At 39.7% G+C, this 72,089-nt stretch overlaps 5 protein-coding genes across 8 annotated transcripts in view; 2 read left to right on the top strand and 3 right to left on the bottom strand.

Moving 5' to 3' along the window:
- The window catches only part of LOC125297879 (GTPase IMAP family member 8-like), a 17,786-nt gene extending 16,983 nt beyond the window's left edge, over nt 1-803 (bottom strand). For all 3 annotated transcript variants that reach the window (XM_048248425.1, XM_048248423.1, XM_048248426.1), the window contains exon 1: nt 700-803. In XM_048248425.1, coding sequence (XP_048104382.1) covers nt 700-739 — 40 coding nt within the window. In that variant the 5' untranslated portion in view covers nt 740-803. The remainder of the gene's footprint in view (nt 1-699) is intronic.
- A 16,439-nt stretch (nt 804-17,242) lies between these two features.
- Nucleotides 17,243-20,121, top strand: LOC125298308 (GTPase IMAP family member 4-like). Its single transcript, XM_048249011.1, has 6 exons — nt 17,243-17,273; nt 17,413-17,420; nt 17,829-18,429; nt 18,609-19,379; nt 19,679-19,747; nt 19,974-20,121. The coding sequence occupies exons 1-6, from the start codon at nt 17,243-17,245 to the stop codon at nt 19,997-19,999; spliced, it is 1,506 nt and encodes a 501-aa protein (XP_048104968.1). The 3' UTR covers nt 20,000-20,121.
- A 3,724-nt stretch (nt 20,122-23,845) lies between these two features.
- Nucleotides 23,846-43,824, top strand: LOC125298307 (GTPase IMAP family member 8-like). Its single transcript, XM_048249010.1, has 10 exons — nt 23,846-24,056; nt 24,451-25,128; nt 25,287-26,013; nt 26,934-26,962; nt 35,344-36,012; nt 39,097-39,861; nt 40,245-40,337; nt 40,765-40,947; nt 41,848-42,027; nt 42,915-43,824. Exons 1-10 carry the CDS (start codon nt 24,029-24,031, stop codon nt 43,037-43,039), a joined length of 3,477 nt encoding a protein of 1,158 aa, XP_048104967.1. The 5' UTR covers nt 23,846-24,028; the 3' UTR covers nt 43,040-43,824.
- Nucleotides 43,825-60,244: 16,420 nt separating this feature from the next.
- LOC125298010 (GTPase IMAP family member 9-like) lies at nt 60,245-64,504 on the bottom strand. Of its 2 annotated transcripts, none has more exons than XM_048248628.1 (6): nt 64,384-64,504; nt 63,448-64,132; nt 62,554-63,351; nt 62,400-62,468; nt 61,192-61,362; nt 60,245-60,782 (listed from the first exon to the last, which is right to left on the bottom strand). In XM_048248628.1, the coding sequence occupies exons 3-6, from the start codon at nt 63,320-63,322 to the stop codon at nt 60,613-60,615; spliced, it is 1,179 nt and encodes a 392-aa protein (XP_048104585.1). In that variant the 5' UTR covers nt 63,323-63,351; nt 63,448-64,132; nt 64,384-64,504; the 3' UTR covers nt 60,245-60,612. The 2 variants fall into 2 exon arrangements, with proteins under 2 accessions (XP_048104585.1, XP_048104586.1); XM_048248629.1 differs by having other exon boundaries at nt 60,717-60,806.
- A 4,992-nt stretch (nt 64,505-69,496) lies between these two features.
- The window catches only part of LOC125298081 (GTPase IMAP family member 8-like), a 3,588-nt gene continuing 995 nt past the window's right edge, over nt 69,497-72,089 (bottom strand). The window contains exons 3-6 of the mRNA XM_048248742.1: nt 70,939-71,745; nt 70,785-70,853; nt 70,519-70,690; nt 69,497-70,408 (exon numbers count right to left, since the gene is read on the bottom strand). Coding sequence (XP_048104699.1) covers nt 70,542-70,690; nt 70,785-70,853; nt 70,939-71,745 — 1,025 coding nt within the window. The 3' untranslated portion in view covers nt 69,497-70,408; nt 70,519-70,541. The remainder of the gene's footprint in view (nt 70,409-70,518; nt 70,691-70,784; nt 70,854-70,938; nt 71,746-72,089) is intronic.

Raw genomic sequence — 72,089 nt, 5'->3', positions numbered from 1 at the left:
CTAGTCTGAACATAGCCTATGAAGTAAAAACAATAACAAAACAAGGTTAGTTCATTTGGAGTGTTCAAAACAGTATACACACAAAACAACTGTAAATGCCTTCAAAAATTGTGTTAAAAATAGCCATTTGTTTTGACGTGATTCCATGCCCCTTGTGCTACAGAAGGTTTAAGAAGGTTTTATAAGCAGGGGTGCCAATAATTGTGAGCAACATGTTTTTGCTAAAAGTATTTATTTCTTTATGAGATTTTCCTTTTTCTCAAAATAAATGTCTTTCCCTTCAAGGTTGGATTTTTCCTATTTTTGTTCATTGTGAGATTACAATAAATCACCAACATATTTTTTTTTTTATACCAGTTTGTAGTCAACTTTAGCAGAGGTGCCAATAATTCTGGAGGGTACTGTATACACAAAACAACTGTAGATGCTTTCAGAATTGTTTTAAAAATAGTTAAAAATTGTGTTATTATTTGTTTTGACGTGATTCCATGCCCCTTGCACTACAAGCTAAGCTTTTCTGTAGTTAATGCAAAAATGGTCTAGCTCAAAACTACTCTGATTAACATATTTTTGCTCCCCGGCGAAAGTGTGAACTCTTTATCATCCATAGAGCTTATAGGTTGTTTTTTATTCTGGTTTATCCCTTTAAGGAGCCCAGCCACCCTAGCCAGAGTGTTTCAGCTGCTGCCATATTCTTACCGTGTGGTTTGAGATGTTCCCCTTGTGCCATTTTGTTCATTCCTCTTGCCTTCTTATAATCCTTTTTGCTTCTTCAACACAATGATGTTCAAAGTCAAGTTTCAACTAGCTCTGCTGGTGTGAATATTCCTGAATGTTTATAGTATACCCGTATTGTTAAACCAGTTCCAGGACTAAAGTTTGGGCCCACACTGTGTGTGTCAAAACAAAACAAAGGAGAAAAATCAAAACAAACTTATCTAGCACATGATGGATCCAGAGTAATTTATTTTTTGACATCCTATTGGATCTTTAAAACACTTTTGCTTTTAATTGTTCTGCTGCTATTATGTGTGGGCCAATTTTATACAGAATATGCAATTCTAGAGTTGCATTGTTCCATCAGGTTGATTTTCTCACACCCCTACTGTCTTGTCTGTCTTATCGCCACCATCTGTCTCTGTCTGGCACACTGCTTCACACAAGGGTTGAATTAAGGACAGGAAAGAGGGGCAGAATGGGACACTATTATTTTTAATTGTTGATATTGGATTTTATTATTGATGTTATGTTATAAATACTGTTATTTTGGTTACACTTTACTTGACAGCCATGACATAAGAGTGACATGACACTGTCATGAGCATTAATCATCAACAAGTCATAAATGTTTATGACATACCGCTTCTGTTAAGTGACATTCGTTTTTTTGTCATATCAAGTTAAGGTTAGAATTAGGGTTAGGTTTAGGGTTAGAAAATTAGAATTAAAATTTGTTTTTTGGTGATGGCGTTTGTTTTGGACCGTATGCACTGGCCAGTTGTCCCCGCCTAATCCCATCTAAAAGTCAAATAAATTAAATAAAACAGAATAAAATAAAAGTTAAAAAGGAAATAAAAGAGAGGAGCTGTAAAAAAAAAAGACAGAGTGGTTTAAAAACTTTAAAATTTAATTTTTCATTAAGACCTTGTGGGTGTAGTGTTTTGAAGTTTTAAATCCACAATCTCTCTGCTCTTTTCCTCTGTAAAATTGTCCAGCCTGGGTTCCCTTCAAGGCCACAGACCCTCAAATGTGTGATGTTGATAACGCCTGGAAATGTGTGTGAAGATAAGTGTTGAGTGTATTTTTATGTATGTTGTGCAGATGTTGTTTTGAGGCATTATCGCGAAGTGTGTGTCCAGTTTCCCCGATGTACAACATGTGACAGTGAGCAGGTGATAGCATATACTAAGTTGGGGTGTCCCAAGTTTAGTGGATTAGTGGGTGCAGAACAGTGACTATGAATATTGGTGATGAATAGGTGAGGGGTGAAGGTAAAGTTTTCTTTAAAGGTGGTAATTTATCGTGCGACGGGTGAAAATGGTGCGTATAAGGTCTTTGAGGTTTTTCTTAAATCTATATGCGGAGATAAAGTATGTGGTGTTGGAAATTAAGGGTGTTGTTTGGAAATCAGTATAAATGTTATTTCGTGTGTGGTGAAGGTGACAGTATACCGTGTGAGTAGGTGCCAACAAAGAGCAGAAGATAAGTGGGTCCGGGTTGGGGTTAGGAAGAAAGGGTTTAGTTAGGGTTGTGAAAGCTTAAGAGTTAGAGGTTGGCAGTTTGTGAAAAAAGGCTTTAGGTTAAGGTTAGAAAAGGGTAGGGTTAAAGTCAAGGTTAAGGTTAGGAAAAAAGGGTTAGGATTAATCTAGATTCTGGGTTTAGGGTCGGGGTTTAGGGTTAAGAGGAAGGTCTGGTAACAAAGGGTGATAAACAAGATATTTAGGGTGTAAGGAGTGAGTGGGAACAAGGCGGCCAAAGTCAAGTGCTTAATATTAAGCGGAGGAAACGCTTTAAAATAAAATTACCTCTGGAGGGCTTAGAAAAAGTTGTTGTATGGCATAGTGAAGGTCTGTGGGAAAAGAGCAGATGCATGATAGCCGATTATTGTGATTTAACTATGGATCTAAAAGCAGGTTTTAGGCGATTACAATACTTGTGCAAAAGTGAGTGAAGTGTCCAGTGGTTTTAAAATAAACTTTGGAGCTAAAAGTTTTTATGTGTAAAATTGAAATAGGGTGAAAAGATGGTAGTGTCTAGAAAATGAATTTGGTGAGGGTCAATAGTGGCCTTAAAGTGAGATGGATGGGTGATGTGAGTTTAAGGTGTCTAAAAAGTGTTGGAAATCCTTTAGGGGGGGTGTGGCAAGCTCCAATGATGTCATCCATACCGAAAATAAAAAGTGGGTTGAAGGCGCAGCTGGGCGGCCTACTCCCACTCCTCCTGTAGATGTTGGCGTAGGGAAGGTGCAAGCGTTGACCCATAACAGTCCCATAATACTTGTAGGTAAAGTTTTTGTCAAAGTTAAAATCATTGCCAGTTGAGACAGATTTCTAAAAAAGTTACAGGAGGATAGTGTCCGGTCTGTGAGGGTCTAGGTATTTTGAAAAAGTGTTTTTGAACTGCTTGTAATCCGGGCGTGTTGATATTGGTGTAAAGGCTATCACGTCTAAAAGTGAAAGAGGTGAGTGTGGTGTGGGACTACCATGGGTGAAGCCCTAGTGAGGAAGTGGTATGTATCCTTGAGGTAGGAAGGGTGTCTGTTGGAAAGAGGGTAAGATAGGAGCTCAATATAGATGGAAATGTTGTATGTGGTGCTGCTTTACAATCTGACAATGGGATCGACCAGGAGGAACCTGAGAGGGAACTGTCCAGGTGTGTGGGGTTTGTGAATTTTAGGGAGGAGATAAAATTGTCGTGGGTCGGGGTGGTCCGGGTCCTTGTAAAAAATATACTTTGTTTATGGTTAATGAAGTGTTGTTGATAAAGTGAGGTGACTAACCGGTAGGATTTCGAACTGTGCTTTCGCGGGTTGGTGGACTGTGCTATGGGTGTATAAAACTGGGTGTTGTTGAGCTGTCTGTGTGCTTCAGTGAGATAGTGATGGGTGTCCATGATAACAACTTGATTTTTTGTCATATCAAGTTAAGGTTAGAATTAGGGTTAGGTTTAGGGTTAGAGTTAGGATTAGGGTTAGAGGTTAGAGGTTAGGATTAGGGTTAGGATTAGGTTTCATTTGTCATGACAGTGTCATGTCACTCTTGTTGATACTGTCAAGTAAAGTGTTACCGTTATTTTTAACTGATTTGTCTCCTTCGGACAAAAGCATCTGCAAAATGCCATAACCATTACCATAACCATATTATCTTCAAGTTAGTTTATAGACCTAGGGTTCTGTCTAAGTTGCTCTCTCATGTTACTGTTATACAAGGCATGTTCTGCTGTGAGGTTGGGTATTTTTATTCTAGCTGTTAAAAGTTGAAAGTAACATCGACAACCACAATGGACATACTCAATCTCAACAGATGCCATGAATACACATTTATTCTGCTGTACAAGTATTTACAGTGGTAACAGACAGTTGCGCTTTTCAACTGTAGGGGGACACCGAGAGCAATTTTTCTTTAGTGCTGCTTGCAGATACTATTTTTCAGATACAGATCCTGGAATGTTGTGCAAAATTCAGTTGCTTATAGTGTAAAAAGGGGAAAGTCAGGGTTGTTCAATTTATCAAACCACATTATGTAATACATAAATCATGAAACACAACAACCAATACTCTGCATAATAAGCAGCAGTATAAATTGGGGTCTTATGGGTGCATGTGTGTGCGCTGACACGATGCTTGTTCAGCCTGTTGGTGTGCCAGAGGGGAGTTTCAGACACACTGAAGCCATGTGATGGCGCTCCTTCATGTCAGACCATTGCTGATAACACCTCCATGGACTCCACCTCCACACTGCAGTATGGGTGTAAAGTGCAGGGGGAGTTCATAGATTTCATAATGTCACAAGGAACCCAGCTCTCCATAAGGGCCGTAGTAATCCTTTTTAAATACTGAGGTCAAAAATACATTTTGAAAAATAACATCTTACTGTAAATGATGACTTCTGGTGAGTTTTGTGGAAAGAAATGGACAGATTGAGATTCAGGAATCCATAACTGATAAGGGGGACTGTAAACTGTTGAACTGTAACCAATAGGGCCTAGTCTACCTATAAACCCATATACATTGTGTGAGTGTGTGTGTGTGTGCACATATGTGTGTGTGTGTGTGTGTGTGTTTGTGTGTGTGCACTTTTTCAATTGCAGCATACTGGTAATTCCACTACTTCAAACTCCTTCCACTACTTCAAACTCCTTCCACTACATCAAACTCCTTCAAACTGTGCTCTTTGAGAAGCCAGATTGTAGCTGCAACTACTGTATGTGTCATGTGATGCTGTGACGCTATACATACATGATGCTGTGGCGCTACGTGTGTGATGCTAGAGTCGCGATGTATTTATATGTTACTCTGCTATTGTAAATAGCAAACTTCTCGTGCTTATCCCCCCTGTACACAATGCAAATGCTTTTGTTGTACAGGTGAAGGATTAACAACAGGCAAAAACTATCTCCAAAGAGCTACTGACAAGGTAATGTTTCACGGTTCTCACGGTAAAGATGAAAATCTTGCATAGTGTGCCAGTTAATGTCTTTTACCCAGAAAACACAGACAGCCACGGTACACCTCCCCCTCCCCCACATCTAAATCAATTGTATGCACCATATTGCTATTTAGCATTATCAGTTCTCGCGGGAGCCCATTTTGAATTTGGGTGGTTGACGTTTTAGGCCGAAAAAAAGTTTTTGAAAAAAATTCAGATATTAGGCATGGAAATCACTTAGTCCTGTTGTACTGACCCTTCCATTCCCAAAAATATGTATGGTCTTTTAGATTTTGTGTTGAAATTCATTTTTATTCACTAATTAGTTGTGGTAGTGACTAAAATTGTCATATGGTGTGACATAAAAGTTATTGCCTGCACTAGATTTATTACATTTACAGCTTCAGAGCACAGAGGGCATATGTCAAAATATGACCATACCTTGATATAAAAAAAGAAAATGCTTGTGACTTAGTCCAGCACATTTTTTTTCACAAAAAAAATAAAATCACTAGCTGAAAGGCCTATATGATTCTAACTGTCTCACTAAATTGCATTATCCACACTCAATTCTCACTGGTATCTGCTAGACAACAAGTACCAAACATGATTAGTTCATAGATTTCACATGTAAAATTAATTTTATACAACCCCACCTCCATCTTGCCTGTTCATAATTCTGAGAAATTCTTGATTGTTTGTGTTATGTTTATGTTATGTGTGTGGGTGTGTGTGTGTGTGTGTGTGTGTGTGTGTGTGTGTGTGTGTGTGTGTGTGTGTGTATGGGCTTGTGTGTGTGCTCTGTGTGTGCCTGTGCATGCAAGCCGCACATATGTCTACTGTGTGAGTATGTGTCATAATGATGATTACTGTGAATGTATGTGTGTGTGTGTGTGTATCTGTTTGTGCACATGTGTGCACATGAAATGGGTTAACATGACCCCTGGAGGCAAACATACTGAAAAAAAAATGGTCATCCTAGGCCCTACAGTTCTCAAGATATTCACAGAGAACTGTGTCTGCCCCACCCTCCTTCGGGGTCCAGTCCAGCGGGGGGCTACAGATCAAAACGAAAAATGACGGTTCCATGCTATCCATGGGGGTACATGCCCACCAAGTTTTGTGTACCCGGTCTTTCAGTGTCCCGAATCCTTGTTGGTGTACGGCTCACTAAATGTACACATAAATTATTTTATTGTAAGGCCCCCATGAACGAAAGTACACAAAACTTGGCATGCATTCGAGGGTGTCATAATGATCCTACACTTTTAATTTCGTGCAGTTTTGACCTTGTCAGCCAGAGATATTGTGATGAAAACACCTAATTTTTTGCTTTTAATTTTTTAACTAGGTGGCGCTTATACATGAAATAAGTGGTAATGGGATGGGTTGACATGCCCCTTAAGACCAACATACATAAAAGGTGGACCTCCTAGGCCCTACGGTTCTCGAGATATTCACAGAAAACTGTCTCCTCGCCACCTACAGGCCAGTTGGTGTATAGTAACATAAATTAATTTATTGTGTGGCCCCCCATGAACGGAATTCCACAAAAAATTGGCGTGCATACAGAGGGTGTCATAATGATCCTACACTTCCAATTTCGTGCAGTTTTGACTATGTTAGGTCACAGATACCTTCAATTACAACACCTCATTTTTACTTTTTTGTGTTTAACTAGGTGGCGCTATACATGAAATGAGTGGTTATGGAATGGGTTGACATGGCCCCTTGAGATCAACATACAAAAAAAAAAAAATGGTCCTCCTAAACCCCACGGTTTTTCGAGATATTCACAGAAAACTGTGTCTGCCCTACCCTCCTTTCGGGGTCCAGTCCAGCGACGGGGGGGCTACAGATCAAAACAAAAATGATGGTTCCATGCTATCCATGTGGGTTACATGCCCACCAAGTTTTGTGTACCCCAGTCTTTCAGTGTCCTGAGAATCATTGAAAAAAAATACAAATCTGGAAATTTGGACATAATAACACCACGAAACAATCTGTTAATACAAAAATGTGTAAAAAAAAACAAAAGAAAAATCTGACTAAACCTATATGACTCTTCTCTGGAGTTTTCTCTTCTCAATGGTGGGCTTCAATCTGAAAGTTTGTAGTTCCCCTTTGAGTTTATTCTCTTTATATCTGTTAAAGACAAATTCAACAATTTATTCAGATAAAGTTTTCCTGCATTATAATCAGATTAAATTTTTGCAATTACTTATAGTGCTAAAGACAACATTAATATTACTGTTTTCTTTAACACCAGAATTTATTTTCTCAGACTACTATTGATATTTAGAATGTCAAATATGTATCTTTTTGTATCCAAGGCTGTAGAGTGAGTGTGTGTGTGGGGGTGTTCTGTGTTTTATGTGTGTGTGATTCAAGCAATACATGCAATAGTTGCACATCTTAAATAATAAATGTTAAATCATGTTAAATATGTCAAAATATATATTACACTTAATTATGAGTTAAACATATGTAAAAACATTATTTATGCAGGAAAATGCAGTTTCTATCATACAGTGTGACAAATAAAATCATATGGTGTGGAGAAAACCGGTCACACTATATGATAGGGGTCACACCATATGAGGTTTTCATGTACTTAGCATGACATTAAGCAATGTGCTTTTATGCTAACATCCTAAAACATGCTAACTGCAATATGACAATATAGTTTTAAAGGTAATATTGATTGAAAAGTAATTTTATTTGGGCATTTTTGTGTAAAATGCATCACACCAAAAGACAATGCAAAGGGAACTGAAGCAGGAGTGCGGATATACTTGATTTTTTTGAAAACATGAAGAGAGAAAACTCACCTTGTAACTTTCAGTGTCCTTTTGAGGTGTTGTTCTTCCTCCTGAAAGAAGGAGGACCCCTACTCCCCCGAAGGTCTCCAAACAATTGCCCGTTTAAAAAAAAAAAAAATGGCGTCACACCATATGATATCCATTTCTGGGACAAAGTGTTTTAGTTAAGAGTGGCTTCACAATATTATGCCTGAACTTTTAGTCAAGCAGACTCACAAGTAGGCATCTGGGTTATCAATATATGATTGAATAAACAGAAAATGAAATAATTTTCTTGTTTTTATTCAAAATCAAAATTTGTGAAATGTGACTGGGACAGTCACGCCATATGAAACTTTTTCTGGTTTGGCTGAAAATTGTGAAAAAATGGAAGATTAATCCCATGAATGCTCTGTATGTTCATATAAAACAGCATTTTCTGAACAATATCACCATAGTTTTTGATATATATTTTTTATTATTTACCTATCTTTGACACATTGGACCAAAAAAAGGCCATGTCATGTCAACCACCCATTTGCTCAGAGAGTCACTCTGACAATGAGTAATGATGCTCCTTACTTATGTCCCTTGTATTGTATCTTATATAGTCGAGCTAAACAGATGACAGTCGTAGTGTTATCCAATTGCGTCGAAGTTCGGAATCAGTCAATAAACATTGGTTGTACACAGTAACAGTGTTATACAATTGCATGAAGTGAGATTTTCAAATGCATGCTTGGTGCCACCCCTCGAGTTGAGCCATTACATTATTCATGGCCAGACACTTAATCATTTGGATTTGGGTCTGGAATGTCCAGGCTAATGTAGCATAGTATATGATGCACCATTTTCACAAATTTGGCTCTTCAACATGTGTTTTAGATCCAATCCCTACTACATTCCTCAAAAAAGTATATGAAGGCTTAGCTCCCTTTTTTCTCAAGGTAATAAATACCTCATTAGAAACAGGTATATTTCCAACTGCTTTTAAAACCGCTGTTGTGAAACCTTTACTTAAAAAGTCAAAACTTGACCATACCAATCTGAGCAACTACAGGCCTATATCAAATCTATCGTTTTTGAGCAAAGTACTTGAAAAAGTTGTTTGCAATCAGTTAAATACCTTCCTCAACGAAAACAGTATCCTTGAAAAATTCCAATCAGGTTTTAGATCAAATCACAGCACAGAAGCGGCTCTAGTAAAGATAGTCAATGATCTCAGACTAGCTACCGACTCAAACAAAGTCTCAATCCTTATTCTTCTGGATTTGAGTGCGGCATTTGACACCATTGATCATAGCATCCTAATTCACCGCCTTGCAAAGTGGGTGGGTCTCTCTGATAATGCTCTAAACTGGTTTCAAACCTACATTACTGGCAGAGATTTTTATATCAGTCTAGGAGATCATGTATCTGAAAAACATGACTTGCCTTTTGGTGTGTGCCCAGGGGAGCTGCCTTGGTCCCCTGCTATTTTCTCTATATATGCTCCCATTGGGAAACGTCATAAGTCAGCATAATGTAAACTTCCACAGCTCGCCAGATGATACCCAATTGTATCTTTCTGTGGAGCCAACTAACCCAGATGGCCTTTGCTCCCTCACTGCATGCCTAACCTCCATTAATCAGTGGATGAGCAAAAACTTTTTGAAACTAAATGATGACAAAACAGAGGTACTTCTGGTTGGACCAAAACTAAAGCGAGATATTATTCTTAGTAATCTGGGGAACTTGGCACACCAGGTCAAACCAAAAGTAACAAGCCTCGTGTCATCTTAGATGCAGAGTTAAGTTTTAAGCCCCATATCAGTAAAGTTACTCAGACAGCCTATTTCCACTTGAGAAACATTGCCAAAGTCCCTTTTAACTCAACAAGATGCAGAAAAGCTAATTCACGCCTTTATCACTAGCAGGTTAGACTACTGCAATGCACTTTTCACTGGTCTTCCCAAAAACATCTAAAGAAATTGGCACTCATACAGAACTCTGCGGCTAGACTTTTTAACTAAGACTAAGAAGAGAACACATCACCCCTGTGTTGGCTGAACTGCACTGGCTCCCTATTTCCTATAGAATTGATTTTAAGGTTATGTTAATTACTTACAAAGCTCTGAATGGCATAGCACCTTCATATATCTCTGAGCTTTTAATATCTTATCAACCACAAAGGAAACTTAGATCATCCAATTCTAATCTTTTAATCGTACCCAAAGTGCTCCACAAACAAAGTGGAGAAGCTATGCGTTTATCCATTATGCCCCCAAACTATGGAACACCCTGCCTCTGTACATCAAGCAGGCGAGTTCAGTAAATATTTTAAAAAGATCTGAAAACATACCTGTACAGGAAAGCTTTTTAGTTAACTCATCTTATCCTGTAGACTACATTTTCAGATTATTCTACATCTGCTACTATTGGAGGGCCCAGCCAGCCAGAAGCGGATGGGCTCCCCTATTAAGTCAGGTTCTGCTCAAGGTTTCTTCCTGGAATATGGGAGTTTTTCCTTGCCACAGTTGCCATATGGCGTGCTTGTGGGGGTAAAGGGTTAAGGCTGCCAGTCTTATGACGTCATTTTCTATATTTTTGATATGTTGCTGAGTATAACATAAACAGCAAAGAAAAGTGATTGATAATGACTGACTGACTATTATTGTGTTACATGTTTCAAATGTAAAGCACTTTGAGCTGCATTCTGTGTATGAAAGGTGCTATACAAATAAAGCTTTATTATTATTAAGCTTTATTATTTGAAAGCTTGGACTTTTGGGAATCCATACATGACAACCTTTTTTATGTACAATCTGTACAGTGCTTTACATTGTCAAATTAAACTATGTCTCAATTAAATTTAATCAGAAATGCCCTCCTCCCTCTCCTCCGCCTTTGGTGCTTCCCTACCTTCTAGCTGCAGTGTAGGCTACAGTATATCCTTACCAATAAGTAGATGCAGCCATATTGGGTCTTGAAATAGCCACAAGAATCCATAGAAATAGGATAATATCCAATATAATTTGTGCAGATGTATAGTCCATGTTCTACACACCCATTGAATAACAAAACAATGCAAAAATAGAGACTTTGGTAACACTTTACTGTAAGGGTACATGAATTATCATGAATCCATGCATGAATTAAATAATGATTTATGTATTACTTCATTCCTTAATATCTCATGAATCATCAAGAATTCACATGAGTTCATAGTCTATCATTAGTGACCTCATACATGGCATTAGGTACAGTGGGCACATCATTATGAATTATGATTTATTAAGCATGATCATTATCATTTCTTTTTCTGCCAAAAATGTGGTCATCACTGCTCAAATTCTGATTTGAACACAACTTTGCAGTTCTCTAAACACATGTCATTATTCAACACTTTAGTTGAGGGGCCACAGACATGATGAGCTCATGAGCAATTAACCTTAAATTCATGTAATCATGATGAGACACCACCTCACCTCAGGCTACCTCGTTGACATATGCAGGCACACACACACACACACACATAAACACACACACACAAACACACACACACACAGGTGTGCACACACTCACACATACACACGCATGCACATACACACATAAACACATGGTTCGAATTACGGGGTATTGGGGGGTCCGACCCCCCTAGATGAGACTTGGACCCTCCCAAAAGGGATGAAAATAATAGTTTGGGGGGTACTGAAAAAATGTAATAAACTTTAATGTTATCCAATATTGCATGTAATTAAATGCAGTATTACCATCACATACCAACAATGCAGGATATAATCTAATGAAATACGATATTCAAACCCTCACCCCCATTGGGCTGTACCATTTCTCTGGTATGTTCAGACTGTGTTCTGCTGCTGCTTAGCTTAAAAATCAGGCCTACAATCACATGCCATAGGAGGAGTTCCATAGATATACTGACACGGGGAAAGGTTTAATGAGGCGATTTATCATTGTGCATTAATGTCTTAACAAGAGGGAATCTGCACTAATATTCAGGGAATTTTGCATGTAGATTAGTGGTTCTCAACCTTTTTAAAGCAAATGCCCATACACCCATAATTGCAACGTTACCTGCAGTTAGTTTGAAACGCTACATGAACATATAATAATCAATTGGACCTGAAATGTCTTTTCTCGTGTCCATTATTAGAGATCAGCCTTTCTTAAAAGCGTATTGCTGCACAAACGTTTTGTGATACAACACCAGGCGCACAATGAATTGCCTAAGCTACATTATATGAACTGCCTAGGCTAAACAACGGTCATTTTTTTTATTGGCTTGATGTTTGGTAGGCTTAGGCTATCCAAGAAAAACGAATCAGATGAACCAAAGGCAGGCCTTGTTTTAGACTAGGTGAACTTGGCTATTAAACGGGAGACTTTCTGTGGCCCATCTGTAAACAATTCTGGGTCTTAAATTTAAGTAGTATGTTTGCCATTTCCGTGCTATTGGTCTGTATGCATTTCCATGTTTGCACTGTACTGCTATACCAAAAAAATCGTTTTTTGACTGTGGCGCGCAACTTTACGCACGGGGCGCACCTTGAAACAGTGTTTACCCAAATCCATCCCTTCGCATAACGTGTAAGGTATATTGTGCTTGCTAGTATGACTAGTTTCTTTTAACTTGTCGGCCAGCCAGCCACGGTCATATGACCTATAGTTTGAAGGAAAATTGACTGTCAACCACAAGTGTGAAATCATGTGTGTAAGCCTATATAAAATGGAGAGTGACGTCACCAGTTGAAATAGCTGTACCCCCCGAAGTACAGACAAACACACAGACACAAACAGGTATGCATACACTCACACATAAGCATAACACACACACACACATTAAGACACACGCACACACGTACACACACAGTAGACATGCAGGCATACTTACACACGTACTTACATGCACACACACAGGCACGCACGCACAGACTCACACGCGTACACACACAGACCTGCACATAAGCACACGCATGCCATGCACACACACATAAACACAAACACGTACTTGCAGGCATGCACAAACACACCCACACGCACACACATGCACACACACACATAAACACACCCACACACAAACACGCACACACACACATAAAAACACACACATGCAGGCAAGCAGACACACGCACAGACACACATAAACACACGCACACACATGCCATACGCACAGACCCACAAACACGCACACACACATAAAAACACACACATGCAGGCAAGCAGCCACCCCCTCACACCCACACACACACACACACACACACACACACACACACACACACACACACACATGCACAGACACATAAAACACATACACATACAGTATGCAGGCAAGCAGACACACACAAACACAAACACACACACACACACACACACACCATTACCCCCCCACACACACTCACACACACAAAGAAGCACACATATACACACAAGCAAACGCACACATGCACACACTAATTTACATACACAAAAGTTGCAAGAGTGGAGTAGAAAATGGAGACAAATTGACATGTGTGATTTATTTTTGCAGAGAGACTGTGCAGGACTGGGCGGCGGTCATATTGTGTACCGCTCTGCGGTACATCTAGTTTTATAACTTGCTTGTACCTCTGTAAAGTGTGTTTTCCACTGCTGCTGCATCAGCTTTCTCAACCGTGATTACCACGAGTTTGAAAATGCTCATGTACTTCTGACCCTGTTGCTATGCAACGCCCCATACCAGCTTGGTTAAAGAATAACGAATAGGGCTCATTATCACTGAGATCACACAGACTTATAAGTAAAGAGAGCTCTAAACAGTTCACTTTAGAACTAGTTGATGTCGTGGATGACAACTGACGCTGAAAGATCCTTGTCGTTCTCCCATGCACGCCCTGCATGTGTGACACCCTGCTTATTCTCTTAGGTAGGCCTACCACATTTTATTTTGCCACTCTTGGTGAAGCAGCCATTTAGAGCGACTATCAGTACTGCAACGGTAAACTTTTATGTGTGGTATATTTACTTAGGGGAGAATTCTCCCATGTGCATAAAGGCCCATAGGCTACACACCATGTCTGATTTCTTGGACAAAATACGCAGACTAAACGCATGGGTTCTAATTTGTCTGTAGCCTACTCACCAAGGATGAAATTCGTTGCGATGAAAAAAACTTTCGGAACAGTCTCAGTCTATCTAGTCTGCGAAAAAGAGCTCCTGACCAATCAAATAATGATTTTGCAGGGTTCCATTGATGTATCAAACGACAAGCAAAAAAAGCTGACAGTTCATAATTAGACCAGTCATCGTGGGCAGCAAGCTGTCAGCTTTTTCTGCTCGTATAGAGGCCTATATGCCAAAATTACTAAGAGTTTATGTTACAGCAGACTTTCCCAGGTCTTCAAGAGTACAAACTCCACCACAGACAACTTGCCCCACTTCGACCACCGTCCCATCATGTCCCAACATTCAACAAAAAATAATGAAATCTCACTACAAAGCAGTGAACAGAGATCTTCTCACTGCACAGCAAAATATGACATGGGATGGAAATGGAAGTTTTAGAATAGGCCATTGCTTAGGCATTTGAACCCATAGTTGGATGCAACGTGTGATAATATAGCCTCCCTTACTGAAATATCAGGCTTCTGGTGAACAGTTGCCACACATTTGTGGCAAGGTCATATTTTCACATGCAAATTAGGTTTCTGGCAAACAGTGGTTAACTTTTGGCAATGTTGCAGCAAATATGCATTAATGTCATATGCAAATAGGTTTGTGGTGAACATACATAATATTTTATTACATCCAATTATTATAACAATGCAATAACACAATATATTATAATGTAATATATTGCATTTATATTATATCATATTCATAGGTCTATCAAGTTGTGTGCAGAAGCATTTTTTCCTGTATTGGTTGAAACACGCTCCATAATCACACCCTAATGGTGAATAGAATATAATTGAGTATGGCCACGTCAGGTTAGCAACACACTGTAAGCCTAGATCAGTTGAATTTACTGATTCAGAATGCTGCAGCATGCCTGGTCAATCAGCCAAAGAGGACACATGTAACTCCTCTCCTAGTTACTCTCCATTGGCTCCCAATAGTAGCCAGAATTAAATTTAAATCTCGCACTTTGGCCTATAGGACACTGACTGGATCTGCTCCTTGTTTTTTTAATTCAATGATCAAGATGTACATCCCCAACCGCCCACTGCGGTCTTCTGATGAGCGTCTGTTGGGTCGACCAGTCATAAACACTAGGTCAAATTCAAGACTCTTTTCCTAGTGGTTCCATATTGGTGGAATTATTTGCCCAGTGCTTTCCGTTGCTGTGATAGTTTTGGGTCTTTTAAGAGGGGTCTAAAGGCATATCTGTTCAACATGCACTTAGTTCATTAAGCACTTTTTATATGTTATTGTTATTGCTTTATTTTCATTAGACTGTTGATTAATTTGACATTGTTTTTATTATTGATATTCTCCTTAATGTAGTATAACCATATATTGGTATTGTTATTATATTGTTGTTGTATTGAATAGACATTATTTTTTATTATTACAAGGATACAAGGATACAAGGAAGTTTATTGTCACATGCATATAGTTACTGGAAGTAAGAAATGCAGTGAAATTATGTCTGGTGTCAGCCTATTTGTGCAAAGTGTGGGTAAAAGTGCAGTAGAAGAGGGGTTTAGTAGATTAAGTGGCAAGGGCTGCATAAGAAAGGTGGGGGAGGATTGAAATTGGGGCACCAACAAGGAGCACCCAAGAGCAATTTTTATTATTGCTGTATTCCCTCTTTTTTATTAGGCTAATGATTGAATTGACATTGTTGTTTATTATTGCTATTCTCCGTATAGTCTGACCAACATTGTAATTTGTTCCCTGTTAAATTTTAGTATTATATTGTTTTGTATTTGTATGTCGCTTTGGACAAAAGCGTAACCATAACCATAACGATAAAAAAAATAGAGGAAAGTGGTTTCCTTTCGATCCTTTAAGGCTACGTTTATACGGTGACGATGAAAAGAGAAGACGCAGAAGTGGCGTCTCGTCTTCATTTTTTTATTCGCGTTTAGACGAGCATTCTCAGGGGGAAATCTATTCGCCTATTTACACCATTTCAACGGCACATGGACGGTTAGACCGAGAATTCTCGTCGTGAAATTAAAATTCCACTGGAGCTCCAAGCGGTTGTGTACACGCAGCCTTACAACACTGTTTACAGCTCCTCGAGTCACGGTAAAATGTAATTTTTGGTACATAGTTAATTTAGATACACCTATGTTGTGGGTGGTTGCGTTTCTATAGGAGTCCGCTGTCTTGGTTTGTATAGAAATGGATATTAAGTGACACATACACGCAAGACGGTGGAAATACGGGACCGGTGGAAATAGGGGGAGTTACGATAGAGGGTAACTAAGTAAAGTAACGGGTTAATTTTTTTAGAAGTAACGAGTAACGAGCAAACACTACTTTTTAAAAGTAACTTCCCCAACACTGACCTCCACAACGCTACATAGGTGCACTGGAACAATCCTTCCTAAAATGCATTAAACTTTAGTTTACAAAGGCGTTGAGGATCTGCAGAAACTCACCCAAAAAGGTCAGGGTGTTCACTGATATGCTCACACAAAAATGAACTTATTTGTTATGTCCATAACCTGTCATGTTCACATGCAAAAGATGCTTTCCAACAGGTGTTTTTTTTTTTGGCTGTGGACTATTCGTTTGAATAAAACTGTGGAGCTATTTTCCAAAATTTGATAGCGTAGCTCACACCCGCACATTCTTCCGTTGAGAGCTTGAATAATAGAAAAACACACTCCAGGCTTAGTTTTTGTTTGTTTGTTTGTTTTTCATGTCATACCTGACCACAGAAACCGGTTTTAGGACAGCAGCATGTGTCCAAATTTCAATACTGACTCTGCAGTCATCCTCAGATGAGTCATGTGACATCAGCCAAAAAAAAGACTCAGCAATAACAATTGATATATAGACTCATCAGGGGGTTTGTTTGTTTGTTTTTCATGTCATACTGCAGATTCAGCAGTCAAAGGTGGAGGGTGGCATTTTCATGCACTGTAATAAACAACTGCCACTTGAAATTAGAGACGGACATCGGAATTGACAACTAATGCTACAGAGATAGATCTGAATATTGACCAAAACAGTTTATTCTGTAATCTGACATTCTGTGTTTGTACTTACATACAGGTATATTTGTGTCAGCAGTGCAAGTTGTAAATTGACTTTAAACATCAATGTGTTGAAGCAGCAAAGAGGACTAGTCTGAACAAAATGTCACAGGCGGAATATCACAAACCACATGGTGAGTCAACATCAAAATTCAGTACTACACTTATTATGTAATTCATTTCCAAACCACACTTGCACAAAGTAACCTGTGTAAAGTTTTTGTAAATAATCAGACAAAGATACTGAGAACTCTTATACTTACATCTGCTCAGCTTTGGTGGTAAGTTTGGTCTGAGAAGGAATTCAATAGTAAGAGTGACCCACACAATGAGCGAGGCAAGAAAAGAAAATAGTGACATGTGCTCTGAAGAAAAGGTCAAGTGCAAAAAGAAAAGACAAATATTTCAAGTTATTTAGACCATCCTCAGAGTCAAATAGTTTCCCGAGGCCGAAACATCATTTCCTGAGTCTTCTCATGCTACCTTATTTTCTCCTTTTTTGTGGATTTCCCAGCTCATAGTCACTCTGTTATGTACCTAAGTATCCATAAATTGGCTAATGTCTTATCTCTTTCATTGTGTATTCCTTTTTATCTTACAGAAATGCATGTGATAGTAGTGGGAGAAATCATATCGGACAGAACATCAATATTTAGCCTTCTGCCAGCTCAGGAGAACCCTCAGCTTAGTCTAAAAAAACTTTTGACCATGTAAAACGCAGTGGTCAGGTGAGAGATAAGAGATTGACTGTGGTGGACACCCCAGGATGGTGGAAGGGCTACCCTCTGATTGACACAGCAGAGCGAATCAAACAGAAGCTAGTGTTGAGTGTCCAACACTGCCCTCCAGGACCTCACGCTTTCATCCTTACTGTTGAAACTGGTACATTTACGGAGACAAACAGGAGGTCTATAGAGGAGCACTTGGGGCTCTTTGGGGAGAACATCTGGGGACACACCATAGTGGTGTTCACCAAAGGAGACTCTCTGAAGGATAAAAGCATAGAGCAGCACATTGAAAGTCAGGGGGAGGCTCTAAAGTGGGTAACAGAGAAATGTGGGAACCGATACTGCGTCTACGACAAGCAGACTAAAGATCAAAACCAGGTCATCCAGCTGTTGGATCAGATAGAGAGTGTTGTAGTGAATAACAGCGGCAGACATTTTGAGCTTGATGAGACAACTTTAAAAGAGGTTGAAGAGAAGAGGAAAGTTGCTAAGGTGCGAGCAAATGCACGAAGAGAAAAGAAAGAGAAAAGAAGAGAAGAAGAGAAAAGAAAACGACTCAAAGGTAAGTTATGTTGCAATACAGGGTAGTGTTAAACAAATCTATATGTTTTTATTTGCCAAACTATGAAGTTGACACTACGTGCCTACACTTTATGCTATTAATGTAACTTTTATTATAGATGTTGTTATTGGTTATATTATTGTTTATTTGCTGTTGTGCTGCATGAATGTGTCATTCAGGTCAGATCCAGCCTCTGTCAGAAGTCAGAATTGTTATGTTAGGGTGGGTTACTTGTGGGAAAAGTTATGCCAAAAATGTCATCCTGGACAAAAAAGATGTTCGCCCCAGTAGAACTCATCAATGTAAAAAACATGAAGGATCAGTTGGTGACAGACATGTCACTGTGGTGGACACTCCCGGCTGGTGGAAGTACTTCCCCGCCCACTACACTCCTGAATGGGTGAAGACGGAGCTTGAGCGAAGCGTGACTTTTGGTTCTAAGGCTCCCCATGCCTTCCTGTTGGTGGTCCCAGCTGATGTGTCGTTCCTGGAGGAACAGAGAAAGGGAATTCAAGAGAACATGAAGATGTTTGGTGAAATGGTTTGGAGAAACACTATTGTGCTCTTCACCTGGGGAGATACTTTGGGGAACACAAGCATCGAAGAGCACATTGAGGGTGAAGGAGAACCCCTCAGATGGCTTGTGGAGAAATGTGGGAACAGATATCATGTCTTTGACAACGTGAATGGAGGAGATGGATCACAAGTCCACCAGCTTCTAGAGAAGATTGAGGAAATGGATGCAAGTGTTAGTTCCTGTGACGGGACCCCGAAAACCCCAGAAACGGAAGTAACAGAGAGTCACAGAAGAGAAAAGGAGGTGAGGAAAGAGATGGTGGAGTTTCTGGACAAAGAGTGGACCAGAAGGGACAATGAACTGGAGGAGAAGGTGAGAGCGATGTGGCGAGAGACAAGGAGAGGAGACAGGAGCATGGATCACATTCCAGACTGTGAGTATCAATTATATTTCATCACTTGCCCAGTTTAGATTTCATCACTTTATTCAAAATACCTTTGACAAATGTGCAAATTGGTTTAGTACAGTTTAGGTAACACTTATTTTAAGGTAAAAAAAAACCTCTTTAGGGCTGCAATGAGGGTTATGTCTACATAAACATGGGTAATATGGAATTTGATGAACTGACTATAGAAACATAGTATTGTTAATAAGTTTTGTGCTGAAGAACACTGCAGAAAGGACACCATATAGATTGTGTCTTTTTTATTGATTTATACTCTTATTATGTAGTTTCAGTTCAGGAAAATGAAGTATATTTGGATACCAGGGGATTGCCAATTAAATTTCCATTGTTATCAGGTAATCAACCACTACATACCAAACAGCAAAACACTTCTATATGCACCCTGTAGTGAGTACATGATGACATTTATACTTATATTCATAAGTCTGTAGAGACAGTAAATATCTCACATCACATAAATATATTTTACCTCAGGTTATCAATTATTTGGTATTTACTGATAATTGACTGCCATACGACATAGTAAGTAAGTGCTTTTATAGTGCATTTTTCATGCACAAGGTGCACCTCAAAGCGAAGAAAGCTGAGTGTATGCTGCATGTCCATGTTGTACCAGAGAAACCAGGACAAGCAGAACATGAACCTCCTGAACTGACTGAAAGGAACATGCAAGAGATGTTTAGACGGGAATTGGCCCGACGCGAAGTTGAAATCATGGAGAAATTTCAGGGCATCATATCAGAGCTCAGTAGATCAGGAGGTAAGTTGTTGTGCTGTGGACTTCGAACTTATGCCTCTACACAGCCTTGTCTTTATCCTGAAAATGTTCTACAAAATAAACCTCCAAGTCATAACATTGGACAATATAATTTTTTTTTAATTAACATGTTTCAGCTGTATACTGAATGACCATTTGGTACCAGCCAGGTCAACATCAACTAAACTTCTTTATTTTATTTTAGGTGTTTCTGAACCTGACGATCGTGATATTAAAGAAGCAACAGAAAAAGTGCTCAACTGGCGAACAGGAACCTCTGGAGTTGGATCAGAATTAGAAGAAGAGGACATCAGTTTGGCAGAGTGATAGATGTTGATATTGGACTTTTTGGACTATGATCTATCTGCACCAATGTCCTGACAGTATACTGTACAATATATGAATACTTATAATCAAGGAATCAGGTGGATAAAACATGTCATGGATGGCAACAAGTAGTCATAGAGCTTACATAATGGATTGTCAGTTGAAGAAAACATTGTCCAGGTTGTGCTAACAAAACAACCATTGAAGATTTAACTTTGAACTCCATTTTGATGGGCCCCAGTTTTATGAGAAGAAAATGTTTAATGGGGCCTCTGGTGGCAAGTCCTGGTGGCAACACTGTACATTTTAATTTAGTGTAAATATTGAAAAGTTCATTGTGCTATCCATTTTTACCTGAGATGGCTTGTCTATTCATTTTTTTTAATCTGGTTTTATGAAAAGTACGAATATACTATGTTGAAGTAAATCGCTTATTTTCACCAAAAACAGGCATATAAATGAGGAAATTAAAAGAACGCTTTTCCGAACACAAAATGGCGTTTACAAACGGAAGTTCGGGAGGAGCATGACGGAATTTGCCACGCCTCCTTCTTCAATCAGTCAGGTTATTTATTCGCAGTCTACCTGCCGAAGTTGCAGCATCGGTGTTACTCCGCTCACAACCAATCACCTCCCTTTACGTCTCCCGTATTCCATAAATTAAAGAATAAGGGGGTGTATGGTGGAATCCTGCCCGACTCCTGCCTGCGCAGTCGACTCCGGCACGATTCCACGATGCCCTTCAGGACCTTGGCCAGAGACCTCGCCAAACATGCTCTTCTATTATGCTTTTATGTATTATGCTTTTATGTCTTTATGCAAATTCAGGAATGTGAACTAGTGAATATGCAATACGAATCAACAATGAAGACCATCCAATGGCCAAACACTTTAGAGAAATGCATCACTGCGACCCTTCATCCTTAAGAGTCCACGGTACTGAGACAATAAATAAAACTGTAAGAGGAGGGGATAGATTTAAAATGCTGCTGCAGCGTGAAACTTTTGGATCTGGAAGGTTAAAGTTGCCATGTGTAATGTCCCCCAAAAAATCAATTCATACTCCACATTCCATTAAAGATGGGGGCAGTATACCTCCAGAAAGTGAGTTGGTCTACCCTAGAGTAACAACCGAGACACGTGTATTGCAGTTTGGCTGGCAGTTATGTTGCCCGCATACCGCCCCCCATGGCCGAAACTGGTATTATGACACCTGTCGGACTGTGGCTAGTAATTTAGCAATTCAGGTTGATGTCTATGCAGCACTATACCTTGTCATTTTTTTAATGACATCATCACCCTTATTTCTTCTCATTCTTTTGATGCGTGTAACTCATTTTTGGGATATTTTACCTGAGTTCTTACACATGGCACCTTTAAGGCAATGGAATATCCAGGTTTGAACGAGGAGATATATTATAGGCCTTTTTTGTAGAAATGTCTAATATGCAGTCTACTGTAATATGTAAATATGTGTATATTTACCTCTAATGATATAGTTGTGGGTGTCTGTACATTTAATGTATGTTTTTGTTTTCTGTTTGTCTTTTTTCAAAGAATTGTGTTTGGCATGTGATTTCTCTCTAGGATCTGTTAGAAAGGACATGTCCAAGTTGTATTAAAGACATTTTTGTCTCACGGAGTGCCTTGGTCGGAGAGATTTTTTCTCTTTTTTTTCTCATATGAAACTACTAACTTTGGACCAAAGAGCACCCAACAGCAAAGCATACTAAAGAACAGAGCACGCCACTGACTCCAAATATATTGTATACCCAACCAAACACTTCTACTAAAAACAAGCTTGGACGTCACCGAAGCCTCTCTCACATGTCTCGATCTAAACACCTTACGTTATAAATACCAAAATACAAATGGCATAATCTAACTGAGATCACCAGGCTCTCTTGAATTACTGAACACACAATGTAAGTAAAAGTGTGGCATAGACTTGATTTAAAAGATAAAGCTGGACTGCCAACCCTGCTCTTGTTGAATTAAAGTGTAAATAATGGATTTGCCAAAAAGTAACTACTGTCAGACTTCAAGGTAGCATAATCTGTATTCTCTTGATCAACCTATAAGATGATACTGAGCTAAACATGCTTGATAACCATCCATATACTTTCAAATGACCAAGTCACTGACTTGGAAATTGGAATGTGTTTTCAGGTGTTTGATACAGTTTAATGTGATAGATATAGTATAATTTTCCCTGATAATTCTCTGAGGTTGCATTTAGTGATACTTTAAGATAATAAACATTCTTCAGTCAAAAATTTCGAGTCAAGTCCCAAGTCTTTTGAAGATGAGTCTAAGTCACTGCATGGGTGTGCAACTCAATTGCAACCTATAGCACAACCAGTCCATTTGATTATGTGTATTGTGTGTGTGTGCTTGTGAGGCCTTTCCTGGTGCATCTTTTGTTGTATAAGTCTTGGATGTATGAGTCTGATGTTGTTAGCTTAAAATAACTGTGATGTTCAAAATTCATTACAGACATAACCTTTTCAGTCTTACTGCCCTTACTATTGAAACTGTTGTGTGAGGTAGCATAAATATCATTAATTTATCCCAATTAAAGGACAACACTCCTGTGCAATAGAGTGATTTTAATTGTTATAACTGCAGGTGGCATTAGTTCCTGAGAACTGAAAGAAAAACGTTGTACATTTTGAGGGATTTTTAACTGAGAGACACATGGCAAGTCTGGTGCATGTACCAGGGCGTGTCTAACGGTGGCAGTATACACAAACGCAAAATGAGGAGAACTTGCGTTGTATGTAATTGTTAAAGGGACTACGCTGTTGGCTAATGAGCTAAATTATTTCACAATATTTAACCAAATTTCCTCCTCACGCTTCTCAAAATTCAAAGACTTCACTTGATATTGCTTCAAAACTATTATTTTGTCACATTCTGTTGCACAATGTTAGAGGTTTTAAACTGAATATCCAGTATGGCCCCTGCACAGTTGTTTTGAACTCTCATCTGTCCTTTGTGGTCTCTAGCTGCCCCGATAATAATACATCTGCCTCAAAGAAGCTCTCAAGGACAACATCTACATTTATGTCATGGGGTAACTTATGAGGCCCTGATATCCATTCTGACAGTTTAGATGGCAAAGAATGATTTTAGAACGTAAAGCTTGTGACAGTGTGAATAGATTTTTCTCTTATTTGTTGTCTTCTCTTCATAGACAATCATTCTGTATTCAAATGTCACTTTGACTTCTGTCCTAACCACATAGTGGGCGTGTTTAATGGAGATCCTATCCCCCTGACTGCATGTCATGCTTGCTCTGACATGCAGTCAGTCTGGTTTATGAACCCTTATGCCAAAACAAGGCCGGTCACTTTAGCTTTATTTTTAATGCGTCACACCAGAGACAGGAGGTTTATTTAGACTGTGAGCTGAATGTTTGAACATTCATATGTACTGTACTTGTTAGTGTGCAGGAGACATGAGAGGGACTTTGGTTTTATTTTCATACTATACATACGTTATTTAATGATCTGATCAAATCAAGGAGAACATGTCTCAAGGCCGACTTCATCCGGGTGGTAAGTCACCGATTTAAAGCTAGTAATTGTTTCTAAGAACACTTGCGTTGTGGTATTCTAGGGATCTAGAATTGTTTCCTGCCAAACTAACTAACCAGAGATATGCACTGTATATGAACACTGATATTTTTGTTCAAATATGCTTGTCTGAGTATTTCAAATCCCAATATAACTAATACAACCAATTACTGGACTGATTATTTTGATGGTGTTAAGTTGTACGTACAGTAATATCATGTTGTCCATCAAAACTTCTCCCTGGCAGATTTAGATTCAAACCCTCCATTATATAATTTACGATAGGTGAAAAAAAGAAAGTGGATCACTTTCTTATGTATCCATAATTTGGCTAAATTTGCATGTTTCTTTTTGCATTCCTTTTTTTATCTTACAGAAATTAATTTGGTAGTAGTGGGAGGAATCATATCGGGCAAAACATCAATATGTAGCCTTCTGCTAGGTCAGGAGAACCCTCAGCCTGGTCCAAAAACTGTGAACTGCGTAAAACGTGATGGTCAGGTGAGAGGTAAGCGCTTGACCGTGGTTGACACCCCAGGATGGTGGAAGGACTACTCTCTGATTGACACAGCAGAGAGAATCAAACAGGAGCTACAGCTGAGTGTCCAACACTGCCCTCCAGGACCTCACGCTTTCATCCTTACTGTTGAGATTGAAAAGTTTATCGAGAGGAACAGAAGATCTGTAGAGGAGCACATGGGGCTCTTTGGTGAGAGAGTTTGGGAGCACACCATAGTGGTGTTCACTAGAGGAGAATCTCTGGAGGGTAAAAGCATAGAGCAGCACTTTGAGACTCAGGGGGAGGCTCTGGAGTGGCTACTAGAGAAATGTGGAAACAGACACTGTGTCTACGACAAGCAGGCTAAAGATCAAAACCAGGTCATCCAGCTGTTGGAACAGATAGAGAGTGTTGTAGTGAATAACAGCGGCAGACATTTTGAGCTTGATGAGACAACTTTAAGGGAGGTTGAAGAGAAGAAGAGAGCTGTTCAGGAGCGAGCAAATGCACGACAGCTAAAGGTTGAAGAGAAAAGGAAACGACTCATAGAGGGAGGTAAGTAATGTAGAGCAGTTAAACAAAACATGCTTTTATTTGCCAAACTATGTTGATACTTTGTGCCAACAGTACTACAATTATACAATTATTTATGTTATTGTTATTATAGATGTTGTTATTGGTTATTGTTTATTGCTGTTAAATATATCTTTCAGGTCAGGTCCAGCCTCTACCAGAAATCAGAATTGTTATCTTAGGGTGGGTGTGTTGTGGGAAAAGTTCTGCCAAAAATGTCATCCTGAACAAAAAAGATCACGGTCCTCTAAGCAGAACTCATAAGTGTAAAAAACATGAAGGATCAGTTGGTGACAGACAGGTCACTGTGGTGGACACTCCCGGCTGGTGGAAGTACTTCCCCGCCCACTACACTCCTGAATGGGTGAAGACGGAGCTTGAGCGAAGCGTGACTTTTGGTTCTAAGGCTCCCCATGCCTTCCTGTTGGTGGTCCCAGCTGATGTGTCGTTCCTGGAGGAACAGAGAAAGGGAATTCAAGAGAACATGAAGATCTTTGGTGAAATGGTTTGGAGAAACACTATTGTGCTCTTCACCTGGGGAGATACTTTGGGGAACACAAGCATCGAAGAGCACATTGAGGGTGAAGGAGAACCCCTCAGATGGCTTGTGGAGAAATGTGGGAACAGATATCACGTCTTTGACAACATAAACAGAGGAGACGGATCACAAGTCCACCAGCTTCTACAGAGGATTGAGGAAATGGAGGCAAGCGATAGTTCCTGTGACGGGACCCAGAAAATCCCAGAAATGGAAGTAACAGAGAGTCACACAAAAGAAGAGAAGGTGAGGAAAGAGTTGGTGACGTTTCTGGACAAAGAGTGGACCAGAAGGGACAATAAACTGGAGGAGAAGGTGAGAGTGATGTGGTGAGAGACGAGGAGAGGAGACAGGAGCATGGATTATGTCCCAGACTGTGAGTATCAGTTATATTTCATCACTGAACCGGTTTAGATTTCATCACTTTATTCAAGATACATTTGACTGCTGTGCAACTTTAGTTACTAATTTCCTATATTTAGTACAGTTTAGTTACACCTTAAACCCACCCTGATGAGCCAGACCCACATCAAAATGTAGGGTCTGGGAACTTACCATAGGCACTGCTCAATCCGAGGGGTGGGATAAATGGTTGTCTTTCAAATTTCCTCTGCACACAATAGGATGGCGATACAACTCATGAGTCCCATGCATTTTCCCACCAGTGGAGCTAGTTGGGTAGTTGATCAAACTTTTGCCAATTTAAAAAAAGCTTAACTTGAGTCGTGATTCAAAGACCGCTGTTCACCAGCAGCAGCATCCATCTTCTTTGTTTTCAAGTAGCAGGAAATTCACGTGGAATCGGCGCCTGATAGAAATTTGATTTTTCCAGCTCGCAAGCCAACGGAGAGTTGCTCTACCCTGGCTGCAAATTACATTTGCTGCCACTAGGGTGTGTCTAGATTTCTAGGCAGCCTACAGGTTAGTGCTTCGGACCTGTAACCGGAGGGTTGCCGGTTCGAACTCCAACCAGTAGGAACGCTGAAGTGCCCTTGAGCAAGGCACCTAACCCCTCACTGCTCCCCGAGCGCCGCTGTTGATGCAGGCAGCTCACTGCGCCGGGATTAGTGTGTGCTTCACCTCACTGTGTGTACACTGTGTGCTGTGCGTTTCACTAATTCACGGATTGGGATAAATGCAGAGACCAAATTTCCCTCACGGTATCAAAAGAGTATATATACTTATACTTATACTATACTATACCTTAAACCTTTTCTACATGTTATTCAAGGGCACAACCATGTTGTAGTCTGGGAGAGTGCATGGCTGAGACCCGAGGTAAACACAACGCAGACACAGTATAAATCATGACTTTGCATTACCTTATACATTTATTAATATGATTATATAGTTTCAGTTCATGATAATGAAGTATCTCTGGATACCAGGGGATTGCCCGTTACATTACCATTGTCATCAGGTAACCACCCACAACATACCAAACAGCAAATTACTTTTATATACATTCTGTAATGAGCCCGTATGGTGATATTTGCATTTATAATAAAATTGTAAAAACAATAAATATTTCACATCACATATTTTACCTCAGATTATCATTTATTCAGCATTAGTGATAATGCACTTCTATGGAATATAGTTATGAGGTTGAAAGTATGCTGCTTGTTCGTCTTGTACCAGAGAAACCAGGACAAGCTGAGCATGATCCTGAATGGATTGACAGAAACATGCAAGAGATGTTTAGACGGGAATGGGCCCGACGTGAAGCTGGAATCGTGGAGAAATTTCAGAGCTTCATATCAGAGCTCAGATTAGGAGGTAAGTTGTTGTGGACTATGAACTCATGCCTCTACGCAGCCATGTCTTTATAATGAAAATGTTCTACAAAATGCACCTTTAAAACACTGGACAATGTAGTCAATTTTTCATTATGTATTCCAGCTGGTTCTACTGCCCAATTGCTACCAGGTAATCTCATTGTGAAATTTAGAGTAAACTTGTTGAACTTCTATGTTCTTTTAGTTGATTTATCTGAACCTGATGATCATGAGAAGCAAGAAGCAACAGAAAAAGTGCTCAACTGGCGAACAGAAACCTCTGACCCTGGAGTTGGGTCAGAATTAGGGGAAGAGGACAGCTTGGCAGAGTGACAAACATATTGATATTGGACTTATGACCTGTTGCCACGTCAGGGCCGTTTTGCCACCTCAAACGTACATTTATTTCTGTAAACTGAACGCCATGTCATCCATTATCCCTTACATACTGTATAGTACAATAAATTAACATATGACCAAGGGATCAGGTGCATGAAACCATGTCTGGGGATCAAAGTAGTCATAAAACTTACATAACAGATGTTTTGTTCTGGTTATGATCACAAAACAATTTTTCCTGCTACTTTGTGACGACCGGTCTATTAATGTTTTTAAAGTGTACAGTTGTATTATTGTTTATTCATCAATGTTGCACAATATAATTGAATATGAAATGCATCTTAACATCAACGCCCACATCACATTAATTTTACAGTAATAACTGAATCTAAGAAGTCTATTTTTCCTACCTTCTATTTTATTAATGATCAAAGAGTGAATGAATGACCTCTCCATCACCGTGAAGGAAATGCAGTGATATGCTACAATACAGTATATGTTAATGGATTGTGCAAATAGTGATTACCATAAAATGAGAACAGTGCAAGTTGAGTCACAGGCCAAGTATAATACTTGTTGTACACATAATTTAAAATAAAAATTGGCAATATTTATAAACACTAGAACAAACCAATGTGATTTTAGCATTACAGCAACAGCAATCTGCCACTGAACGTCCTCCCCTTCATTAACATACAGTACAAAGGGTGGCCATGTTTGTTGGCTTGCTTTGGTCCAGTGACGTTATGCTGTTTAGCTGGTTTATGCTTGGCTGACATACTGTATGCATTACCACTCTACACCACTGTACTGTATGTAGGCCAAATAAACATCAGTTTCTGATACTTCTATCTGACCAGTTAAAAGAATATAATTTCTAGTCACAGACAGAGTGTGCAAAACTTAAACAAAGAATTTGGGAACTTTTTGTTTGTGTTAGAAATCATATTATCTGTCTATGGGCTTTATAGTGTTTAAATTAAGTTTGGTCAGAACTCACATAACATCACATATGATAAGTATGGTATAGTAGTATATTTGTCCTGGGCTTGACTTAGACTTCACTGTTTTATGTATGTACAGTACTGTATACATGTATATGTATAAGGAGGATTTACTCAATGAATCATACCTGTATGTTCATAATTTCAAACTGAGTTTGTGCCATAAAATGTGGAACAAATTAAGTGTTACAATGTAGTAGTGACAATAGATGGCATTCTAACAGAAAAGTGTGGACATTTTTCAGTTGGAGTTGTGGACATTTTGGAGTTGTGTAAGTCCAGCTTCAGAAAGTAAAATAACTACTATGTATTAGTTCTACCTGTGCACTAACTAATTAGCCCATTTCACAAGATGGGGCCGCTGTGTAAATCAACTTCCTGTGGAAGAGCACTGTCCCATAGACAGCAAAAGAAAAGTCCACAGGAAAGACAGAAACAGGAAGACGTTTTGACTCTGCCAATTAAGGTATCATTAACATAAATGAGGCCGGACACCTGGACACTGTGAAATTGGTCTATTAGGTGATTGTTGTGCCAGTTAGAATCAGCTGTTAGTGAATCAGCTGTTAGTGAATGGCTGGAACAAATAACATATGTAGTAAGAGTTTTACTACTTTGATACAAGGATACAAGGAAGTTTATTGTCACATGCATATAGTTACTGGAAGTAAGAAATGCAGTGAAATGATGTCTGGTGTCAGCTTATTTGTGCATTTATGGGGGGGGGGGCACCAACAAGGAGCAAAGAAGGGGTTTAGTAGATTAAGTGGCAAGGGCTGCATAAGAAAGGTGGGGGAGGATTGGGATTGGGCGGGGGGCACCAACAAGGAGCACCCAAGAGCAACAGGGGCAAGGAAAAACTCCCTTACCAAGGAAGAAATCTTGGGCAGATCCACGGCTCAAGGGGCTAACCCAACTGCCAGGGGTCTTGGTGTGTGTGTTGGGGGGATGACAGGGGAGATGGGATAGTGTGCTGTGTATATGGGGAGAGGGCAGTGTGCAATATGTGTGTTGGAGAAGCTTCCTCATGAGACAATGTGCTGTGTATGTAGGGGAGGGGGGGGGGGGGAGTGTACTGCAAGTATGGTGAAGGGACTTACTATTGCAGAGTACTGTATGTATGATGTATGTGAGTGATGACAGTGAAGATGTGTGTGTGGGCGGAAGGGGAGTGGAGCGTGACTGTGTGTGTGTGTGTAGTGTGTGTGTGGGTAGGTGGGGCCAGTGTGCTGTAAGTATGTAGAGGATGTGTGTTGGAGAAGATCCTGAAGACAATGTGCTGTGGATGTAGGGGGCAGTGTGCAGCAAGTATGTAGAGGAGGCTTACTGTAGCAAGCAGTGTGCTGTATGAGGTGATGACAGTGATGATGTAAGTGTGTGTGTTTTTTTTTTTGTGTGTGGGGGGGGTGGGGGGGGGGGGGGGGGGGGGCAGTGTGCAGCAAGTATGTAGAGGAGGCTTACTGTAGCAAGCAGTGTGCTGTATGAGGTGATGACAGTGATGATGTAAGTGTGTGTGTTTTTTTTTGTGTGTGGTGGGGGTGGGGTGGGGTGGGGGTGGGGGCAGAAAGGCTAGGCAATCAAGGGTAGATAGATGGAGGAGAAATCAAAAATAATAAATAAAAAGTTCTATGGAGATGTGCAAAAGTTGGAGAAAGTCAGATATGTGTGTGTGTGTGTGTGTGTGTGTGTGTGTGTGTTTTCACGTGTGATGAAATAAGAAAATAAATAAAAGGTCTGTAGCATAGGGAGAGGGATGTAAAAGTCATGTAGGTGTGTGTGTGTGTGTGTGGGGGTCATGAGTGCTGAGGAGTGAATGAGTGCAAAGTCAGTATAGTGTGAGTTCAGAGTTGGGATGGCCTGGGGATAAAAACTTCTCCTGAGTCTCTCAGTTCTGGCTTTGTGACTACATAGGCGTCTTCTTGATTTCAGCAGTAGGAATAATCCATTGTTAGGATGAGAAGAGTCCTTCAGAGTCTTTTGGGCTCTTAGGAGTACTCTTCTGGAATAGATATCTTGTATTTTTCTATTTTCAAAATACTAGAATACTATAAAACTGTATTTTTCTATTTTCAAAATACTAGAATTACTCTTTAAAGGGAGCAAGAAATTAATTTGCAAACCTTCCATAACGGTCTATTTAATCAATTCATCAGTACACTGACTCTGTTAATTAAGAGCACATTCACACTAGACCACTGGTTCGGTTATTTTTAGCAATGTAAACGCAGTCTACCGAACTTGTGCGTGGACCCGAGACCGGACCAGAGTCCGCCAAAAAACAGCGATCTGGGGTACGGTTCGCTAGAACTTCGGTGCGGTTTGCTTTGGTGTGAATGCTGTCCGTTCCAAAACCAGGGTATTGGATAATTTACATTAAAATACATTTTAATGTATTTTTGGGCATCTACATGATCATCCAACTGCATAGCATGTCAACCTTAAGCTGCTCAATCAGCATATCAATGGGTTATTGAGGAGTGGCTACTATTTATACAACTTTATATCACCAAGGAAAATGCTTGTACAGGGGCACAGCACAACTATATTACGCCACTAATGATGAAAAGCCAAATTATTATTTTTTAATACCTTTTTTTTTTTTACTTATCTTTACCACGGTTGCCAATAAATGTGGAGGGCACTGTACACACTTCAAGACCATTCAGGGATTTTTTTTTTCATGTAAACAGAAACATCTAGATATGAAATTTTGAGAAGTACTGTAGAGATGCATTTTTAGGGGTTTAATTAAAGTCCTTTTAGGCAAGTCCCTCCACTCGCAGCCATATTGCAATGCTTTTTGGGCACTCATCGGGCATCTATTTCGACAGATCGCAACACATGATTGGCACAATGTCTTCACAACACTCCACATGATTGGCTCAATGTATTCATAACACACCACATGATTGGCTCAATGTATTCACATGTCAACGTTTTGCCACGGAAGGGGTGGGATAGACAACTGCCATATTGCCGTTACAAACTAACCCCATGCATTTCTATGGAGGGTTTTTTGAGTGCTGTGTCTCCTCATTAGAAAGTCTCTGACAAAACAAAACATACAGGAATGGTCAAAACATTGACAGGTAGGGGGAGACAAAACAAACAGTCCAGGTGGGGATCCTGACACCTTTATCAATCCAATTTTCCTTAAATAAAGATTTATTACTTACTGTTACAGTATGTTTTCATTATTCCATATATTTTTTGTGTGGTGAAAAGTTATGGGAGTAACATAACTTCCAAGCTAAGAGAGCTTGTTGATAAAATTTAGAGAGTTTTATCGAAGTTTGGGGAGACTAGTTACAAGAGAGTAAGAAGTTAAGACCTCCTAACCTCATACAAATATTGTATGGAAAAAACTAAATAGATTGTGGAGCTTTGAGACATTCCTTTAGCCATTTAACCTTAAATGTATTATTTAAGTCAATGGAATTTAACAATTCAAAGGGGAGTCTGGAGTCTGTTGCAATATACCATCTCACCACCAGATGGGAGAATTTCCCCCAAGAATTAACCCTTGAGATTACACAATGTTGCTGTTAACAACTTTCTCTTATTTGCACAACAAGGAAATGCATAGGAGTTGACAAGAATCATCATGATCTGTTGACAGTCTGCCTATGCTTGACAGAGGCATGTAGTCAGTCTGGTTTCACAGAGAACCAGGCCAACATTTTCAAACAGCACAAAGGGGCATTGCAGACGGCACATTTTGAAGCTGCATGAAGGACTCTCCTAAATGAGCAGTTTATTGTAAATATGTGTGAGAAAAAAAGACAAGGGGACCGAAGTAAAAGCTGAAGAGGAACATCACAGCCAGCATGGTAAGAAAACATCAACACAAAACCAGAACAAAGAGTTGTTTCACAAAGTTGACTTTCTCTGTATCAAGTTACTGTAGGTGGCAGTTTCTGATACTTCTATCGAACCAGTCAAGAGAGGATGTAGTTTATAGTCACAGACAGAGTAATAAAAGTCTAAGCAAAGAATTTGGGAACTTTTGTTTCTGTTGAATCTTGGTTTTGTAGTGTAAATGAAGTTTGGTCAGAACTCGCAGGGTAAGTATATACCTATAGGCATGGTAGTATGATAGTATGTTTGTCCTGGGCTTGTATTGTATGTATTTATAAGTAGGATTCACAAAAGGAATCATACATGTATTTTCATCATTTCAAACAGAGTTTGTGCCATAACATGTATTTGAGTCACAAATTAAGTGTTACAATGTAGTGCATGCCAATTGATGGCAGTCTAGCATGGACATTTTTCAGTTGGAGTGAAAATGTGGAGCTGTAAAAGTCCAGCTTCAGGAAGTAAAAGTCCTACCAACAGAGGTGATTTCACTAATTAGGTGATGTGCTGTGCTGGTTAGAATGAGCTGTTTTAGTAAATGGTCAGAAGAAATATAGTAAGTTAGGAGTTTTGCGTCCTGAAGCCGGAAGTTTACTCCTCTGCGTGGCTGCAATGCCGGCTCACAGCGACGCAGAGGTGTAAACTTCCCGCCCACTCACTCAACCACATGGATACTTGCTCAACCACACTTAAGTGTGCGTGTTTTTGCTAGAACATTGGAACAATTTTGACTGTGGTGTGTATATGTCCTCCCAAGTTCATTATACACAAGGCATCTTTCTGAGCAATGTTGTTGGGTAATGCAGTATTTCTGTTCTGGCACATTCCTTTTGATATTGGGAAACTTTAATCCTCAGTAGGCAAATTAACATGATCATGCAATTGGAACACACAGAACTGGTTATGTTGTTGCCCTGCAACATTGCTTAAAAAGTTGCCCCCATGTATCACCTTAAAACAATATCCAGCATTCTGGGCAAGCATTATATGTCAGTTTACCATTTGTCCTTTAAATTATTACACGGCTCTTCAGAGTGCTGCAGAAAGTTCCATTCACATGAATGGGCCTTCCCAACGTTCGGGCCTATGTTAAATCTATATAAATCACCGACAAAGTATATAATCACCGCTGTCAATGGCAACGGGTTGATTAACGTCTTTCATATCCCTCCGCAAGAATTCCGTTTGCTTATTGCAATGGAATTTCATTGAAAGGGAAAGTAAGCTAGTAAGACGTTGCCACGCAACACCTGAAACTGTCAAGTTCTATCTGTGTGGCAAACTATTTATTTTGTCAGCAGAAGACACGGAACGGTAGCAAAATCATTTTTAAAGATTCATTGTGTTAGGTTTCTTTTCTCGTTTTGGCAAGTAGCCGTGTAATTATCAGAAAATAAGTCCCTTCAGGTCGAAGCAAAACCCTTCCGCTGCGCATCGGGGTTCTGTTCTCCCTGTCAGGACTTATTTTCTGATAATTACCGGCGGACAATACATTATCCCTTACGTTACAGAACTGCATTGGGTTGCCCAATAGCTTTGTTAGTTTGTACCACTTGACAAGTTCAGTGGTGACTTTGAGTACATTACATTACACAGACACTGTTGCCCAAAGTGACTTACTGTCAACTACAGTATATTACAAGGGATTACATTGTCCCCGGAGCAACTTGGGGTTAAGTGCCTACTGTAGCTCAAGGGCACAACGGTGGAAGCCGGGAATTGAACCCATGACTTATCAGGCTACCGAACGCTAGCCCAGTTCCTTACACTACCAGCGCGAGTACATCTCTGATACATTATTTAAAATGTAACAGGTCAGCATAGTTGATCTATTGACTGTTTACTGTTTACAGATTACTCCCCCAGTTACATTTTAGTTTGTGCACCCGGTCCATTTGTGTCATAAACACAAGCTTCTATCAATAGTGATGCCACAAAAAAAGCAACATTTATTTTCTGGTTTTGGAACGGATAGCGTTCACACCAAAGACCACACTGAGTTCTAGCAAACCGTACCTCAGACCACTGTTTTCTGGCTTAGTCGACAGAATTAGTGTACTGATGAAGGCAGATATTGCCTTATAGCCAGATATTGAAGGTTTGCAAAGTGATCTCATACTCCCTTATTCTTTGTATTTTGAAAATAGAAAAATACAGTAATTTATTTTTATACGTCGTGGCTGCCGTATTTTGTAGTTTATTTTGATAGACTTTAAATTAGTGTATTTGATATTTTATTTTAAAATATATTTTGATGTGTGTTATAACCATCCCTGGTTATAGCATGTCAACCTTAAGCTGCTCAATCAGCATATCAAGCTTAATCATGGGTTATTGAGGAGTGGCTCCTATTTATACCACTTTATACCATCAAGGAAAATGCTTGTACAGGGATCCAGCACAACTATGTTACGCCACTGATGAAAATAATACCTCTTTTACTTATCTTTACCAGGGGTGCCAATACTTGTGAAGGGCGACACTTCAAGACCATTTAGGGGTTTTCTTTTTCATGAAAATGAAAACATCTGGATATGTTGTATATTTTGGGAAGCAGAGATGCATTTTTAGGGGTTTAATCAAGGGGTTCAGGGGTTTAAGATTCCATACTTTCACATGTCCACCACCTCAAGTTTTTTGTTTTTGGTTTAATTGTTTATCTTTTGCCTGTTTCTTTCAGAGCTGAGAGTGATTGTACTTGGTGGTAAACAATCTGGCAAGACGTCTTTGATCAACAGAGTGCTCAGGGACTTTTCACCCAGGGAAATAGCAGTTGAGAGAAGAAAAGGTGTGGTCAATGACAGGTCAGTTGTCATGGTAGACACCATTGGATGGTGGAGGAACTACAAGTTGATTGACACGGCGAAGTTCATTACGCTGAAACTTCAGCAGAGCTTGTCTCAGTGTCCACCAGAACCGCATGCCTTCGTCTTGACCATCAGGGTTGATATGATATTCGATGAAGAAAATAGGAGATCTGTAGAGGAACACATGGGGCTTTTTGGGGAGAATATTTGGGAACACACCATAGTGGTTTTCACCAATGGAGAATCTCTGGAGGGTAAAAGCATAAAGCAGCACACTGAGAGTGAGGGGGAGGCTCTGAAGTGGGTATTAGAGAAATGTGGGAATAGATACTGTGTCTATGACAACGGAAACAGTGAGGATAACCAGGTCACAAAACTACTGGGCGAGATAGAGAATGTTATTAAGATTAACAGAGGTGGGTACTTTAAGCTTGATGACAAATATTTATTGGAGGTTGAAAAGAGGGCAAGACTTGTGAAAGAAAAAGCAAATGGCAGACTCAAGAGGAGGATGGAAAAAAGAGAACAACTGAAAGAAGAAGGTAAGATGTTCTTGAAAAGAAACAATCCACTCTGCATTTGAGAGATGGACATCTCAGCCAAATATTTACACACAATAGGCCTCATTCAACAATATCTTCCTAACAGGGAATTTTAACTGCATCCAAGCGAGGGACTTTTGCGTAGCCTTGAATGTTCTCTGTCCACTCAGTTGTTAGGTCATGACGCAATAATGTGCCAATAATTCTTTTTCCAAGTGCGTCCAACTACTCTGAGCCGCTCGCCACTACTTTTTCCGCTATTCAGGGGTGTGTTTCCCAAAACCATAATTGCTAACTTAGGTAGCAACTATGGTTTGGGGAAACGCGCTCCAGAGTAGTATTTCAGAAAATTGTCATCATACTACTCACTTGTTGCCTCAAGCTAATAAAATCCTATTTTTCATGGAGGCCTGGATGTTACTGATAATATCATCTGGCTGCACAGCTACAATCATAGGCGCCGATACGGAGCACCCACGGAAAATATCGAGCACCCACGTGTGCCAGTTTACAGTCCCGGCTAAATTTACATTAATTTAAAATCAAACATCGCAGTTGATGTTAAATTCAGCATCTGTCATAATGTGATTGGCTATGTTGCTGTCAATCCCCTACTCCATATCCTAACCACCAATGAGAGGGTCTCTCGTATGAAAATTCATGACACTTCCCACCTGAAGAATTAACGCAAGGCCTTGTCGGTTCTTCGGCCCTGAATGTTTAAAATGTATGTAGCCCTGAATATCATTTTAAAGTAGTCTGACAAAGCTTATTGTTTTGTGACACAGCTAAACACTGGTACCTCATAGAACGTTTATAACATAGCCTATTAATGTGATGAGGTGGTCCCAACTCGCAAAAGTAAAGCAGATAAAGAACTCACGCAAATCTAGCCTACAACACGCAGACAGCTTCATGCGCAGGGGAGAGAGAGAGAGCGGGCACACAGGTGTTTTATGATTGTTGGCTTCTGACTATGGTATCTTGTTAATTCACTGAAGAAAGACTTATGATTATGGATAGAAAGAACATTCTGAAAAGGAAAGGAGTAAGACAATGAGGAGCAATGCTATAGTGGAATACTCATGTTGCTGCAGCAGATAGAGTGCCACTGACGACGTGACTGCCTCATAGGCTCACAGGTTGGTGAAGGAGAAAACTACATCTAGCTGAGCCCAGTGACTATGCTTTTGTGAGAAGGCACACCATTCATAGGCCTAAGAATATCCCTGGCAGACCTTTACAAAAAATATGATACCATACACACCTTTTACACCAGTGTAGGATATGGCAAAGTTTGAGAACCACTGCCTCCACTTACCGTCGGCTAATGCGCGCTTCTGAAGGGATAGGCTTTATCTAGTTTTTTTAACAGCGTGATGTCAACACGAAATGTAATTTTTGTTTATAAAAACAAAGCAAAGTGTTTTTCCTTTTAGTTTGGGTTAACGTCAATTAACCTTCTGAGTTACCTAAACTGTTCAGGAGTCAAACGACGGGTCATGCGTGATTTAGGCTTAGTGTAGGTGACACAATGAAACAACTATGAAAGTGCACAAAAATAGCATTTAACAGCATTTAAGATATGTCCTCGGGGGTGACGCCCATGGACTCCCACAAACTGTATTGGCGTTTTGTGTGTCGGCCGCTGTTGATTTCCTAAAGTGTTGAAATGCATACATTACTTCTCAAAAACCGGCACATGGCAACAATACACATGGGCGTTGGTATCAGGCATTTAATTGCTTGAGCACCCACCGACGGAAACATAAATCGGCGCCTATGGCTACAATAATTACTCTATTAGAGTTAAGCGATTTAGTTTTACCCTCACTAAAACAGAAGGTGATGGTGACAAGGCTTACAGGTTGTGAAAACCAGCTGGCTGTGCTAGTAAGCGTTTTTGGACGTAAAAGCTTTTGGCCCGTGACGTCGGACTTAATAACCAGACACTGAAACTGTTAAATATGCCCTTCTATTGCGTCATGCTTTGCAATGTGGCATGATCTTTTCAGCAGAACTTTTGCCAGATACCTGAGATGGGTCTCGCTGCAGAACGCAATATCCATGGGGTGAAGCTACATCTAAATCCAACTCCTCCCACTATATCCGTGCTTGCGCCCTACCGTACATTGACATGATTCTGTAGGTGGCGGTAATGTACCGAAGTGCGCCTAATATGCCAATAAACGCTCACAAGAAGAAAAAAAAAGACTGCATACTCTTGTGCAAGTTGTACAAGAAGTACTGCATAATTATTTTAGTGACCACCACACAAGGGATTTAGTTCATATTTTCGCTTAACCTAGCATACAAAGCTAACTAGCATGCCCATTCTCTGCCTATTGTTTAGCTAGTGCACTAGAAATAGAAACCTATTGTTTCCAGTCTGTTTTTACTAGCAGCTTACGTTAGCTACCCAAAACGGCCCAAGTGAACACATATTTGTATTTTGGATGAAACATATTGCCTTGTATCAACAAAATATGACATGGACATATGCATTAGTTGACATTAAAAGTCTACTTGTTACAGAATTGTTTAATGAACTTATTTTAATCCTTGGTTGGTCAGCCGAACCAAATCGGTAGCAACAAGCTAACAACCCCGACCCCGACCAAGATCTTCAGGCATATCCAACTCCGCCCACTGGACCTAGATCCAGCTTCACCCCTTGGATCTTGTGTTCTGCAGCGAATCCTACTTCAGATGCCCCGTTCCTATTTTCTTTCTGTCACATTGTCCTGCTATTTTGAATGAGGAATATGACGCAATAGTGCAACATGCTGAATGAATTCAGTTCGGACAGAGATGACTCATTGCTAGGCCAAAATTGAACATTGGCATGCAGTTAGGATAAGCTGTAACCTAAGAACAAATCCCAAATAAAATGTCATAACTGAATTCCAGGATCTTTGTGAAAAGTGAATACATTTCTTCTCATGAAGGGTTGGTGAATGTTTGGCCCAATGTTTGTTTTTTGTTTTTGTATATGAATCTGAACATCATAAACATACTTTTATATGATATTATGATGTCAGTCAATGGTAGAACCTTTTCTGAAGAGATCTCTTGACCCTTCAGCCAAGATTCAGTCCCTACCAGAAATCAGGATGCTTCTAGTGGGGTGGATAAGCTCCAGAAAAACTTCAGCAAAAAATACCATTCTAAACAGAGAGGAGAGTGTCACCAGGAGGACCATGGCAGCTGAGATACAAACTGGAGAAGTGGCAGGACAAAAGGTCTCTGTGGTGGACACTCCTAGCTGGTGGAAGTACTTCCCTGCCCACTACACTCCTGGATGGGTGAAAACGGAACTCCAAAAAAGTCTGAGCCTAGGCTCTAAAGCTCCCCATGTCATACTCATTGCAGTTCCAGCAGACACAACCTTCCTTGAGGAACAGAGGAAAATTACTGAAGACAACATGAAGATGTTTGGTGATCATGTCTGGAGACACACCATCGTGTTGTTCACTTGTGGAGATCGGCTGCGAGACATGAGTATTGAGGAGCACATTGAGTGTGAAGGAGAACCACTACAGTGGCTCATTGAGAAATGTGGGAACAGATATCACATCTTTGACAATGTCAACAGAGGAGACGGGTCCCAGGTTACAGAGCTGCTGGAGAGGATCAGGGAGATGATAGCAGGAAACAGCTCCTATACTGACACCCAGAACACAGAGGTGAGGGAAACATCAGGAGAACCAGAAGGGTTGGGTGTAGAGATGGGAATGCTGTTAGATAAAGAGTGGAATGCAATGGACAAAATAATGGAGGAGAAGATTAAACAACTATGGACACAACTGCTTGGAAAAGGAAACCAGAGCATGGATGCTGTTGTGAAATGTGAGTATAGCGTATGTAAAAGCGTCTTTGAAAATGTTGTTAGGATTCTGAGCTAAATACTGATAAACACACACACAATTTAATTTCATATATCAAATTATTTTTTTAAATCCATTCAAAACTGACAAATTCATGTATTAGGGCTAAGCTACACCAGTCGCGTAACTGAAGCGTTCCGTTCGTGTTGCGTCTGCTGCAACAATTAGCTTCCACTATAATCAATGGAAGTAGCTACACCAGAGGTGATAGCGGCACGTAAGTTCGGAAAAAATAGACCATTGTCTAAAATGGATTTTACGCGTTGCGAACGGAACACTTCATTTACGCGCCTGGTGTAGCTTCCCTGTCAGTTGCCAGATTTAAGTTTTATCTTCCTTCACCAGTTAAGGAAAATGAGTCTTCAGAAAACCAAACAAATGAAAAACCACCAGAAAGTCCTAACACTTCAGCCCCTGGGGAGGGGACTTCTAAATCAGGTCCTTTCATTCATTTATTCATTCATTCTACTATGTCATCCTTTAGCAACAGAGATTCCAGTTGCAATTATTGTATAGAATTAGCCTGGGTGTCCCCATGCTGCCTTGCGCGCGATTTGATTCACGCTGCTAAGGCAGCCTGGAGACCATGGAGCAAATTTTCGCCTGAGATAGGGAACCAATCACAGAACAGGGGGGAAAGCAAGATGATGATGAGCTATGCACAGACGCATTTGATAGACATCCGTGGCACCCAATAAACGGATCTGGGCATTTTTTTCAAATACGAGAAAATGAATGTTTGGTTCCCAGACCACGTCTCATTAAGAAGTGGTGGCGCTAGCCAGGCTAGTATAGAATATCTCTAAATAATAGAATTGCAGTAGCTAAAATTGAGCTAACATGTTGTGCTTAATATACACTACAGAGGCTGGAGACAAAACATATCTATCAGAAGAGGACCAACATCACCTCTTAAGACAGACCAGTGAGGTGCACTCTGAACTTATGGAGAAAATTAAGGAGACCCTTAATCGAGAATTTAGCAGACGAGAGATATTTTACATGGAAAGAGCTTCTGGAATAATCCAGGAGATGAGCACATCACATGGTGAGCAAATTCTTTGACCTGTATGACCACTAAGTCTTACTCTGATCAAAAGTAGGTAGCTAGGTTCTTTTTAAAGGAACACACCTACTTTTGGGGAATCATGTCGTTTTTTACATTTATTTTTGACCTTTGCCAACAGAGATTCCATTTGAAATTATTGTAGGGAATATCTCTAGCCTTCTAAATATGTAATAATAGAATTGCAGAAGCAGTTGTTCTGTGCCTTAAATTGATCATTCTTTTGAGCATTGGCACTTCACTGATTGATACCACTAGGGGGACATCGAGAGTGTCCTTTGACCAGTCAATGCCTCTGGCATGACCTCTATGACCAGCCAATACCCTGGCATGGCCTCTGTTATTGGTCAATGCCTCTGGCATGACTTATGTGATTGGTCAATGCCTCTAGAATGGCCTCCTATACCGGTCAATGTCTCTAGTACTAACCGCCTGGAGAGTGCCACTAGGGGAATCTCCAAAGTTTGTTTCTCCAGTTCCAATGACCTGTCTGGTGACTTGCTTCAAGACCTGCTCATGCTGAAATGATCAGTGTTGATGGCAACACTGAATGGTCACAAAGTCCAAGACAGAGGTACTAGTGGTACCAGCTAGTGTATTACTGTATGCACCACCTTCTGTAAACCAACTGTATAGTCTACATTGCACCATATTTCTTCCTGTCTATGCACCACCTGTCAATACTTTGTATATCACATTTCACTGTTCTGCTTTTTTTTTGCACTTCTGGTTAGACACAAACTGCATTTTGTTTTCTTTGTACTTGTACTCTGCACAATGACAAAGTTGAATCTAATCTAATCTAGCGTGCCAGTGCTTACAAGAACACCATTTAGAGCTACAACCCACTCTCTAATATTGTGTGCATAACATATACAACAGAGGCTGGAGACAAACAACATCTATCAGGGGAAGACCTACATCACCTCTCAAGGCAGACCACTGAGATGCACTCTGATCTTCAGGAGAAAATTAAGGAGACTCTTAATCGAGAATTCAGCAGACGAAAGACAGTTTTCATGGAAAGAGCTTCTGGAATATTCCAGATGAGCACATCTCACGGTGAGTCAATTTGTTGACCTTTATGAGCACTGAGGCTTACTCTGATCAAAAGCAGGCAGGTAGGATTTAAAGGTGCTCTAAGAAGGGTTGGGTAACGTCACTTCTAGCTAGCTCGTCCCTACCTCCTGTGCAACTGAAACTGACATGAACGTGCATCTCATCAGTGATTGGCTGTAACAGTTTGTTATGTTTCATGGTCCAGGATGGACCAGACTGTTTTTGTTGCCATTTTTGGAGCCTGGCCTGTTTACAGTGACAGCATTTTACAGTGTATTCAGGGGAAAGGCAGCTAACAGATTGTGAGATGTTTGCTGTATGTGACAAAAAGCTTAGAAACCGCATAACATGACATAGAGCATGTTAATGGAACATGCCGACTTTTTTTTTGTTTATTTGCCATCTACGCCCAAGTTAGATAAGAGGATACTCTTCTTGTCTCTGTGCGTACAATTACTCCGTCTGACACACCACCGTTAGCCTAGCATTATTCATTGAAGTGGGTGGAACCAACTACCCAAAATGTACAAAAACATTTTCTTATTTACATGATGTGACTTGTGGAGTTACAATGTGTACAAATACAAATGTAAAATGAGACACAAAGTTCTACGCAGATACAGTATATACTTGGAAATATATTATCATGTTGGCGAAGCATTGTTACTGCGCAGGGATTTGCATATATAGTTAAACAGCTGCATACTGTACATGGCAACATAGCATTTGTGGCCAGTAGGCACAGAGCAAACCACAACTCCTGGAAGATACATGCTATCAACTGATGCAACTGGATTTTGGCCTACATAGCCCACCTCTCATACCCAAACATGCAATTCTCTGAATATATTGCTTGTTTGTGTTCTATGTATTTCTGATTTGTTTTCTAGATATGACATCAGAACCTGATGAGCAAGAATTTCAACAAGCAAGAAAAAAAGTGTGCAGGTGGCTTTTAAGCTCCTCTGGATTTGGATCCGAAGTGGAAGATGAGGACATCAGATATTTAGAGTGACAAGCATGGTTGCTATTGGAAATCAATTGTTCAAAGTAACACTGGAATTCCCCTTTTCTTCAATTCCCAACATTCATTTTCCCAGTTCATCTAAACCCAACAAAAAGGGTCATGTTCCTACTTGCCTACTTGCGACAACAATATCACAAAGTACAATACCGGGTGTTCCAAGCTGTTAGAATCTACACTACAGCATAACCTGTCAGGGAACATGAGACTCAGCATCATCTCCCAGATGGGGTCTTATCAGGATAAAAAAACAAAGGTCCATGCTGCTGTGGCCTTGGCCAGGGTCAGGAAGCAAACTGAGGTGTAAATGACATCAATCAATTGTAATATGGACATGGGGGTAGACCATTAAGAACCACCCAGGTACATATACCTTCTATAAGTGATATTTTTTTACGTTTTAGAGCCTAAAAATGTCATGTAAGTGGCATAATGTGCACTTATTGCAATGGAATACATATACATGTTTACATTTTGTGATTTATTACGAGAAAAGAAAAATGTATCATTATTTTTAAATCCCTCTATAGAGACTATTGGGAAACTGTTGCTGTTTGAGGATCAACTAGATATTACCACTTTACCACAACCATTGGTGGATACTGTGTTGTGTTGTTACCATGGTTTTACCCTATTATTACCATGAAACTACCCTCTTATTACCGATCTGTATATGAAGTGCTACCCACAAATTCATTCAGTCATTACTGTTCAATAAAAAAAGAGACATTGGCCTTATCCTTTGACCTTGACATTAAAATGTATTTTGAAATGTCTGTATACTTTCGACTTCCTGTATGTAACGATTTATATTTATTTTACATTGCACCGTTTTATGCAGGTTTAGTAATGTTGCACAATAAATTGAAAGACATTTTGATGTATCTTAACCTCAAGGTCAGATTACTGTGAATTGAATCAGGCGTTTTGGATCATTGAGGAGTAAAAATTGACACGGGGCAGAATATCCATTTTAACTATTGATACTCTGGCTTGGAGGGAGTTTGGAAGCTTTGACCAACGTTCTATATCCTTTACAATTTGGTTATGTATGTTTTGAAAATTATGAGATGCTATGTGAAAAATAGAAGGTGAAATATCTATCCCAAGGTACCTAAACTGACCCACTACAGGGATATTAGAAGGCAATGGCGTCACTGATCGAATTGAATTTAAATGCATTAGTGATGATTTAATCCAATTAATTTTATATCCAGATATAGTGAACTAAATGTATCAAACACAGATAATATGTGTGGAAGAGAAGTGCCTGTGTCACCAACATAAAGAAGAATACCATCAGCAAATAGAGATATACGGTGTTCAGAATTATTGATAGAGATGGGAACAACAGACGGGTGTTGCCTGATTTTTTGAGCCAGTGGTTCAAGAGAGAGAGCGAAAAGTAAAGGAGAAAGGGGGCAACCCTGGCGGGTGCCCCTTGATATGGTAAACTGTAAAGGGAAGGTATTATTAATATAAACCATGGCAGAGGGGTTTGCGTATAGGACCTTAATCATTTTGATAAAGTCTGAACCTAATCCAAATTTGTCGAGAGTAACCCATAAATAATCTTTTTCTAGCCTGTCGAACGCCTTCTCGACGTCAAGTGACAGGACTGAACATGGTAAATCGATCTCATTAGCGGCATGGATGATGTGGAGAAGCCGGCGTACATTATCAGATGCTAATCTGCCCTTGATGAATCCAGTCTGATCATTATGTATTAACTTTGTCAAAAAACCTTCAAGTCGTGAGGCAAGAACCTTGGCATATAATTTCACATCTCCATTTAAAAGAGATAAGGTCTGTAGTTACCGCATTCAGAGGGGTCTTTGTTTGGTTTAAGAAGTAATGTGATTATTGCAGTGTTGACACTTGAATTAAAAGCACCTTTGTCAATAGCAGTATTAATCATGTTTAACAAAGGTGGTCCAACTATGTCCCAAAAGGCCAAGTATACCTCTAGAGGGATACCGTCCCAGCCTGGGGATTTGCCCTTTTTCATACTGGCAAGAGCCTCTTTCAACTCTTCTAATGGGATTGGAGCAGCTAATTTTTCTGAATATTGGCTAGTGGGGGTGGGGAGTTCAAGGTCCTTGAAAAAGTTTTTACAGGAATCCATGTTTAGGAATACCTCAGAAGAATAGAGGTTGGAGTAGATTTTTTTTAAAAGCTGCATTAATTTCACAAGGCTCAGTTAAAGTAGCAGAAGGTGAAATAGTCATTATAGAAGAACATTTCTCGTTCTGTTTAAGTCGTACGGCTAGTAGATGGCTAGTTCTGGAGCCATTAAAGTAATAATTTCTTCTGGTTCTATGTATTAAAAATTCAGCTCTCTGTCTCAGCTCAGATTTTATTGTGAATATTTTCCCCAACAGGGTGTCAGATTGTGTGTGTTGCCTTTCTGACTCAAGTTGAATAAGAGCATCCTCTAATTCACTTATTTTACGAAGCTTACTTTTCTTAAGATAAGAGGAAAAATAAATAGTTGAGTCTCTAATTGATCCTTTAATAGCATCCCGTAAGAATATAGGATCTTCTACTGAACCTGTATTGATTTCTATAAAAGTGTTAAAGGAATTACTAAGAAAAGTACAGAATTCCTCATTTTGGAGGAGGGATGTATTGAAGCGCCATCATGAGGCTCTAGGTGGAGTATGCATTAATGTAATATGAGCTGAAACCATACTGTGATCTGATAAAGGAGAGGGTATAATTGCTACATTATGAATTTCAGAGAAGGAAGTTGGAGATGCTAATGTAATCTATTCTAGAGAGAGTCTGGTGTCTGGCTGAATAGAAAGTGTACTGTTTTGAAGTAGGATTAATTATGCGATAAATGTCTACCAAACTGAGAGATGTCAAGACATCTTTAATATCTTTTGATGCACTTAATTGGGAGGGGGTTGATTTTTGAGCTGACTTGTCCAAAGCTAGATTAATACAAGCATTCATGTCTGCACCTAAAATAAGTGAAAAGTCATGTAGTTGCGCTAGAACTGAAACTAAATTAGGGAAAAAATCTGATTCATACTGAGATGGGGCATAAACAGAAATAACTGAGATGACAGTTTTAATGTATGAAATTCAGACCATCTTCACTCCCATACTTTCCCATTATATTCAATGAAAGGCTACGTTTCAATACTATTAATGAACCTCTGGTTTTTGAATTTAAAGATGCAGAGGATGCCACATAGTAGTGTCTGTTTGCAAAGCGTTTAGTATCCTGTGTTCTTAAATGAGATTCTAACACTCTTTTTATTAATGGGCACTCACAACCCCACGTCACAAATACCCAACCACCCACTTCCAAACTCATTTCATTTCTGCAGAAAAATAAAACCTTGGAGGTCACTGAGGCCTCTCTCACATATCTCCGTCCAAATACCTTACGTTAGAAATGGCAAAATACAAATACTAGAATCTAACTGAAATCACCAGAAGCTCGCGTCGGGCCGTTTTTACCATTTTACCATCTAGAACGTTAACTTTGTCTAGTCGAACAGCGTGTCGTCCATTATCCCTTACTTAAAGACTATTGCTTCAAAATTATTATTCGGTCACATCCTGTTGCATATTTTAGAGGTTTTTGAGACGGATGTTTTTAGATAGATAGATAGATAGATAGATAGATATATACTTTATTGATCCCTAGGTGGAAATTCAAGGTCTCAGCAGCATACATACAACACAAACACATTATTTAACATCAGAAAGAGTAATTAAAGTATATAATATAAAAACAATAAGGACAGTAGAAGATAAAGAATATGCTAAATATACTAAAATTTTTATTATGACCGCCGCGCAGCGAAGCGGCGGTCATATAGGTTTAGTCATATTTTTTTTAATTTTTTTTGCATGCCCAAATTTCCGTCAATGATTCCCGGGACACTGAAAGACCGGGGTACACGAATCTTGGTGGGCATGTAACCCCACATGGATAGCATGGAACCATCGTTTTTCGTTTTGATCTGTAGCCCCCTGCTGGACTGGACCCCGAAAGGAGGTGGTAGGGCAGACACAGTTTTCTGTGAATATCTCGAAAACCGTAGGGTTTAGGAGGACCTTTTTTTTTTTTTGTATGTTGATCTCAAGGGGTCATGTCAACCCATTCCATAACCACTCATTTCATGTATAGCGCCACCTAGTTAAACACAAAAAAAGTAAAAAATGAGGTGGTGTAATTGAAGGTATCTGTGACCTAACATAGTCAAAACTGCACGAAATTGGAAGTGTAGGATCATTATGACACCCTCTGTATGCACGCCAAGTTTTGTGGAATTCCGTTCATGGGGGGCCACACAATAAATTAATTTATGTTACTATACACCAACTGGCCTGTAGGTGGCCGGAGACAGTTTTCTGTGAATATCTCGAGAACCGTAGGGCCTAGGAGGTCCACCTTTTTTGTATGTTGGTCTAAAGGGGGCATGTCAACCCATCCCATTAGCACTTATTTCATGTATAGCGCCACCTAGTTAAAAATTAAAAAGCAAAAAATTAGGTGTTTTCATCTCAATATCTCTGGCTGACAAGGTCAAAACTGCACGAAATTAAAAGTGTAGGATCATTATGGCACCCTCTGAATGCATGCCAAGTTTTGTGTACTTTCGTTCATGGGGGGCCTTACAATAAAATAATTTATGTGTACATTTAGTGACGCACACCAACAAGGATTCCCGGACACTGAAAGACCGGGTACACAAAAAACTTGGTGGGCATGTACCCCCACATGGATAGCATGGAACCGTCATTTTTCGTTTTCATCTGCAGCCCCCCCGCTGGACTGGACCCCCCGAAATGAGGGTAGGGCAGACACAGTTCTCTGTGAATCTTTTATGGGATGTTGGTCTCAAGGGCCCACATCAACCTGGCTCATAATCACTCATTTGTGATTTGCCCCCGCCCGGTAAAAAATGAAAATGCAATATTATTCTGCTTTAATCGCCCTATCTTCAGTTAAGATGTTCAGAACTGCACCAAATTTTATGTGTATGATTGACCTGGCATTCTCTGGGGTATGCCAAGTTTCGTAGAATTTCATCCATGGGGGGCTAAAAAATTAGGTTATGTGTACATTTAGTGACTGTATACTCATTGGCCTGTAAATGGCGGTGCACACATATAAACATGCACACACACAGGCACCCACATACTATCGGGTATTAGAACGGCCGATACATAATTACAAATTCAATAGGATCAAAAAAGAAAGCCAAAATATTCATCATCATCATCATGGCTGCATTTTCAGTATTGGCGATAAGTAGTCGTTTGTCCACTAGATGGCGCATCGTTGCAGTGAGGCGTAATTTTTTGGAAGTTAAAAGTGGGTTGAAAAAATAATGGACACTTCCTACAAGGACTGTAATTTACCGCAGCAAACATCTAATAAGGACAGGGACGATGTTCACATGAAGTGTAAGTGAGGATGAAGTGAGGATGTTTATCGGACATGCTTGGTTTTACTGCAGGTAATGCGTTAATCTTGTAATATCAATAAGGACCTAGGTAATGTTACCGTTAGCGTTGGTTGAGTGATTGAGGCCCATTTGATTGATTGCATTTGTAGAAAACTATAAATGCGGTTATACCAAGCAAATTGATAGCAGCACTGTTTGTATCTTTCGACTGTCATTTATTGCACGTGCTACAAAAATCATTCTGTGCAATGGAAGATTTACCAACGTTACACCGGGTCTGATACAGTTTTGCCTATACATGCGTGAGACTGAGACACCTGTTTATTTTGTTTTTAAGTGCGTGCAGGGTGTGAGAGGGGAATCGATGTGCTTTGATTCCAGCTTGGTAGTTGTAGTCTGTGAAATTAAAAAGCACGTGTGTGTGAAGTATCCAAACAATGACACCTTCATTTCATTATGGCTGCTTTAGCAACACACCTTAAGCTACTGTGTAGTGGGTCCCATTTAGAAGTGGCTACTTCATTCGCGCTTTCCTTGACTCATGGAACTGCGTGAATGTTATTACAACTTTTCGCCACGATATGGCAGTTTAAGTCCGCTTGATACTGTAAGTCGTAAGCCATTGGTTTCCAAAGGAGATTTTATTTGTGTCGCCAGCATAGCCTATTGACAATTTATGTTGTAAATAGGCCTACCTTATAATCCTACCTGTAGTTTAGGGAAGCTAACAGCTTTCTATTAGGATCTAGTTTGTTAGTTACCGTTTTGTCATAACTCCCTAATGCATTTTTGCATTTAGAATAGCCAGAGCGTGTATATCTCAATCTGAAAATTAAACAATATCGGGTGCCTATGGACTAGGCTGGGTGAACCCAGCCTGATCTGCCCGCTATTTATTTTTTGATTTCTTAAAAGATTGAGCTTGGTCTGATGAAAGCCAGACTAGCCATGGACCTCAGTTACACAATGCAAGGGAACATGAATCAGCCTATATTTGCAATTTAACAATAACGGACAAAAAGCTCTTCAATTTTGGCCCGTTAAAATGTGTATGAACAGTCTAGCGACGCATTTCATCAAGGCCCATTTGGACATGTCAGTTATTTGCACCACTGGTTAGATGTAAAACAGCATTTCGTTTCAGACTAGGCTACTGTTACTTAATTTGTGCATTAACAATAACGTTTCAGACTACTGTTACTTAATTTGTGCATTGACAATAAAGTATTACATGAACTAAAGATGACTAAAATCTTATGTAGAAGAAGAAACATTCACAAAAAATCCATCCATCCAAAATGACCTTTGTTTTTGATAGCTGTTGAAAACGGCATGGAACTGACAGAGATGTTTTTTTGTTTATAAATACATAAAAACAAATAAATAAATAACATTATGCTGATACCTTTTGCTTTTCCCAAATACAATGTAGCCTACAGGTGTAAGTGACCTTTCATCAATCCAGTTGCAATGGATGAACTGTGATGAACTGCCCTACTTGTGATTGTTTAGAGATTTTAAAGGTTTTATAACAATGCTACATCTTCTTTGGCTATTCTACAATCTATTCACCTTTTCAGCACCAGTAGGCTACTTTCTGTGCAGCCGCACACACACACTCAGGCATGCCAAACAAGCATACACAAAAGTTTCAAGAGTGGGGGATGGAGTAAAATATGGAGACAAATTGAAGTGTGATTTATTTTCGCGGAACGGATGTACAGGACTGAGTGGCGGTCATATTTTGTACCGCTATGCGGTACATCTAGTTATTATCGGGGCAGCGAGAGACCACAAAGGACAGATGAGAGTTCAAAACAACTGTATTACAGGGGCCATATTGGATTCAGCTGAATCTACCACTCTACCATAAAGGCCTGATTGGTGGAGTGATGCAATGATGTACTAAATCATGTTTGTCTACTGATTTTTTTTGAGATCATCTCCCTAGGTTAACTTATGTTCTCCCTCAGTGTTCCAGTGCTATCTCACGCTGTGCGTGCACAATATAAAACTTGAATTCAGTTAAACTATCATCAGACTATCCGCCTTACTAGTTTTTCGGCCGAGGAGTCGTTACTGGTGAAGGTTGCCGACCCCTAGATGGATAAATGGAATCCTGGTCAATATAACTTGGCTTTACTTCAATATTCAATTCCCCTCCTTGGATATTTTCTCCTTTTATTGCTTTTATAAATGGAATCCTGGTCAATATAATTAGGCTTTTTTACTTCAATATTCATAGATAGATAGATAGATAGATAGATAGATAGATAGATACTTTATTGATCCCCAAGGGAAATTCAAGGTCTCAGTAGCATACAGACAACACACACACATTCACTAACAGCAGAAAAAGTAATTAAAAGTATATAATATAAAAACACAACTAAGCAATAGAAGATAAAGAATATACTAAATATACTAAAATACAAATTATGCTAACTAACACTTAATCTAAATCAATTCTAAAAACAGTATCCACATAGTGGTGATTAATCAATCAAGTGGCGCTTACAATGACTGAGGCAGGGACTGAGCCTGTGATTCTCTGTGCATAGTAAGGTAAGGTGCTCTGTGTGAGTGAGTGTCATGGTGATAGTGCAAATGAGTAAGTCCAACAGTGCAAGAATAAAGTCTATATCTATATATCTATATATACTCTTTTAAGAAAAGGTATAAGTGTGGCCACAGTTCGGCTGTGGCATGGAGGGAGGGGTTATGCATATGTGCTAGTGTGCTAATATAGAACGCAAACAATGAGGCAGAAAGACAGTGGTAAAAAGTGGCTAGTGGACAGACAATATCCAAATATGGAGGGGGTGAAGAGGCAGACAGACTATGCAGAGAAGTCTATCTCTCCTCTTCCCTTAAGTGAAGCATTGAACAGTTCAATGGCTCAAATGACTTCCTCAGTCTGTCTGTTGTGCAAGGCAGTGAGCGAAGTCTCCAGCTGATCAGGCTCTTCTGCTTAACAATAGTGCTGTGGAGGGGGTGACACTCATTGTCCCAAGATGTTGATCAGTTTGTTCAGGGTCCTTTTGTCTGATATTGAAGTGATGCACTCCAGTTCAGCTCCCACTACAGAGCCAGCTTTCCTTACCAGCCTGTCAAGTCGCCCCGCATCCTTCTTCTTTGTGCTTCCTCCCCAGCATACCACTGCATAGAAGAGGACGCTGGCAACAACAGACTGGTAGAACATCCTGAGGAGCTTGCTGCACACATTGAAGGACTGCATCATCCTCAGGAAGTACAGCCTGCTCTGCCCTTTCTTGTAGAGTGCATCAGTGCTGGCTGAACAGTCCAGTTTATTGTCCAGGTGGAAACCCAGATACTTGTAGGTGCTTACCACTTCCACATGGACCCCATCAATGGGGACTGATAGCAGAGTGGGCTTAGACCTGCAGAAATCCACCACCAGGCTCCTGTACTCCACCTCCTGCCCGTTCCTGATACACCCCACAATTGCAGTATCGTCAGAAAACTTCTGCATGTGGCATGACTCGGTGTTGTAGCAGAAGTCAGATGTGTACAGGGTGAACAGGACTGGAGAGAGCACAGTTCCCTGTACAACTACAACTAAATTCCAGGATCTATTTAATCTCATCCCTTATCTCAGTCAGCAGTCACCACAAACGGAAACCAATAATTTTTCCACTGCCCACTACACATTGTTATCACATATACCTAGACCCACTGTCATTATTTAAACGTTTGTGATCATTAATTAACTTTTACATACTCGCCATTCCCGACCTGCATATGCGACAATGTGACGTCACGGGAGTGCCTAACCATTTCACGCGTGGTAGTCGCGGAACTAGTTGCAATATTCTCCTTAACAGAGGTGTTGCTGTTGTGAGAAGGCTATCTACCTACTTCACCGTAGAAGACGCAATGAAGCCGCTCTAGTTGCAATGGTGAATCAGTGAATCTGTGATCGGTGGCGGGGTCTATTTAAGGGAGCCGTGAGCGCGCACTTATCCAGGATAGGTTTCACCTGGCTTGATGAATCCGTGTCTGCTCATCCTGGCTTGCTCGTTGTGCAACCAATTAAGCCTGTACGATCGTGTTTTGGATTCATTGAGCGCAGCTCAGTAACTTATCCCGGATGTCTTAATTCTGCTTTTGTGCAATAGGCCCCAGGTCATCATTCTGTTGAAGTAAGCATAGAATTGTTGAGTTGAGTATTTAAAGATATAGTTCCCAGGGTGCTTAGATGAACACTCATTACACTCACAGAGTAAAAAGGACTGGTGAACTCACACATCCTTGTGGTGCCCCAGTACTAATAACTTTAATTTGGGATAGACTGGGTTTACCCTGACCTGCTGTGTCCTGCTAGTCAGGAAAGAATGAAACCACCATATAAGTGATGGATTAACGTCCAACACTTTCAATTTCTGGATTAATAGGTACAGTAGGGCTGGAGAGTATTGAAAGCGGAACTGAAGTCAATAAAAAGTAATCGGGCATAGGATGACTTGTCTTCAAGGTGTTTTAAAACAAGATGCATGATGGAGGAAGTAGCATCATCAGAACATCGCCCGTGTTTGTAAGCAAATTGAAATGGATCTAATTTACCGCCCGGAAAAGTGAGAATCCGTCCACTTCCACCAGGGAGTCAGTGATATCCGAATGCAACCAGGTCTCGGTAAACACCATAGCGCCCGCTTCCCGGTACTCGTAGTAGGCTCTGGCGTTAATACGAAGTTCAGCAATTTTGTTTTGCAGTGACCTGATGTTGGACAGGATCATTGACGGTAAAGGTGGTTTATATCAGCGCCGCCGAGCTCGTTGTCTGACGCCTTCTCTGCGGCCTCTTCTCCGTTTGCGTCTGCCGGTAAACTCTGATGTCCTCAGGCAGGTCCGGGGCAGGAGAGTGTGTGCATGCCACACACACTCCTGCTGCCACTCTTGTCGGCGCCGGAACCAGTTTCAACACAATGAGTGTGTAAGGTCTCTCTCTCTCTAGGACCAGACATCTTAATTACTTAAAGTTTTCCAAAGTGTCACTTCTGCTCAGTATGGAAGGAGCTACCAGTAGCCAGGCTGGACCTCCATCACCTGGATCCCTCTAGGGGCACTGCATGAGGTATGACATGCAGTGCACCTACCTCTGCCCACACACACACACACAGTACACCCAATCAAAGTCATTCATTAAGTCATATAACTTAATTCCACAGACTGTGTGCGGTGTAAGCATTCCATGTGCAAACCTCCACACACACTGTTCCACTACAAATACAATAAACCATGGGGGGAAATACAAAACATAAGAAAATCCTCATCCATGTCTTTCTCTTTAACCCTGCAGAGGCTAAGAGCAGCAGTGGTTCCTAAGATGACCCTCCACACCACCAGAGGGAGTGTGCGCCCATCACCACAGCTCATCCCAGAGGAGCCTCACACACACTCACAGACCAGATAACAGGCAGCTGACATTTTTAAGTGTGTATGCATTTTATAACTACAGTAGCATTATCATAAATAACACTGCCTCTAGAGGCTTGTACAGTGAATACTGTGTGAGATATCTGTGTTTCAATATACAGCAAGAACTCATACGACTGTAACTTTAGCTGTGTGGGAAAGGGAGCATAAGGATTGGACTCTGGAGCCATGGGAAAAGATGATGTGGTCTGATGACTCCAGATTTACCCTACTCCGGAGTGCCCCGCAGTACAACAAGCCTCTGGAGGTATAGTTTTATGATCTGGGGTTGCCTCAATTGGTTGGATCTAGGCCTAGCAATGTTATGTGGCTATTAAATGAAGTCAGATGACAAGTTGAATGAACAGCACAATGACAAGTACATCCCACGACAGGATCAGAATTGTGGATTATGACTGTGGATTACTACTACGGCCACACAATAATAATTTTGTTATAGTTTTTTTATTTATTTTTTTTATTTTGGCAATTATGATGTGAAAACATGATGAAACCACAGAGATCATATGTTAAAAACTAGTGAAACTGTGACACCTCCTGGTAAAGTCTAAAACAAGTAAAAAAAACACCATAATGTTTGTGCTAAATAAGTATTGAAGTGTTAGATATTGTTATGGACAGTGACAGTAATATAGCTTATAAATAGCAAAAACTGAAAAGTAAAACTGCAGATATGGTGAGGCAGAGAACACAATATGCCAAGAGATCACTCAGTATTCAGTATATATTTTTACATCAAATAGGGAGGGAAAGTAATCTCATCGCCATCTAGTGGTTGCGTTCCTAGAGTTTAGCAGACTGGATGGGATTTTTTTTTTTAGAAAAAATATATCTCGGTGCACATTGGGCGCCCTCTGCTGTCTGGTGGTTTTTCATACAGCCGGGGGCGGCCCTGCAGGACTGTGTCCCAGGTGTGGGATAGCTGGTACGCTCCTTCATCCCGGTTCACAGTCTTTGTCACACCAACATCACGTGACACCTCTGATGAAGGCTACAGAGGCAAGGTAGCCGAAACTTGTCAGGTAGGCCTACACAATTTGACCTTATTGGCTTGTACAGAGAAACAGTAAGAATTAGTAAAACAGTAAGCCTAATGAACCTCTTCAAAATGGCTTAACATATTTTTGTAATAACGGAACGTGATGTAAACCGCGTGGTGATAACCTTTATGTCAGGATAACTGGTGTTGTGCTTCTACTCACATGAAGAGCTAGCTGTAAGTGTTAAGTGTCAATGCTAACCAGGCTAATAAATAAACCATGCTACCGTGAGTAACGTTGAAGGGGAAAGTCACGTGACTTGTTTTGTAGTTCGTTTATGAAACAAAAGGAGCAATTTCGATTTTCTTAAATAAGGCAAAATAGGGTCTGATATAGACACGGAAAAATATTTTTAGTGGATAACATCGCTGATTTGGCTTCACAATATATATACATTGGAGCTGGTCTTCGATAGGAACGCAACCACTTGGGGCGCTGGTTTTCACTTTCCCTCCCTATGTCAGTGTTACAATCAGTATTCATTTTTTGAAATACAGTATATGAATATGTAGATTTAGGATTTATGAACTATTTATTTGTAAATCGCTTTTCATACAGAAACTGCAAAGTTTTTTTTTTTTTTTTTTTTCTGTTGACAGACGTGATAATATAAACAAAAGCTTATACAGCATTGTGCAAATGAAAAATGACTAATATACAGTAAAACACCCCTTGGTCAAAGATGATCACCACTGTCTGTCAGGTCACATATTTATGCTAGACAGACTATGACATCTATAGTTAGCAACTAGTTCAACACATTTGCATGCAATGACACATGCGATGAAATAAGGCCAATTTGTTTGGAGTAGGACTATTTAGAGGGTAACCAGTATAGAGCATGTTCACCATGACATTAGCTATTTAAAAAACAGCAGACATTTCTACAAAATCAGTTGTACTAAAGCATTGCTGTTTGTTCAAGATGGCAAGAAAACATTTTAATAATATGCAAGTGATAAGCTTATGGAGTTTGAATAAACAGTTTTGAGTTCTGTTTTGAACTTCAATTTGGATCTGAGAAATGTGCCAAATCAACGGAGAAAAACTGTAATGACAAGTCAGTAAACAACTCTGAACATTTTAGATAAAGTCACAAATAAAGACTGCATGGTGAAAATGTGGTGAAAAGTTATGACATTGCTGTCTACTGACATTGCACTACATGGTCCTTACCTCACATTTGCCTTCAGATAGATAAATGACATCCAACGCAATTATCAGGCACAACAAGTAGATGAACTTGTGGCGGTGATGTACCGCAAATACAGCTCTCTCCACGTCCTCCATGCCCATACTGTTAATGTCTGCTCCTTAAGATGGTCAAGATAAACTATAGGCTACTACAAGAATCACCTGAGCATGGGCATATTTATAGGAAATTGTGTGTATTGTGTGTATTCCACTTGAGAAAGGAAGTGAAAGAGTGACCATACCAGCAGACCACAACAAACCCACGCAATCGTTAGCTCGCAAATTGCTTACCGTCACCGTCACGTCACAACGTAAAACCACTCGACTCCAGATGTTGGTTGGTTGAAAGATGCATCGTACCATGTTAGTAAAAAGCTGACCTCTGTAGTTGTACGCGAAACGTAGGCTACCCCAGACTGGTTACGTGAAAGGCAACACCTCTACTCTGAGATCATGTTCACATCTTCCACTGTAGAGAGCAACAGTCACAGACACAGTCATCTCCCATCCACAGATATTTCCCTTCCAAAGCTTAGTCCGGACAGTAATAATATTGTTTCTTTGGTGATCACTAATGATGTTGTTGTTCACACACACACACACACACACACACACACCACGCACACACATATGCACGCAGGCACACGCACACACACACACACACACACACACACACACACACACACTGTATGCACGCAGGCACACATACACGCACACAGACAAAGGCATGCACGGACGGAGGGGCGGTTTGTGCCCTTGAGCAAAGCACTTTACCAAGTTCAAGTTGCTCTGGGGACGATGTAATCCCAGAGTGTCTGTTAAATAAATAAATGTAATACAGCGAGAATATGAGCTCATTTTTACTAAATTGTCCATTGACTGAGACCAAAATGTATGAACAATGATGACATTTTGAACAACATGTTCATGTGGTTTATCAATGTTGTTGTTATATGACTTCAAGGCACAGACTGCAATTCTACTCCCCTACACTTACACTGGGATAAATAGGCCTAGAATTACTCAACACTGTCCTCCACCTGTCCATTCAGTGTATCCACTCAAAAATAATAATAGCCAAAAAATAGCCATAGAGAGAGGAAGATAGCAGTAATCAAAAACATCCACGTTTTCTCTACTTAAAGCGATGGTTCGGAGTAATTTCACCTTAGGGTCCTTTGCACCATGACCCGAGCCAAACACCCTCCCAGAACCTGTTTTGCTGTCAGAACCCTGGTCGAATCGTGCTTCTGCAGTCGTAATGGTACCAACTTTATCTCGTAAATTACCCCACTAATAATGCCCTGAATGGTACGAAACTTCTACAGTAGTACAACTATGTTCTTTACTCATAAAACGAGGCATTGAAAAGTTTGCAAATGACAGCATCCTGGAGTGTCAATCAAATTCACCTTCCTGTCCACAACCACGCACTCTCTCTTGACGGAGTGTGTTTGCTCCTTCCCCATGATCAGATGCTCCATCTCCCAGGACTGTGTTTATCATTGTGGTCTTGCCAGACCGGTTGTACCCATAGCTCTTACAGGTTTGAGGAAAGACACAAAATGTTTCAGAAAGATAAATGAATAAAGTTTTGCAAGTGCAACTTGTGAATGTGAACAAGCAAAACAGCAAGAACATCTATACATCCTACAGTCCAATAGTACAAGCAAGTACAGAACACAGTTACATTAAATTACAGTATGTTATGGAATTCAAAACTCTATATAATGCCAAAAGCTACAGCACAGCAGCAAGGTGATGATTGGGAATTGCATTTAATCAAAACTTCAATATTGTTTAACATTTTTTCAGCATATAAAAAACTGTACCTGAACACCAACGGTGGTAACTTCTGACAATTCTGTTAATAAGATATTTTCAACTCACCGTCCTGTTTGTGCAACCTGTGTGCCATGTTTCTCTCTGCTAATCTTTAATACTCATTACAACTACTGATGGTATTGTATTTAGTCTGTTGAGCTCTGCACTGTGTTCTGTACTTAGCTGGTTTGATTATCACACACCAATGACACTATACGAAAGGGAAATTATAGGGAAACTGGATATACAGCATACCATTATAATTGATTCATCAAATGTTACCTCATGAGTAGAGGCATCAAAACAGCACAATGATAACATCATTGTTCTTAAGGCCTAAAGCTTAAACAACAACAAAATGTAACAGCACTGATTTTTAGGCCTAGAATTTTTTATTTTTCCCTCCAATAATCTCGATGTAACCTTTCTTTTGAAACATTGGTGGTCTTCATCCCCATTCTCTGCAGCCAAAGACACTATGTTCTGTGCTCATTTGGTACAGAGTCTCTTTCCAACAGGCATTAACAAGAATGCTATACAGAAAAAAGAACAAGGAAACTGGATATATATGACATGCAACAGCAGGTCAAAACAAGCTGTCTAATGAAAGAGAAACACAAAATGATGAACACATATGACTTATGACATATGACATCTTGCCAACCAGAGCATTCCCCTGACTGAGGCCAAAATGTATTAGCAATGGTGACATTTTCAAATATTTTGGATAGATAGATGGCATGCAGATCCAGTTTCCACTAGTTCTTGCCCTTCCGTGTCTATTATTTGAACTCATAGGCAAAGTGAAACTAACTTCACCATGGTGTCAACGACAAAATATACAGTTAATTACTTTCACTATTGACTGACAAGGGGTTACCATCGACATAATAGCCTGAAAAAAGCAACACCCCTACTGTTCGGATGACTGAATAAAAAACCTAAGGACATTTATCCTATATACTTACTTATACTTACAGTACATCTCTTGACACTGTGTCTTCAGCCGTGCTTCATGTGTGTCTTTCACTATTGGCCAGGTTGTTCAGTTTGGGAATCCCTGCATTAGACTGTAACTCGAGTAAAGGATACCCTAATGACATATGTAAAATTAAAATTGAGTCTACAGAGATACCGCAAGTTACATCCACCAGATTGTTATTGTTAATGAAACCTTAAAATGGAAGGATCAAGTAGACTGGGTTAGCAAAAAAGTAAATAAATCAATTGGGATAATTAGGAGGGTTAGTCATCTTGTCTTCAGAAATTGCCTCCTCACTCTTTATTATAGTTTAATTTACCCATACCTTTCATACTGTAATTTAGTGTGGGCAAGTACTTTTCCTTCCACCATACACAAATTAGTCCTTCAAAAGCGTTTTGTTAGAATTGCAACCTGTTCTGAATGGAGTGCTGCATCTACTCCTTTATTTAAAGAACTGAAAATCCTTAATGTTCATGATATCAATGTACTTCAATCCTGTGTTTTTATTTATGAAATTTATATTTCTTGTTATAATTTAAATGCTAAAATGGTCTTGTTTATAGAACTACTTCTTTCCGCCACTAATTTCTCAACTTGCAGGACAAACTGTCGTTACTAGTTCTAAATGGATGGTTGCTATGGCCAAAGGCAATATAAATGGTCTTTTTTCGAAATAAATATAAAATGTTTGTTTAAGCACACAAGCACAGTGTCGGCCTGTATCTCATACCCTCTCACCACCACCTTCATAGAGCAGTTAAATTACGGCTACTACAGCTGGCATGCACATCCAAAGTCGGTATGTAACACATGTGTTCCATATTCCACAGCCATTCCAAAATAACTGGGAACAGCGCCAACATTGCAAAATGTATATTACATATGTATATAGGTTTTGTGTAGTCTACATTATGGCTGTAATGCAGCTATTACAGTAGGATCTCTTTATTTGATCTGTAATGTTTGCGTTGTAGTTATCTGTTTATGGAATTTTACACAGTGTCTACAGATATGGCTTCAATTTGGTCCATTGATTACGTGGTCCACATAGAAGCTAGTGTAAATGCAATAGGACCTCTAGCCCTGGTGCTTGTAGCCAAAGTTCCTGAGCCTAGGTTTCTAGGCTGATGACCCACAGTATAACGAGGCTATTTATAAATGGGTTCAATATAAAATGTATAAAAAAGGGTGTTTGCTTCATATACAGCAATCGGGGATTAACTGACAATATTTTATTTGATATATTTTCATCAGATGCACTTTAGTCGTTACAACATAAAATATAAAAGAGAATATGACATTTCCAAAAAGATAAAAAAAATACATTTTTTAGCAATTAGACTATTTTATTTTACAGATAATTTTGAAACTCTTAAAATAATTTGTGGGGTGGAACATAAAATATAAACACACATCTTATTTTACAAATGTTCTCAGATGTATTAAGAGAAATTTATAACTATAAATCCATTCCAATTATGTTCTTATAGAATAACAATTGATACATAAGTGATTGCATACAATGCTGTACTTGTGTTTTTAGTCTGAACAGTCCTTGTCTAGAGCTTGTTGTGTCGTCCATCTTGTGGCCCTCCCACAAAACCACTGCATAGTGTGTGGAATCTCGTCTTCCTACTTACTGATGTTATTCATGTTCGAGCCATGGCTGTCCTTGTCACTGACGTTTAAAAGGTCTTGGGAGTCACTCATATAGGAACCATAGCCAGAGCTTTTCAGTAACCAGCCCACGACTTTGTCCCTGGATTCCCTCTGCTCCTTTGGATCTGGCTCAGATGAACCATCTGGGGATATTTATGAAAAATATACTATAAGATATTAGGTTGCACTTTACTTGAAGGTATATACATAAGAGTGACATGACACTGTCATGAATGTGTCAATAACATTATAAACAAATCATAAACGCTTATGACATAATGCTTGTCATATAAGTGTCATTCGGTTTTTGTCATGACAGGTTAGGGTTAGGGTTAGTGTTACATGTCACTCTTATGTAGATACCTTCAAGTAAAGGATATTATATATTACACACACACACACACACACACACTGTAGTGCCTTGTGGTTGTGTACTGTATGAGTAATTTCAACCAATAAACATTTTATTTATTATTATTTTCTGTAATCAGGGTATAAATTCTTGCCAGCTGCCATACCATTTTGGTGTGTGATGTACCATTACTTACTCACCACGTTTAAGTTCCTTTACTGCTTCACGGACTAGCTCCTTGAGTATAAAGTCCCGCCTTCTCCATTCATAATCGAGCAGATCTTTCAAATTACTTGCAAGCGTCTCATTATCTGCCCGCTGCCTTTGGATGCTCTGGTCATTCTTATCATTCTGCAATTCATCTTTTGCAGCTGCATTCAGAAGAGTAGATAGATAGATAGATATTGTACATAAATATAAAAACAATACAAATCTAACTTAAAGGAACTCGCTACCGGTTATTCACCGTCTCCCTTAGAGTTAGATGAGAGCAAAAACATGTTTGTCTCCGTGCATGCATTGTCTTAGTCCGGAAGCATTCCCGCTAGCTTAGCTTAGCATAGTGAATGGAATCTCTCATCACCAGATAGCATGTTGTGAGTAAAATTCCCTAATTACTTCTTCTTGTGCCCTGTGTATTCAAAACTAGAGTAGAGACAGAATGGAATGTAAGACAAGGCGATTTGCTAGGCAGATATTGACTTGGGACTATATTGGGGCGAAGCATAGGCGAATCACTGCTACTTGGGTGCAGTGTGTGTATGATTTCAATTAGTAAAAAAAAGTTTGATCAGTGTATTTGTGTTTTTGTCAATAATTTATTTAAAAACCAGATTTTAAAAATTTGATTATAAATATGTTTGATGTTTTTTGTTCATGTTTGTGTATATAGTTGGTTAAAATTAAATTACATTACTTTAATCATATTACTTAGGTTGTGCTGAAGGATACAAGATTGTGACGCAAGATTGAGACCTCAATAAATTTAATAAAAACATATTAATGCAAACAACTGCAAAACAAATGCTTGTTTACCATCAAATTGGCTTCCTAAAAGTTATATTAAGGTGAAAATCTTTAACCACAAATGAATAAAATTGAAATGAATAAATGTAAATTAACCGCAATGTCCCATAGACCAACGAATCATAATCAAATAAATCAGAAAAAAGAATGAAGAACATAAATGTATAGCCCACCCCTATAGGTTAATAGACATTGCTGAAGACATTTTACAAAACCAATGTATAACATGTATAGTATACATAGTCTGGAATATCTTTTGCATACTGACATTGAAATGCTTGTAAACGTTTCATTATAACATAGATTGATGTTTCTTTTCTATTCATTACTTATAAAAAACGTTTTGTAAAATCATGTTAATGTATTGCACACAAATACTTACTGTAAGAAGGTTTATCCTGGAAGGTTTCACTATGGCTGATAGTGTCCATGGATTGTGATTCTCCCTTAACTAATCCAAAAACAAGTGTATCATTAAAGGAAATTAAATTATTTCTGAATAGACTTTAATGTGAATTCACTAATCACAAACTCACATTCAAGTGGAATGTCTATGCTTTTGTCTGTTTTTTGTTTGCATGCTGCCATAGCAGCCTCCCACTTCTTCCAGACCTCCTTAATCATCTTTTCATCTCTACGCAACCATTCTCTGTACAGTGCATCGATGACATCATCTGTGCATGCAACATCATTGTCTGCTTTGTGCCTTTCAGCCTTTGTTTCCATGTCTGTTTGTCGGGCCATTATAGGGCAATGCACACAATTTCCTGCCACCATCTGCTCAATCTTCCCCAGCAGCTCTCCAACCTCCCTGCTACTCTTCGCTCTCTCACCAAAGAAGTGATATCTATTTCCGCACCTCTGGACGAGCCACTGCAGAGCTTTGCCCTCACTCTCGATGACCTCCTCTATGGTGGTGTCTTTCAGCAGGTTTCCGAATGTGAAGAGAATGATGGTGTGTCTCCATACATCCTCTCCCAAGTGTGTCTCCAATGTTTCTTGGATTATGTGTCTCTGCTCCTCATGGAATGACACATCCACCGGCAAAGTGAGGAGGATAGCGTGAGGGTACTTACAAAGACCTACTCCTCTCTCTAACTCCAACTTAACCTTCCCAGGAGTGTACTTAGTCGGGAGGAACTTCCACCACCCAGGTGTGTCAACCACTGTGAGATTTCGGCCACAAACTTCTCCTTGTCTACTCTCAGCCTTCTCAGTCACTTTCCCAGGGGTAAAATGATCTCCATTTAGGATGATATTTCCTGCATAACTCTTCCCAGAGATCATCCATCCAACTAGTAGCATTCTTATTTCAGGAAGAGGGAGCACCTCTCCTGCAGGAAAAAAAATCATTATATATAATTACATATCAGAATATGGATTGAACTTTACTCCTAATGTCCTTATTCTTATGTGTTAGTAGATTTTACCTGTCTTGATCCTCTTTCTTTGTTCTGTGACTTTCTCTTTGAATTTGAATCCTCGTTCCTTATCAGCTTTCTTTGCCTTTTCAATATCTTTCAGTTTGATGTGGTCAACCTCAAAGGGACGGTGATGGTTACTGGCTATCAGTTCTTCTAGCTTATCCAAAAGTGTTTTGACTTGAGATTGATCATCACGTTTGGTCTTGTTGTTAAAGACATGAAATCTGCCTCCGCATGTCCTCACCAACCACTCAAGGGTTTCATCCTTGCTCTTGATGCGCTCCTCAATGGTTTTGTCTGTCAATAAATCCCCCTTGGTGAACAAGACAATGGTATGCTCCCAGATGTTTGCACCCAGGAGCTCACAGTGTTCCACCACTGAAGTCTGTTCATTTTCAGTAAACTGATTGTCAAGCTTGACCACCAGGAGGAAGGCGTGGGGTCCGGGTGGACAGAGGGAGGTGCTCAGCACAAGCTCACGTTTGATGTACTCTGTGGTTTGGGTGGCGGAATAAAACCTCCACCATCCAGGAGTGTCAATCAAAGTCACCTTCCTGCCCACAACCACGCCCCTCTCTCTTGACGGAATGTGTTGCTCCTTCCCCCTGATGATACGCTCCGACTCCCAGGAATGTGTTTATCGTTGCGGTCTTGCCAGACCGGTTGTACCCAAGAACAATAATCTGCAGCTCTTACAGGTTTGGAGAAAGACACAAAATGTTTCAGAAAGATGAATAAATAAACTTGTGGGAGTGTTACATGAATCACACAAATGTGAACAAGCAAACAAGTACTAAATCTACACATCTTAAAGACAAATAGTGTGTTTTGTTGCATTAATTAAAAGTATCAGGTGACATGATAACAAGTTTTCTATGAAACATTTTACCTGTCAATAGTGGTAATTTCTGGCAAACTTTTAAAATTAGATTTTGAACTCACCATCCTGTTTGCATACCATCTGTGCCATTTTCTCCAGTAATCTCCAATACTCAGTATCGATATTCAGTTGGTACTCTACATACTGTAGTTATTCTCTGGGTGACCTCTGCTAGTCACTGTGTTCTGCGCACAGCCACGATAAAGTAGAACTGAATGTTTTGAGCATTCACATCGATGACACCACACGGAAGGGAAACAAATTGTAGAAACTGGATCTACTGCATGCCAGAGAAGGTTCTCTTATGAGGTGATTAATGATAACATCAGATGGTTCTGATTTTCAAATGCTGTGTTAGGGCCTCGTATTACAACGGACAATACCAACAGACTTTTTTTTCCATGTGCCATACTTTAGTAAACTTTCATTTTAAATGTTGACGCTCTTCCCATTCTCTGTGCAACACTGTCACTGTATTTTCTGTGATCATTTGGTACAGAGTAATATGATGGGCATCAGCAAGATTACAACAGAGAGAAAGGAACAAGGAAACTGGATATGCAGCATGTCAGCAGCAGGTCAAAACAAGCTCATGGCATGAAATGCAAAATTATAAACATCCATAATAAAATGCCACTCTGCCATGCAAAGGCAAAAGGCAGTAACTTCATCATTGGTCAAAAATGAGTTATTGTCATTTTAGGATATTCAAGACCTCCTTTATCATGTGGAGAAATATCTTGAATCAATTTGGTTGTTTTTTCGAGAAAATATTGTTTATTTTAACAGTAACTCGCAAAAGCCTGAGAGAAACCAAGGCAGAACGCATTAACTCCAGAGCAGAGGTGGAAAGTAACTAAATACATTTACTCACGTTACTGTATTGAGTAGTTTTTCTGTGTATTTTGTATTTTTTAAGTAGTTTATAAAATCGGTATTTTAAATTTTACTTGATTACTTTTTGAGTGAAGTATTGTACTTCGCTACATCAAAAATCCCATCCGTTACTTGAGTAAAAAAAAAAAGTTAAGACTAACGAAAACAGAAAGGGAGAGAAAAAAAATCGCGCCCAACCACTAGCCTAGTGATAATGATCAGCATGGAGCCTACAACAGGACATGAATCAAGCTGGCTTAATGCAGTCTTCTGAAAGTGATGAAGCTGGATCACGAGATGAATCAGATTAGCCTAACCTATAAAAGTGTATTTTTCGCTATTCCAATATTGTCTCAGTTCGTTTTAGCACCAATGATTGCGGAGATATTCAAGCAAACACCATGGGATTTCGTGTTTTGACGTTTGTGCTCACCTTTCTATGGAAAGAAGTTTATTAGCAGTTTTTTCCCCTCATTTTGATGTCTCTCTTTTTCCTGTTTTGGCCTTTGTTTTTAGTAACCTGACTTGGCTTTCTTGGCGAGAAACACATTGCACCAGCAGCACAACAATTAGCTGTCCACTACTAGCGATGCTCAACTAAATAAACAAAAGATAGACTACCTTATGAATCGTGCAGGCGGACTAAACCATTTAGCTCTTTAGCAAGGGAGAGTGAGAGTGACCTTAGACAGTTTTCACTATGTTTTGTAACGTTATACAAAATCAGTCAGTCAAACTTTACATTTCGACTGACATTCATTTTACATTTAATTTGGAAGTTAAAATATTCAGGTAAAATAAATATATGGTGGAAAATAAGTATTGAACGCTTTTTTTTTAATTAGCCTAAACTTCCAGTGAGTCTATTCAAAATTTTCACCACACATTATATTAACACACATATAAAAAATCCAAACATAAGAGTTTTGTGTATTAAAGTGGAATGATACAGGAAAAAAGTATTGAACGTGCCTACTGAAATTTCTTCAATACTTTGTGGAAAAGCCTTTGTTTGTAAAGACAGCTTCAAGACATTTCCTGTATGACAAAACTTATTAGTCGCAGTATCAGGTGTGATTTTGGTCCATTGTTCTAAACAGATTCCAGGGGTCCCTCTTGTGAATCCTGATCTTTAGTTCCAGATTACTTCCAGAACTGTTTGAGCTTTTTGCTTTTATCCGTCATGAAATGTTTCTTGTGTGACACCTTGGTAATGAAAATCCTTTTTATAGCCCATCAATATGTAAGCTACTAACCAAGCTTATATTAATTTGCGCAGATAGAAAGGATAACTAATCTCTAACTACTTACAGATTCCAGCTCGTTCCTTCCCTTTCCTTGCCTTAGTGCTTTTTCTTAGCGTGTTCAATACTTTTTCCCTGTGTTATTCCACTTCATTACACATGACTCTGCTATGGAGTTGTTTGGATTTTTTTGTGTGTGGATTACCTGAGTTATTACTAATGCCTGATGAAAATGTTGTGCCCCCTGTATTCCACTTTTCAAGGGCCCTCTCCTCCATTGCCCTATACTTCCCACTTTCCCCAGTTCGGCGCCCTTTAATCTGCTGAACCTTCTGCTGGTTTCCAAATATAAAAAAACTCTCTGCAACTCAACATTGGCCTGCCTGCCTCAGCTGCCTGTGAGGGGCTTTTCAGTTAATGCTGGATTACTGTTCACTGCAAAGCGACCCAAGGATGAGTGCAACTAACTTTGAAAAATCAACTACTGCTCAAACTTAAAGGAGAACTCCGGTGATTTTTCACATAGATCTCCATTTCTCAACATCCTTATCAGGCAAGTACCTCCACTTTCGGCGGCCATATTGCAACACTTTTTGGGCACTTATCGTACATCTATTTCGCAGAAATGCGGCGATGCGTGGGCTTCCCGCGACACCAATCTTGCTCCAGCAGCGAGATCACAACAGATGATTGGCACGATGTCTTCACAGCACACCACATGATTGGCTCAATGTATTTTACAACACACCACATGATTGGCTCAATGTATTCACATGTCAACGTTTTGCTGCGGAAGGGTTGTGATATGTGTAGACAACTGTTACAAACTAACCCCATGCATTACTATGGAGGATTTTTTGAGTGCTGTATCTCCTCATTAGAAAGTCTCTGGTAAAACTGGTTGTTCTGGTACCCCCCCCCCCCAAAAAAAAGTAACTAAGTAACTTTTACTTAAAGTACATTTTAAATGAACTACTTTTTACTTTTACTTGAGTACATTTTCAGATCGGTATTTTAACTTGTACTTGAGTAATATTTCATCAAGGTATTGGTACTTTTACTTGAGTACAATATTTTCATACTTTTTCCACCTCTGCTCCAGAGTTACGGTTGTTACCTTTAGTTTTAGGCCACTGAAGTTGAAGTTGAGTGCCTTGGCACGGCTCTTTATTTGTTGGCAAATAATACAAAGGCAGAGTGCAGTAACTTCCCAATAAGGGTCAACGGTCAAGTTTGAGCCCAAGATTTTTTTATGAATAGAATTGTCTTCATTAAAACAGGTAACAGCCAGATTTCCAGAGTCCTACCTATAATACATTTGGCTGGAAAACAAAGATATTTGAAAGTAATTTTTCTCAGTTTACACTCTGGCAAGGTCTTTTGCATTTGCAGTGCAGCACTCAATCAATCAATCAGATTTATTTATATAGCACATTTAAACATGACTTGCATCAACCAATGTGCTTTACAGAGACCAGTGGGAAGCAAACATATAACATATAACAAATAAAACAGAGGCAGGCCATACAAAAACGCATCATAAAGCAGACCATACAAATATACGAAAGAGACAACAGTACAAGCAGGGCTCCGGTCACTGGCCACTGTGGCCAGGGATCTCTGGTGTTCATTCTGCCTCTACCACCCTTTACACAGGAACTAGAACATATATCTCAGTGGAGCCTGGTCTTGGAATACCGTCATCCAACAGAAACTCATTAGCCATTTGAATTAACGCACCTGTTGGGAATAACAATTTTCAGACCTAGACTGTGTTATGTTAACATGCTGCTTGTCGTGCTAGCAAAGTATGGCTGAGGTATTTTTTTTATTTTTTTTTATGACGGTCTTGTCCAGAACACAGTGTCATCTTTCACGTCATCTTTTGGTACTGCTCAGCTTGCTTGGAACCTCAATAGAGGTGATACAGGTACCAGGTACCAGTTCTTGCTAATGGAAAACCAAAAAAAGCGAGTAGAGTCGAGGCGAGTTGAACTGATACCATGCAGTGGAAAAGTAATTTTAAGATTCATCAATAAGTGAATTCTCTGTTGATCCATTTTGACAACAGACTGTGTTTTCCATCAAACTTGAGCTGAGAGTCTTTTGAGATTTCTTGCTTGCAGAAGCAGACATTGGAATAAGTTTAATGAAATAAGCCTCACTGAAATAAAAAAAAAAAACTGTGTGCATTTTATAACGTCAATGGCACTCTAACCCCTACTCTAGCCCCTAACTCTAAGGCCTAGAATTACTCTACACTGTCCTCCACCTGTCCATTCAGTGTATCCACTCAAAAATAATAATTTAAAAAACTCTGGTATTCGTTCTGCCTCTGCTTCCCTTTACACAGGGACTACAATCTATTTCTTAGTGGGACCTGGTTTTGGAATACCGTCATCAGACAGAAACTCTCCAGCCACACTGATTGGCTGTTTGATGTATCAGTCTTATCACAGGCCACTCCCAGGTGAGGATATAAAGCACTCTGGCACAGATCCATCTTCCTCTTTTGCCACTGAGCACCTCACAAGTATGGTTGTGGTTATGGGATTTGGCAGACGCTTTTGTCCAAAGTGACATACAAATAACAACAAATTTCGCCCTCGTCCATTAATTCCATATACACCTCGGCGGCCGTTATCCCTAGCCTAGGGGTAGCTATATTTTGCATAGCCCAAAGTTAAAGCTGGCCTTGTCCTTCATAATCAGCCCATTGATGAACAAATAAGTAATTCAATATGTAAATCCATGATAAAAAAATTACATCTCTCATAATAAAATTACATGCTATATCTTACTCAAAACACGCTTAACTTCTTCATTAAGTTAATTCTCTGTTGATTCATTTTGACAACAGATTCTGTGTCTGTATCAAATTTGAGCTGAGAGTCTTTTAAAGTCAGCTTAGAGTGAGAATTATTTAGGCGGTACTTAACCACCACCCTTCCCCAGCCACACCTCAGCAAAAAAATGGTCAGATATATTTCTTGTTTGCATAAGCGGACATTGAAATTATTTTAATAGAAGAAGCCTCACATAAGAAAGACTGTGTACATTTTATAACATCAATTAAACTCCAACTATACAATCACTATTACATAAAGATCTATACAGTTATACCAAAAATATTGTATGTTTCCAAGAGGGAATGCTATATAAATGGCCCTCTACTGTCACCCTCAGGAATAATACAGTAACTGCAGGCAAGCTTGTTTACTTTATCCCTGTCAGTCAACAAGCAAGAAGAAACAGCCATGGCATATTAAATGGCTGACATAACTGGGTCAAAGACTATGTCTATGTACAACTTGCCTTTACCAAGTACCAATAGTATCTCCAATATAGAATAACAACCGTCTGCAATGAGCACAATGAATTTTAAGCTTTATTTTCATCATTTGCACTCTAGCCGTTACAACATGAAATATAAAAGAAAATATGACATTTCCAAAATCATAAAAAAATAAAGCTTCACATTATTCACATGATGTTGCCATGGTATCAGAGCATTTCTTATAATTACGAGAACCAGTATATGAGCATCCAGTGTTGGAAATGCCAGTGTTGGAAATGGTATCAGTCCATTACAGCAAATAGGCTATATTTTATTTTCCAGGTAATTTTGAAAATTTTAAAATAATTTGTAGGAAAAAACATGAAATATAAACACACATCTTATTCTACAAGTGTCCCCAGTCCCCGGATTTATAAGTGAAATAAAAACTTTAAATCCATTCCAGAGGACTGTCCTCACATAGCATGACTATAGCCAATAATGCATTAGTGATTACACACAATGCAGTACTGGGTTTTTAGTCTATGCAGTCCTTGTCACTAACGTTTAAATGCTCTTGGGAGCCACTCATGTAGGAAGCATAGCCAGAGCTTTTAATAGCCAGTAACCAGCCCACGACTTTGTCTCTTGATTCCCTCAGCTCTTTCGGATCTGGCTCAGATGAAGTTTCTGAGGACATTTTTGAAAGAAAGGAGAAAGACTTCAATGTTACTCTCATTTCATCAAGCCAGCTCCCACACTATTTTGGCTCTGTTATATGTTATGTTATGTTTCCTCACCCAGTTTATGTTCCTGTACAGCTTCACGGACTAGCTTCTTCACTATAGTCCCGGCGTCTCCATTCGTTTCCTAGCATATCTTTTAAATGAAATGCAAGCATCTCACCATTAGACTGCTGTCTTTGGAGGCTGTGATCACCCTTTTCACTCTGTGGTTTGTCAGCTGTGCCACCTGAATGAGAAGGACAGAACAAAATAGAAGTTTTTTTTTCTCTGTCAGTGTGGTGTTTCTTTGAATCTGTGTATTGCTCGGCAAAATTACGTACGGTAGAGAGGATTATCCTGAAATGTTTCTCCATAATTGTCGATGTCTGTGGAATGCCCTTCTCCCTGCACTAATACAGAAAGCATTATTGAATTAAACCAGTTACATCATATTATAGATTGAGATTTTAATATGACTATCAAAACCACACTCACAGTTAGGTGGCTCATTCCTGCTTGTGTTAGATTTCTGTTTGCGTGCCGCGTCAGTGGCTGCAATCCACTGCTTCTGGACCTCCTCAATCAAATTCTTATCTGTTCGCAACCACTCCCTGTCCACTATATCGATGGCATCTTCAGTCTGTGGATCATTTCTTTCCTCTACCCTGTTTCCCCTAATGCCTGTTTCTGTGTACATGCAAGACTCTGCGCTAGGGCAAAACACACAATTTCCAGCCACCATCTCCTCCATCTTCTCCAGCAGCTCTTCAACCTGGTTGCTACCCTGCGCTCTCTCACCAAAGACGTGATATCTGTTTCCACACTTCTGGATGAGCCACTGCAGAGCTTTGCCCTCACTCTCGAAGACCTCCTCGATGGTGGTGTCTTTCAGCAGGTTTCCCCATGTGAAGAGAATGATGGTGTGTCTCCAGACATCCTCTCCCAAGTACATCTCCAACATTTCTTGAATCATGCGTCTCCGCTCCTCGTGGAATGACGTTTCCACTGTCAGTGTCAAGAGGATCGCTTGGGGGTACTTCCCGCACAGGAACACTCCTCTCCTGAGTTCTGCCTTCACTCGTGTTGGAGTGTATTTGGCTGGGAGGAACTTCCACCACCCAGGTGTGTCGACCACAGTGAGGTTTCGGCCAAAAACTTTGCTTTTTCTGCTCTCAGCCTTCTCAGTCACTTTCCCAGGGGTAAAATGATCCCCATTTAGGATGATATTTCCTGCATAACTCTTCCCAGAAAGCACCCATCCAACTAATATCATTCTTATTTCAGGCAGAGAGAGAACTTCTCCTGCAAGGCAAACATAAATGACCTTGAATATCTAGAATATAGATCGAACTTTACTCACTTTCACAAAGATGTTGAACTACTAATGCCACTGAATACAATTCTAATACCATGGAGTTGAATGGTAGCTAGTTAAGTTTAAAGTACTGTACATACTTAAGCTAATGTTATATCTTTGTGCTAATTGAAACAAGATCCTAATCGCAAAGCTCAGTTGGTCAGCTCAATGCTTCAACACATTACACAATAGGTTTAGTTTGTGAAGAAATTGCTTGTTGATATTTGCCTGACTGGGAATCAAAACCTGACCATGGCATTACCACCATCTTCATCTACTCATGGAACTA

Source organism: Alosa alosa, chromosome 7 (assembly GCF_017589495.1).
Source record: "Alosa alosa isolate M-15738 ecotype Scorff River chromosome 7, AALO_Geno_1.1, whole genome shotgun sequence".
Lineage (NCBI taxonomy): Eukaryota > Metazoa > Chordata > Actinopteri > Clupeiformes > Clupeidae > Alosa > Alosa alosa.
Note: the sequence above shows the minus strand (reverse complement) of the source record. Positions and strands in the feature narration are given on the sequence as shown.

Bases quoted from the DNA above. Each gene is read 5' to 3' on its own strand.
- LOC125298308 (XM_048249011.1), top strand. From the start codon at position 17,243: ATGTCACAGGCGGAATATCACAAACCACATG. The intron at 18,430-18,608 runs GTAAGTTATGTT...TGTGTCATTCAG, and splicing joins GAAAAGAAAACGACTCAAAG to GTCAGATCCAGCCTCTGTCA. The intron at 19,380-19,678 runs GTGAGTATCAAT...CTTATTATGTAG, and splicing joins CATGGATCACATTCCAGACT to TTTCAGTTCAGGAAAATGAA.
- LOC125298307 (XM_048249010.1), top strand. From the start codon at position 24,029: ATGTCTCAAGGCCGACTTCATCCGGGTG. The intron at 26,014-26,933 runs GTGAGAGACGAG...ACCATGTTGTAG, and splicing joins GAGAAGGTGAGAGTGATGTG to TCTGGGAGAGTGCATGGCTG. The intron at 40,948-41,847 runs GTGAGCAAATTC...CATATACAACAG, and splicing joins GGAGATGAGCACATCACATG to AGGCTGGAGACAAACAACAT.
- LOC125298010 (XM_048248628.1), bottom strand. From the start codon at position 63,322: ATGCTACTAGTTGGATGGATGATCTCTGGGAAGAGTTATGCAGGAAAT. The intron at 62,469-62,553 runs GTGAGTTTGTGA...TTTTTGGATTAG, and splicing joins CATAGACATTCCACTTGAAT to TTAAGGGAGAATCACAATCC. The intron at 61,363-62,399 runs GTAAGTATTTGT...TTCTGAATGCAG, and splicing joins CCAGGATAAACCTTCTTACA to CTGCAAAAGATGAATTGCAG.